The sequence below is a fragment of the Rhinichthys klamathensis genome, unplaced genomic scaffold (assembly GCF_029890125.1).
Source record: "Rhinichthys klamathensis goyatoka isolate OS25496 unplaced genomic scaffold, OSU_Roscu_1.1 h1tg000774l_1, whole genome shotgun sequence".
NCBI lineage: Eukaryota > Metazoa > Chordata > Actinopteri > Cypriniformes > Leuciscidae > Rhinichthys > Rhinichthys klamathensis.
In genome coordinates, this window is record NW_026607173.1 from 445,838 (window position 1) to 517,926 (window position 72,089).

General features: G+C 40.5%; 3 protein-coding genes across 3 annotated transcripts; all 3 read left to right on the forward strand.

The window, feature by feature from the left end:
* The first annotated feature begins 32,217 nt into the window (after positions 1–32,217).
* LOC130077730 (GATA zinc finger domain-containing protein 14-like) lies at positions 32,218–34,071 on the forward strand. Its single transcript, XM_056243055.1, has one exon. It carries the CDS (start codon positions 32,218–32,220, stop codon positions 34,069–34,071), a length of 1,854 nt encoding a protein of 617 aa, XP_056099030.1.
* A 219-nt stretch (positions 34,072–34,290) lies between these two features.
* Positions 34,291–35,490, forward strand: LOC130077731 (GATA zinc finger domain-containing protein 14-like). The gene has a single exon (XM_056243056.1). The coding sequence runs from the start codon at positions 34,291–34,293 to the stop codon at positions 35,488–35,490; it is 1,200 nt and encodes a 399-aa protein (XP_056099031.1).
* Positions 35,491–36,017: 527 nt separating this feature from the next.
* Positions 36,018–39,542, forward strand: LOC130077732 (uncharacterized). The gene is given in 4 exon segments (XM_056243057.1): positions 36,018–36,024; positions 37,053–37,334; positions 37,337–39,429; positions 39,432–39,542. Coding segments are annotated over 4 exon segments (2,409 nt in total). The 3' UTR covers positions 39,459–39,542.
* Positions 39,543–72,089: the final 32,547 nt, after the last annotated feature.

The window sequence follows — 72,089 nt, forward strand, 5'->3', positions numbered from 1 at the left end:
GGAGGTTGCCAGAGATTCTCGCACAAATATTCGCATAAACACACATTTGTAGCCTCCCATTATCAAACACCCCAGCACATACATATTCAAATATGGGTCAGTGATATGATGTGAAGCTTCTGCCCTTTCTTTTTCTCATTTACCAACTCTTTCTCCCTCGATTTCGCTCTCTCTCTCGCTGTATCTCAAGGCAAGACTTGCTCCACAGCAGGAGAACATTGGGTTTTGGTTTTATTGTAAATAGTCCAATGTGCACTATTGTCTGTCAGGCTGGGAGATGAATACGGAAGTGCCGCTGAATGGAGCCTTGTTAGCAAATCAATAGTGCAGACATCTCTAAACCTTGTCCTTGAAACATACTCCTTCTTTGTTTTCATGGGGTGAACAAATGCAGGAGATTTGAGAAAGCTTTCCCTATTCATATCCATCTCCGTCTCTTTCTTTCTCCCGCTCTCGATTCATCATAATTCTTTTTACTGTTAAACGATTATAATACTTGGATGTATGAGATGTCATGTGTTGGTTACGCACTGACATATTGGAGGAATCAGGTGAGTAATCTATCAGAAAATGTAGCCGCGTTGAGCCTACTGAAGCCTAGCAGGCGTTTGAGTAGAAAAAAAAAACATAAGTCATTGCGCTTTTGCAAAAAACAACATCCACACCTACAGAATATGCGGTTTAAGATGCGCTTATCACTGTCAGATTAAAGGTGACATTTGTAATTGTTCTGTAATGGTAATTAGTAGTGTTTCTGCTAAGGTTTTGATAAGAACACTCCGTTCTAGAAGGATATCATGCTTGGTTGTAATTGCACACGTGGGATGGTGTATTTTTAGACACTCCAACTTCAGAAAAAATCAGGAGATTTGCTTTAATTATTAACATTATGACACAGAAAAGGAGGGAGAGTGCAGATAACTGTGACAGAAAACAGCAAAACGGAGATTATGAGACGATGGCTGGGAATGGCACATGATAAGAGGATGTAAGGCCACATAATCTCCACGCTGATAGCCCTGATGTGTCTTCAGAATCAATCTCCTGCAAAGACGTCCACAAACACAGCACAGGCCATTCTATTTTCAGACGAGCTTTACAATAGGCTGTCATGCAACCATTGTTAAACATGACAAGATATTGATTTGCAAATATATTGTCATGAAAAGATATTCCTCATATCGGATCCACATCTCTGCTCAGGAGACTCTCAGAAATGACAATTCAAGCCAAACTAATGCAGTAAATAACATTTGTGTTGAGTATTAAAACAGAGTGCTTGTGTTCGTAACAATACGCCAATTGATTGGGTTGAGAGACAGGGATGGGAAGAACAATTAACTCCAGCGCTTTGGGGACTCGATGCTTTGTAGTGCTGGATGAATAATGTGGGACTGATTTTAAACAGATTGAGCCAGTGCCTTCCTGACCATTTTGCATAATAAGTACCATCAGGTTCTCTGATTGAACTACCAGTAAATGCACTGACAAAGCGGTTTATAATAATGGAGACCACTGCAATTACAACACCAAGTTAGAATCTTAGCAGGTGATGACATCGAGATTTCAGATTAGTTGGAAGTCCATGGAAGTTTTATCAAGATTTTAAAACTGATTTAAACAGACCACTTACCCCAAGAATAAAACTTTAGCATGCAACTCATTCCACACTTATTTGTAGACATTAATGATACCTCAGAGGTACAATATTAAATCTATAGATAATCTGACTAATGTTGTTATCCAATGGATAATAAAACAGGCACAAAAAAAAATCATTTATGGAAGGAGTAGAAGGAGAAACCCAGCTTTTTTTTGACTCAGGCCAGTTAGCAAGCACTTAGAAAGAGTAACATGCTAGAAACATTCAGACACATTAGGAACTGACTTTCAATGTTCTGGCGACCACCTACAAACTCACAGGAACATTCTACCTTAGTAACCACATAGCAACGCCCTGGCAACCACCCACAGCACCCTAGAAACTGCAAAGCAACATTCTACAAATAATAAATGTACAGCAGTGTGCCAAAAACACTCAGAACAACTTAGCGACCTCAAAGCGATTGGTTCAAAATACTCAAAATATTTTAGCGACTGCTCAGCAATGCACTCAAATTTAGCAAACTGTCGCTAGCAACTACACACAACTAGCAAACTCACACATCACCCTAGCAACTGCACCCGTACATGCTAATAACACTCAGATCAACAGTCAGCTGCATAGCGAAACGTTATAGCAAATTCCTGGCAACTCTGAACAACTGAGAAACTGCATAGCATCATGTTAAAAACAATCAAATATCTTAGCAACTGCATAACAATGCCCTGGCAACCACCCACAACACCTTAGCAACTTCACAGCTATGTCTAAAAATCTGGTTTCCATATGCAATGCTCTTCTTCTTCTTCTTCTTCTTCTTCTTCTTCTTCTTCTTCTTCTTCTTCTTCTTCTTGTGTTTAATGGTGGTTGGCAAACCAATTTAAATGGTGCAATGCTTTCCTCAGTCTGTAACTAGTCTAAATATAAATCCACCAAACTTGCCTTGGAAAAACAAAGCATAAGGTGTTATAACAAGATTAATTGCTTAATTAAATACCGAAAAAGAGAAACTATCCCTTCCAAAAGTTGAACTCATTTAATAACAGCATAGTTTGTATTAACATACTGTATCCAACTCTCACAAGACAAATAAGCAACCACACCACAGCTTTAAAAAGAAGCCAGAAATAACCCCAATCTGATTAATATATGATAAAAATATTTAAAAAAAATTAATTAGGTCCCTCACCTCCCCTGCAACGTCCATCATCTCCCATGTTTCCTCTCCATCATCTACATCTCTGTTGGTGGCATTGTTTGTGAAAATGTACATGCATCTATTTAAGTCTACTAACTATCATCGCTTGGATTACAATGTCACATGCCTGCATGTTGAATGCAATTTTTCTCCAAGAGGAGAGGATGGGGCAGGATGTGAGAGGACGAATTAGGCTACAGCACTTTAATTATTGAACTGATTGGCTATTATATAGCAGACAGTGTCAATCAATGTAATGGAGAACACAACGACCATAAATGTAAAAAAAAAAAAGAAGTTTCTTGTTCCTAACAAACAACCATATTTTTTTAATTAAGCCCAATAAAACGCAACCGTTGAAAAAAAAAAAGGCCAAAAGTCAAGAATTATAAGCGCACTTGGCAACTCTGATTACAAACTATTTGCAGGAGTAGGGCTGCCCCAGACTAAAGATTTTTCTAGTCGACTAATAGTCGTACATTTAAGCCATAAGTCGTCTAATCACACAATTATATTAATTTATTTAAATAAATATAACTTAAATATACTTACATATACGTATACTGCGGGGAATACTAAACCATAATGAGTAAATAATAAGTTGTCGATGCAGACTCACCATCTCCACAGTAGCCTTTAGTGGACGCGCCTTTAGAGAGAAACATACATAATCAGATAGTATTTGTTTTCGATTCAAATTGGTTTGTTTAAAAGACATTTCAAGCTTTCTATACATATTTCTAAGTTTCAGTTAGGTTTTGTGACGTGCACCAGTTCACGGAGAACGAGAATGGTTTTCTTTACTTTACAAAAGTACAACGTTTTGTAGTTATTGTGAGTTTATTCAAATAAAAGTAGACCCTTTACAGTTTTAAATGATGTATTACTCTGTATGATCATGAATGACAGAGAATTTTCTCTGTTTCTGCTGTTATCAGGAAAAAAATGCAATAGCTTATACAGTACTCTACTATACTATACTATACTTAAGCTTCCACACTCCGCACAAACACTTGGATATAATACCGTAATTGTGCACATTTATCTAGGTTGCCATTAGAGCAATCAGCCATGTAAAGTTGACATACTGTTACCACAAGGACCCCCCATTAACAATCTGTCCCTCACAGACTGCGTGACTTCACCACTTCCTGTGGAGTTTTCTCTCTCTTTCTCTCTCTCTGCGACTAACCAACTAATACAATTTTGTTCGACTAAAGGTCCTTGCACACCGAGTCTGGAAATTTTCGTATGCGTTTTTTTGTATTTGTCATTCTAAAAATTCGTCATGCACAGAAACCTTGCACACCGAGTCCCATGCGTAATAATTAATCTGTTGCGGATTTTTTTTTTAAAACAATACAAAATGGAGTCTTCAAGCAGTGAGGATGATTTTGTTGTTCTCTCTCTTCTTAAAAAGAGAAAAAGAAAAAGTAAACATTGGGTCCATACAATCCTGAGATTGCGAAGGAGAGATCCACCTCCTTATCAAGGAGCTGCGGGACTATCCCGAGCAATTCAAAGTTCCCGAATCCACTAGTTTAACGATGGGAAAAATGGTCGGCGCACCCGGCGCATGGTCTAAAAGGATTGTCCCTAATCTCTTACAGAGTACCGGGTGTGTTTTGGTCATAACGTGCAATAAACCAATCAGAGTCTTATCTCCCATTTCCTTTAGAAGCCAGTTGCGCTCGCGCAATGGCGGATTCGCTATTTATATGAAGGAATTTGCAAGCGGAAAAACTGAACGCTTCACTAGCGAGGAAACGGATATGCTCGTGCGCGAGGTTAAAGCGCGCAAGCAGACCATCTATGGGACAAAGTGTATGTGAGTTGTGCACCCGCCTATAGGCGCATATTTCTAACGCGCTCTTTAAATAAAAAGAATATTGCACCATTGACTTTAGACCAGGTTTCAGTTGGTCAATGGCACAGTCTATTTCAGTTGCCTCAAAATAGCAATGCGCCGCCAACAATGAGCCTGAACACATCTCGTTTTCAGACCAGCAGCCCATGGGCGAACAGATGGGTGCAAAAGCATTTGCTAAATAAACAACGTCGTTGAAGGACGTGAAAATGTTGCACAACGTGAAAATGATAACTGCGTCAGGCTGAAACTAGCAAAAAACCCTTGCGTCGCACCTGGCGCCGCATTGCGCAGAGTGTATGATAGGGCTCTCAGTGTGCAAGGACCTTAACCTCTTCTCGTCGACTAATGTTTAGTCGACTATTAGGGGGGCAGCCCTAAGCAAGAGTCCATCATGTTATGTGATATCTATACAGCAAGTAGAGGCAAACGTCAAGCAGTCAGTCTGCTCTTTTTTCACAAACAAGACAGCATGTCAGGTGGGAGCTACAGTAAACCATCAACTCCATGCCTTCCATCTGCCTGACTGCTGAGTGGGAATATTCTCTTTCAAAATCATGAGTGAGAAAAGTTCCTTATATTTGTCAGAGCTCTTGCATGGGTTTCAACCTTGACACAGAAGGGGGCTGGCGCTGGTGCAGATGGGCCTTTTATTTTGTTGTTGTTGTTGTTGTTATTGTGCCTGTCTCCCTGTCTCAGCTGAGGCCAGTTAAATTAGCAGAAGAATAAATTACATCAATTGCGAGCAGAGTAGAAACAGCTGGGGCAAGAGAACAATGAAACCGGGACTGACACACAAACAGGGGGTCCATAAAAAAACAAGCTCCCAAGGCTTTTTTTTCATTAAGCGAGGCACGAGGAGTCAACACGGAGGACGTGCCTCCAATCAGCAGACTTCCTGAATCTTTCTTCTCCTGTCAAGGCCTCACCTGAACAGAGAATACACAGACCCTCTTGTTTTTCCAAAAGAACAGGTTGGATTGGAACAGAGCATCCTGACAAAAACTAGCCGTCCTCAAACACTGCACGCCCTCAGTGTTAGCGCAGGTGCGTATCTAATAACAGGCTTGTTAAGTTAGCACCTGTGCTTTATCCTACAATCCCAAATCAGACACCTCCTCCTCTTTTTCACTCTTCCTGTCTGCAGTTTGGGATTTCTGCCAACTCGTCCTTTTTTCCTCATTCTGTAATCCTTTTCCTCTTTTGCATGTCACTAATCAGCATGTGCCATATATATTTTTCTATCTGCTCTATAAGCAGCTCTATAACAGTCTCTATAAAAGAGATCAATATGATCTCATCCATTTCTAATCAAACTATTCCAATATGGGCTTAAACATGTCTCATTAATTTATTCAAAGCCAGAGATATCTTTGTCAGAGATATGATCTCAGACATTTCTTATTTAATTGATCAAAATCAAAAGTATCAATATGATCTCAAATTTCTCTCATTGAATTAATGAGTCAGATTTAATGAATCAATTTTAGGAAAAACATCTGACACAAAGCTTATCCGGTACACTTTATTTCAATGTTCCACTTTAGACATTCTACTGTAAGTAACTTTGCAACTACATGTCAAGTAACTCTCATTAGAGTATTAGTAGACTGTCTGCTTAATATCTGCTAACACTTTATTTGAATGCTCCCTCAACAGACATTCTACTGACTATAAGCATAGTAGCTACATTTCAACTTATTCTACTAACCCAAACCCTGACACCTAAGCCTAACCTAACAGTCTACTAATACTCTAATGAGATTTAGTTGGCATGTTGTTGTAAAGTTTCTTATGGTTAGTAGAATGTCTAAAGTGGACCATTGGAATCAAGTGTAAACGATGATCCTAAAATGAAGCTTAAATGAGAACTCCATTATGTGACTTTTGCTATAAAGCTGAGCTGGATATATTCCGTTTCTCCTGCTCTCTTTCACAAAGTCTGTAAGGTCAAAGTTCAATTGATGGCACAAAGCATTTCTGGGTTTTTATTTTCCTTTCATTTTTTTCATTCCTTTGTCATTTTCCTTTCCTTATTTCTTCTGATTAATTAACTAACTGAGCAACTACATTGCCCAATTTGTCATAAACAAACAAAGGTGTGTTTGTGTGCCTACTTAACTATAGTTTGGGAACATATTTGTACCCAGAAGTGACCAAAACCTGACAAAATCTCCAAAAACCTTCCTTTAGGCACATCCTCATTTGTAAATATGGTATAAAAATAAAGTAATTAAAGGATTTTTAAAAATGTAAAAATGCAGAAAGTTTTGTGTGATGGGTAGGTTTAATGCAAGGCGATAGAATATACAGTTTGTACAGTATAAAAACCATTACGTCTATGGAATGCCCCCATTTAGAAAAAGTAAACGTAAGTAAACGTGTGTGTGTGTGTGTGTGTGTGTGTGTGTGTGACCATGGTAAACCTACATTATGGGGATAAAATGTCCCCACAAAGATAGCAATATCCGAAATCCTTGTCCTTGAGGGGAACATTTTTAGTGAGAAAAACTGCTATCAACACTAAGTGATGTTTTTTTTAGCTATAAAGAATACTGTTTTTTTGAAAATGTTAAAATGCAGAAAGGTTTCTGTGATAGATAGGTTTAGGGGTAGGGTTAGTGTAGAGGGATATACCGTAATATAACGTTTGTACAGTATAAAAATCATTATGTCTAAGAAAAGTTCCCATAAAACATGAAAACACAACGTGTGTGTGTGTGTGTGTGTGTGTGTGTGTGGTGTTCAAATCATGGCTATGGATGTGTCTCATTCCCTGTCTGCTGCAAGCCCGACTGCAATGGTGTTCAGCCCACCCCCACCTTCAAACACAAGTAAGCTGGAGACACTTCATTTGGACACATACATTAATTATTGATTTTTTTCAAACCGTAATCCTAAAGAGATCCATTAGTCTTCAATTATGCATTCCATGCATGTATCATACCATAATTTGCTCTTCCACTACGTTTTTTTGTAGCATTTTATTAAACCAGACACTAACAGCATCTCGTCTACAGTAACTCACATCCAGTTTATGTTTGCTCTGTGTCATTTTCCTGTAATTCAAGTGTCATATGATTATCGCTTTTATAGGAACATCAGGATGGAGCCATTGAAAATGTACATTTAAATGAACGCCGCGCTTCTATCTATCAGTGCGTGTGCTGCGTTTCTAGAATAGGAATATTGCGACAATGCGGCCTGCATTCAGATTCATTCCTCAGTCTTGACTGAGTCTTGAAATGCCCTCTATGAAATGAGCCTTTTAGAGGACCTAAATTATGGCCATCAGTTATTTAGCTCTACTAAACAGGGAAAGAAGAGCAGAACGAGAGTGCGAGCTGCAATCGGGGGTGTGGAATCATGACATGGTTAATTCCCGAGTGAGTCGTTAGGGCATGTTTCTTATCATTGCATAATGATGATTGGTTGTACACACGCGCACACACACACACCTGCTAAAAATGCAACTGAAAAGGGACTCCAAACACGAAAGAGAGCATTCTGTGGCTCTGCAGTAAAATACACTCCTTGACAAATTATAGATGTATATATTAGGACATTCAATTGCCCAAGATTATGCCTCGGCTGCTTAATAAGAGTTGTAAAAGGAAAACTCATGCATTTAAATATGCTTTTTAGCCCTGACTGGCTCTTTTTTTTTTTCCTTTTTTTTTTTGGAGGACCATTGTGGCACCAGCAAGATACGCCACAGTATTATTTCTGTGTAAACTAGCATGGTTGCGTTTACATATGAATGCCATCTTAGTTTTTCTTATTTTCCTCAAGCGCACAAGTCACTTTTGGTCCATTAGATTCTAATTAGTTCAAGCCCCACAGGCAGAGACAGAGAGAGAGAGAGAGAGAGAGAGAGAGAGAGAGAGAGAGAGAGAGAGAAGAGAAGAGAAGAGAGAGACAAACAGAACATGAGTGAAAGAGAGTACAGGAGGGGAGGTGTGAGCTTGTTAAGGAGTTGTCCTTTTCAGATATCCACGAGGCAAGTTAAACAGCTGAAAGTAGATTCAGATTCCTGTTACATAGTATAGAGGGGAAAAAAGATTCTTAGTTTGGATTTTCAATGTCTTTCCAATAAAATGACCAAGCATTCATTAAACCGATAAATTAATGCACAATATTTTTGTAAAGATTATTAATATACTGAATTGTTTATTTTGTTAGCCCATTCACAATTAGAGCCCGACCGATATGGATTTTTGGGGGCCGATGCCGATACCGATATTAGGGAGTAAAAAAAGCCAGATACCGATATATCGGCCGATATTATTTATGTGTATATTATAATACAGTAGCAATATTATTTATGTGTATTATAGTACAGTATACCAGTCAAAAGTTTGGACACTTTCCTATTGGTGTGTACAAACTTTTGATGGGTACTTTACACAGTAGCTATAAACAGAATAAATATATTTTATAAACACGTTTTGCAATGATCAGGGTGAATGATAGAATGAGAATTATACAGCTGAGCTGTAACCAAACTAGTTTGCATTGCATGTTATATTATATTATATTCTAAATACTGGTGCATAATCTTCACTAACGACTTTGTCTTTTAATTTAGTCATAACTTTTATCAATAAATATATAAAAAGTGTCACTGACAAAACCTTATTATCTTCTATTTTTACTCTTAATTCCTCTAATCTACAAGTGGAGGAAGAACTCAGATCTTTTTACTAAAGTAAAATTAATAATATCATAATGAAAACGTTTTTAATTACATATGTACAGTACTTCCTATTTTAAATTATTAGTAAGCAAAATGTACTAAACGTAAAACTAGGCTACTCTTAATGCAAAATGGCCCTATATAAAGTGTTATAATTATATACATTATTGGAATATTGCTTGATGTTGTAACGTAGCGTTATAGGCAGAATGAGCTTTAACACGGTGTCTACACCGGACGCGGCCGTTATTGCTCGCGTTGCAACAGCTGTTTACCCGAGACAAAGCAGAATCAGTTTACTGTCGGAGATCGCTCGTGCCACGCATTTTAATCAATGTTTCATCAACCAATTGCCTTAATAAATAAGAAGTAGGCCTAAATATAGCAGACAATATAATCAGGACTTCTCAGCTGCGCGCTTTGCAATAGTCACAAGCTCACATACGTGACAGAGGCTGGTAGCAGAGAAATCAATTCTGTGAATTACACTGCGCAAATCACAACTACCCACCGGATGAAGAAGGGTTGGCTCTCAGTCTCCACAGGCTACATAAAATATTCATTTTATTTTATTTTATTTTATTTTTCGTGTTCGCATTTATGAGGAAAAAACGTCTCAGGTTACTACTGTAACCATAGTTCCCTGAGAAAGGGAACGAGACGATGCGTCACTTGACGCTTTGGGAACGCCCCCAGCGTGAATGCGTCTGAGCATCAATGTCAACTAGTCCAATGGAAAGAATGAGCGTCACGGGCGGGTGACGTCATGACCAGGAAGGCATAAGAGCACATCCGGTGAAACGCGGCATTAGCTTCAAAAAGTCGAAGCAAGCCGATCACAGGGATGCAGGAAGTATGGCAGGGTGACGCATCGTCTCGTTCCCTTTCTCAGGGAACTATGGTTACAGTAGTAACCTGAGACGTTCCCTTTCGAGGGAACTCGCGATGCGTCACTTGACGCTTTGGGAACGAGAATACCCAAAACGCCAGAATTCCAAGTACCTGAGTGTCAGTCTGTTGGAACTAAGCACTAAGCACCTGAGAACCTGGGGCAGCATCCAGGTCAAAACTGTAAAACCTGACGAATGTGAGCGGTGAGGACCAGCCTGCCGCATCACAAACGTCTTGGAGAGAAACCCCAAATAACAAGGCTTTAGAGGCCGCCATACCCCTCGTTGAGTGAGCTCTGACCACCAAGGGACACGGATGGTCAGAGTACTCGTATGCAAGTGAAATAGCCTCGACTATCCACTTACTAACCGTCTGTTTAGAAGCAGGAAGACCCTTCTTAGGTGATCCAAAGCAAATAAATAACTGGTCGGACTTCCTCATAGAAGATGTCTGATGAACATAAGTATCCAGTGCTCGCACTGGACACAAGAGGTTCAGCCTTTCCTGGTCCGCAGATGTAAAAGGAGGAGGACAGAAAGCCTGCAGCACAATAGGCCTCGGAATCAAGGTCGGCACCTTAGGGACGTATCCCTGTTTTGGATATAAGAATGCCTTGACCATCCCCGGTGCAAACTCAAGGCAGGTGGGGGAAACCGAAAGGGCCTGAAGGTCTCCAACTCTCTTAAGGGAAGAAATAGCTAGCAGAAAGATAGTCTTGAGGGTAAGAAATTTCTCTGAAACCGAATCTAAGGGCTCGAACGGAGCCCTAGACAGGCCTTCTAGTACTATAGCAAGATCCCAAGCTGGCACCTTAGTGCGAGTTGCAGGCCTCAGCCTCAATGTGCCACGAAGGAAACGTGTAATCAGGGGGTCTCGACCCAACGATGTACCCCCCACCAGGGCGTGGTAAGCCGCAATGGCCGCCACGTAGACCTTGAGCGTGGAAGGACATAGACCTGACGTAAAGCGCTCCTGCAGGAACTCGAGTACTGTGTTCACAGAACAGTTAACTGGATCCCACTGATGTCGGTGACACCATACAGAAAAAACTCTCCATTTAAGCGCATAAAGTTTCCTAGTAGCTGAAGCTCTGGAGCTTAGGATGGTCTCAGCAGCCTCAGCTGAGAGACCACTCTCTATGAGTTGGGCCCCCTCAGAGGCCAAACCCACAGGTTCCAAATCTCTGGTCGAGGGTGAAATATTGTGCCCCCGGCCTGAGACAGAAGGTCTCTCCTGATCGGGATCTCCAAGGGAGGACCGTCTAAGAGATGGATCAGGTCCGCAAACCAGATCCGACTCGGCCAGCGTGGTGCTACAAGCAGTAGGCTTATTCCGTACTGGCGGACTCGCTCCAGAACTCCTGGGAGCAGAGCAACAGGGGGAAATGCGTACAGACGTAGCCTCGGCCACGTCTGCACCATAGCATCCAGCCCCAGGGGGGCTGGGTGAGTAAGGGAGAACCAAAGTGGACAGTGCGTCGTATGCTGAGACGCAAACAGATCCACCTCTGCTTGGCCGTAAACCTCCCAAATTTTCTCCACCGCCTCGGGGTGGAGTCTCCAGTCCCCTGGCCTCAGCTCCTGCCTCGACAGGATGTCTGCACTCATATTCTGGTCCCCAGGAATATACACTGCCCTCAGGGAGAGTACCTTCCCCAGAGACCACAGGAGGATCTGGTGCGCCAGTTTGCAAAGCGGACGCGACCGCAGACCCCCCTGACGGTTCAGATAAGAGACCACTGATGTGTTGTCTGTTCGTACAAGCACATGATGGCCCCTCAGGTCTGGGAGAAACTGTCTCAACGCATTGAAGACAGCCATCATCTCCAGGCAATTGATGTGCCACGAAAGATGATGATTTTTCCACAGACCCTGAACCGAGCGGCCTTCCATTACCGCTCCCCAGCCGGTGAGGGAAGCATCTGTCGAGATCGTAACACGATGGCAAAGAGCTCCCAATACCGGACCCTGGGTTAAGAACCAATGTTTCCTCCATATAATTAAGGCACGAAGGCACCGCCGCGTGACCTTGATCATACGAAGTGGGTTTCCCCTCGGGGAGAACCCTCTGGTCCTTAGCCACCACTGTAAAGGTCTCATGTACAGCAGGCCAAAAGGTATCACGTTGGACGCTGCCGCCAAGAGACCCAACAGTCTCTCGAACTGTTTCACAGTGCGTGACTGGCCTAGCTTTAGCTCTTTGGTGGCTGTCAGGATAGCAGCTACACGAACGGGCGATAGAGTGGCCCGCATCGTCACTGAATCCCATACCACACCAAGGAACGTGGTTCTCTGTACTGGAGAAAGAACACTCTTCTTGGCATTGAGCCTCAACCCCAACATCTGCATATGAGCGAGAACGACACCTCGGTGCCGAACCGCCAACTGCTCTGATTCCGCCAGAATCAGCCAGTCGTCGATGTAGTTCAGAATACGTATGCCCTGAAGCCTGAGAGGGGCTAGAGCTGCATCCACGCATTTCGTGAACGTGCGGGGTGATAAAGCTAGACCGAAAGGAAGAACCCGATATTGGTATTCTTTGCCCCCGAAAGAAAACCTTAGGAACTTCCTGTGCTGAGGGAGGATGGAGATATGGAAGTAGGCGTCCTTCAGATCTATCGTGACAAACCAGTCCTCGGATCTGATTTGAGTCACGATCTGTTTGAGTGTCAGCATCTTGAACTTGAGTTTCTGTACTGAACGATTCAACAGACGAAGATCTAAAATGGGACGCAACCCCCCATCCTTTTTTGGAACAATGAAATAACGGCTGTAAAAACCCGACTCTCTGTCGGGTGAGTACACCTGTTCTATAGCTTCCTTTGCTAACAGGGTCTTTACCTCTTGCTCCATTACCAGAGCCTGCTCGGGATGCACCACTGTGGGCAGCACCCCGTTGTAACGAGGAGGACGAGAACCAAACTGGATTCTGTATCCTTTCTCTACAATCTGCAGGACCCAACGAGAAATATTCGGCAGAAGCTTCCACGCTGCCAGAAAATTTACTAAGGGAACCAGCCTCTCGAGGCTGGTCTCTGGTGTTATCGAGACAGCCAATTCCGGAGCCTGAAACATAATGGCAGGAACTACCTGAACTGGCCGCTCTAAAGCCCCCCTCAGAGGGCGCGAAACCGATGCTGTGCCGCAGCATAGCATCAGCGACTCGCTGGAGACCGCTGCGCCCTGAAGCACCGAGGGTGGCAGGGTTGGCAGAACGGGCTCGTGAGGACCCCGAAATGGAACGGGCACCGTATGATGAGGTGTACACCGCTCTATTTCGGTCGGGGCTGTCCTCACAGGCCTGATGCATGAACATCAGGACCTTTTTTTTTCTGAGCCGAAGTCTTCTTCGCCTGAAGAGCGGTCCTCAGATCCGGCTTCGACTTAGAAGACTTCGGCTGAGAGGGTTGCGTCTGTCTCCAGTTTCCACGTGGAGGTGCACGAGACGCAACACTCTCTTTCTGATGCACACGATATGATGAGCTAGATGGCTGGGGCTGCTCACGCCCAGCAGCCCCAGGGGGCTGGACACGGCGAGGGATAAACTTTTTGAAAGCGTCCGCTTGCTTTTTTGATTCCTGAAATTTCTCGACGACCGCATGGACTGCGTCACCAAAGAGACCAGAAGGTTCAAGCGGAGCATCTAACAAAAAAGCACAATCTTTTTCTTTAATCTCCAAAAGATTCAACCATAAATGTCTCTCAGTAGCTACCAAAGCTGCCATAGACCGCCCAATTGCTCTGGCGGTCTCTTTAGTAGCCCTGAGAGAAAGATCGGTAGCCCGACGAAGTTCTCGAATATCGTCATGACTAACTCCCTCGCTATTATCCAGATCCCCCAGCAGGTCAGCTTGATAAGCCTGAAGCACTGCCATAGTATGCAGACATGCTCCAGCTTGACCTGCTGCCGTATAAGCTTTGCCCACTAACACCGACGTGGCTTTGAGCGGTCTAGTGGGCAAAGCCGAGGCTTTCAGAGACGATGCGGGACCAGGGGAAAGATAGCTAGCTAAATTCGGTTCCGCCTGGGGCATCGCCTCATAACCATACTCTTTCAGCCCTCTAATTTTTGAATAAATATTGACTTGAGGGCTGAAAAGACGTGAAGAGTATGGCTTATTCCATGATTTAGAAATCTCATTGTGAAGATCAGGAAAAAATGGAAGCCCTCGTGGTGGAGATGAAGCAGTAGAAGATAAAAAGCGCTCATCTAATTTACTCTTAGGACGAGCGCCCCTCTTATCAGATGGCCATTCAATCTTTAATTTATCTACAGCCCGCGACATAACATCCACCAGCTCATCATATGCTGGGGAAATAAATTGTGAATCTCTTTCCCCCATGTGTGTGCATTCACTCTCCAAACTCATCGCATCGACCTCCTCGGAGGAAGAGCAATGAAGTAATGGAGGGCTCTCTCCCCGGGCGGAAGAAACCGCAGAGCGTGCTTCCGACACCGGGGGGAGAGCGCTGGATCTCTCGGGTAAGGAAGGAGAAAGAGCCCTCGGACCCGTCTCCAACCCCTCCGAAAGATCCTTTTGCGATCCCCAGGAATGCATTCTCCGCGCTGCCTCAGCAGACGCGGGTCCTGATCCCTGCGGATCGCGAGCCTGCCCACTCTCTTTATCAAAGAGTGACAGGCGAGAGCGGAGCATGCGAAGCGGTAACATCTCACAATGCTGGCACTCAGCCCCCTCGAAGGCTGAGACCGCATGCTCCACTCCCAAACAAATGACACAAAGCTCGTGTGTGTCCCCACCCGTTAAATAACGCGGGCAGGGAGAAGCACACTGTTTGTACACTTGTTTAGTTTCCATCCTTTTCCGCAACAGACAACAGTAAATAGACAGAGACAAAATGACACAGATCGCTTGCTGAGACACAGAAGCTAATGCCGCGTTTCACCGGATGTGCTCTTATGCCTTCCTGGTCATGACGTCACCCGCCCGTGACGCTCATTCTTTCCATTGGACTAGTTGACATTGATGCTCAGACGCATTCACGCTGGGGGCGTTCCCAAAGCGTCAAGTGACGCATCGCGAGTTCCCTCGAAAGGGAACAATGTTACAGACGCGACAGTTCAGCACTATGGACGTGAGCGCTCTGAAAGCGGCACTAAAATATGCTTTGAAACTTTCACATAGACATCAAACAGAAAGCACAAAACCTTTCGTTTCAAAGTGAATTTCGTTTTGTATTAATTGTATCTTAATTTTAATCAATGTTTCATCAACCATTTGCCTGGATTTAATTTATAAGAAGTAAATTTAGCAGACGATAGATAATCTCGACACGGAGGCGCCTGCGGGTGAACTGGAGCTCGTCTCATTAACCGAAACTCAGCGTATAGACCTGAGAATTGAAATATATCTATATTGAAATGTCTACTTTTAAACAGTACAATTCAAAACGAAAGACAGACAGACTCATGTAATCGTATGAAATGTCTACTTTTAAACAGAACAATTCAAAACGAAAGACAGACAGACTCATGTAATCGTATGAAATAATGTGCATTTCTCTCTGGCGCGCATTCACTGAAGATCGCGAGTCAGCATCGTCAACTTCATCTTTGGCTGACACTGACTGAAAACACTTGTTTATTAATAAACAATTAAAATGTCTCCTTGCTATATTTGTTGTATTCATAATCATTACTTTTGCCAGTTCTTGTGACAGCTTTTAGGTGCTTTATTGGCAGCGCACCCTTACATGAATCACCGCACCCGCATTTTTTTAAATATTCATTTATCGGCCATTATAAATGCCGATACCGATATTTAGGAAAATGCCTAAAATCGGCCGATAATATCGGCCCGCCGATATATCGGTCGGGCTCTATTCACAATAGAGAAAATGAGACAAAAATGTTTCAAGAAAATGTATATTTGTTTAAGGATGTTTAGATACTTTTACAACGAACAGCATGACAATTATTTAACAGAATTGTCTTTGTAATGTGATTTATATAGCTTAAATTGCAACACAAACAGATTCTTTTATTAATTATAACTTGATTGTTATTTGTGGTGTCAGGATAAAATACTTGAAGGTGTCAACTTCAAGTTTACTTTGATATTTTTTAACTATCTTTTTGGAAATTGTGTTGTTGTCATGCAGACTTCTGTAATTATAACAGAAATGTTTTACAAAATGTATAGAAAAATGCCAGAACAGCACAGCATTCATTAAATCCTTAACTAAAGGGGCAGTAACACTGCACTTTCCGTTCCATTGATTTCCATTCAAACACATGCAAATGTGTCAGACCGGAAAGGCAAGCTCGTGCGGAAAGTTTGGCATTTCGCTGCGTTCCAAAGCTCAAGTTTGGTGAACTCTGGCCTGCGAATTTGCATCATGTGAAGACGTGTGACCAGTAGAAGATCGAAACGTCACGACGTGACCTCTTGGCTGAATTAAAAGATCTCGAGTAGATTGTATTTTTTTTATATATATTTTTTTATATATATGTTGAATTCATGTTTATAAAAACGTTGCAATCACAACTGTTGCCGTGTTTGAGGAAACATATTATATATTATCATAAAAAGTCTAGTGTGACCACGGCTTAAAACTTACTGATGTTTCTGCTGTTGTTTTACCTCCAAATGGTAATGATGATATACAACATCTGCTCAAACTGAACCCTTCCAAGCTCCAAAAGGTAACAACATATGTTTTATTTTATTCTTCTGCTATTGTTACTCTAATATCAGGAGAGTGTTATATTATAGCGACAGGAAGAGATCCATCCGTGTTAGATATAGATCCGGGTCGCTAAAGACCCGAATATGTAATAATGATTCGCGAAACATTCATGCATTTAAGGGTTAAAAATATACTTTTAAGATTTGAAGTACACTATACTATCAATACAACACAATTCTTTTTCACAGGGGTATTAAGACGTGATAATGTTTGTAATATGCTACAAAATGAAAAATACTACATAGCAGAAATGACCTCGTGAATAAAATAAAGTAAAAAGGAAAGGAGGAGGACAGAAAGTAAGAGAGAAAGGAGTATGAAGAGTCATGGGGATGTTTTGCTAAAAAGTGTTTCTGATCCCTCAGTGACCTACTTGTTGGATGTGTGGGTCTGCTGCTTCCATCCATCCCAGACACCACACAGTTTTTTTCAGTTTCATCTTCGGCACCACCAACTGATAGCTGATGCATGAGCCTAATGTTAAATATATGAAACACAAAGTCACTACATGTAAGTTAGTTTACAATATCACATGTAATATGTCACTCTTTTTTAAACAAATCATTTCTAGAATATGCCTTATTCAGAGTATTTAGATAGACATGCTGTGTCGAAGCTGAACACAGGCCGTAAAGAAGCTCCAGAGAAGAAATCGTGACCAGATCACAAGGCTCCCCAGGTTACTATTGAGATTTAAGGCTCAGATAATCTTATCTAAATAGGTATAGCTCTTTCTGTTTTGTGTTTTATGCATCACTTTTTATCACTGCAATAACCATCATAGCCAAAGTTTATGACTATTGCTTTCAAATGGCACCCTCAACCCCAGTAAGCTTTGAAAGGGGGAGCATAGCCTCCAAACCTTTGCCAAAGAGTGAGAAAGAGAGCCAGAGAAGATGGAGTAACAAAAACTGTCAAGCATTAGGGTACGTTTACACGACAAAGATATGCTTTTCTGCGTACAGACGACACCATTGTTAAAACGAATCCCCATTCACACAGATCCGCTAATAACGCTGTATTCTGCTGCCAGGCCATTAGATGACGATGAAACTCTATAGACTGAACACGTAATGTGCATGACATCATCGTCTTCAGAGATTCACGTTTTTGTTGTTTACACGGAGACAGTCTTCAATTTCAAAACTTCAAAACTTGCTTACTTGTTTTAAAAGTTTGCGTTTTCAGGCAACCAAAACGTCGTTGTCGTGTAAATAAACGGCCAAAACTTTTTACGTTTTTAGTTGAAAACGGTGAAAAATAACCCACTCTACATTTTCGCAAAAGTATAAAATGCAATTCACAACAAAAGGCAAAAAAGTATATTTCACACAAATTATGATTATATGGGCAGATTATTGACTTTTTAAATAAAGACTTTTTCGCACAGTTCTTTTCACATTAGTATGTTATGACCTAAAAGCTTTTACCATAATGCATCATTTGTAAACTAATAAATTTTGACAATTGCATCACATAACCAGCTCCATATGTGTGGCTATTTTGACACTATATAGCACACCTGGTACATTGCACTGGAGACACGGAGAGCTTGAGTACGAGTCATGATAAAAGAGCGAAAAGACTTGTACAAGCAAGTTGAAATTGCATGGTTGCTTCAGTAAATACATTTTTATCTCATGCTTGCTTTTTGTTAACACTATTGGTTTCAGCAGGGTCACCAGACATTTCATTTCTGAACCGCTGCCATACATGCAACAACCAATGTAATACAATTTTGCCACATTCATCTATTTCAGAGACTTTTATCACCACTCACTGGACACTTCACTTTGAAAGTGCCGCAAAACATGCAAGAACCAAAGTAATATCCACTGAAATGTCGCATTTCCAATAAGCCTGGGTTGATTGTTTCAAAATCATTTACAACTTTTTACATTTCTGTCTACTAAAGCAATTGTTAACTTTAATAATGTATCTGTCCGAGTGCTAATAAACCACGGCAAAAGAGAAGAATCATTGTACAGAAAGAGGAAATGTAGAATTGGTCGGTGTAAAGTGCACTCTGGATGACCCGTCAGATTACGTGGGTCGGCAAACCCTGAGTGAGCAACAAGGACGGTAGCTCTGGGAACCGCCAGCACAAATGGAGGTGAAGCAGAGAAAGAGGTTTAGTGACACCTGCTGCAAAAACACCCCATGATGAAAATGGACAAGCACTTAAAAAGTAGAATTCCCTCAAGACTCCATAAGAAAATAAATAACCCAGAGCCTCAACAGGACATTGAAGAATGCCCTCATGTTTGGAGGCTTTACCTTATACAAGGAAATATTTGGACATTGAAATAGCCACCGAATGTGAATTACACATTGGCTAGGTATGCTTTTCTGTGGATATAGCACCAGAAATGTGATAAATGTGACAGGTTTGGCTCTGGCAGTTCATTAGGAAATTCCTTTTCCAGCTCTGTAAATCTTTAACCTGTGTAGTACAGCACAAAGGAGCAGCTAAAAGTGGCCCTTCTGAAAATAATAAAGAAAAAGTAACAATATCGTACCATCAAGGGACAGAAGTCTACCATCAGCCAAAAATAATAACAATGCAGAGAAAGCGAGAGAGCACTCACAGCTGTGTGTCGGCAGCCTTTGCTACAGTCGTAACGTTAAAGAAACAGTCACTGAATGGACTCAAATCATGGCCCAAATTCTGTTGTTTTCTGTAAAAGCACTGGCCTCCCATAGCATTGCTAAGAAATTTCAATTATGTTCTCAAAGAGGCAGGCGAAAGGGCCCATTGAGAGTGTCAGGCAACCCTGTGACATGATGAAAGGCTAGCCTTTAATGTTACGGGGGATTAAAGATAACTTTTGAACGATCCCTTGCTCAACGTATAGGCAGCTCCTCTTTCACCCAAGCATAATAAGTTTTCAGCTGCCACCATTTTAATTACTTTCTTCTAAAACGTTAACCACGTTGGCCTGGGTTAAAAGAAACACGATCAGCAGGTTGGCCGTGATATAGTTCGTCTAGCCCTGTGTTTGAGTCAAGCCTATGCAGGTATCCCATTGATTGCATAGGGGTGCCACTTAAGTTCCTAGAGAGGGTGGGCTCTGGAAAACATCCATCTCACAGTAAGACTGAAGCTCCCTTAATGATCCACAAGTGCACCATAAATTATGTTAATGGTTTTTAGCCCTTGAACGCTAACCCTTTGTTCCATCCAACTGGTGGAGCCGCTGATGTCTTCATGGGACCATGACCATATCTCAGATAAATTGATTAAGTTGCCAGTAGCATTAGCTAGATGGTGAAGGGTGATCACGTACATTTGCTGTGGTCTTGTACCATGTAGACAACAAGTCAACCTAAACATCATGACAATGACCAAGGCTAGATGTAATAAATATTGACAGGCCACAGTAACAAGGACTGTAATGAGGATCGTTCTTCACCATTCTAGAGATGTTTGATAAGTGAACAAACTAATTAATCTTTTTAATTAATCAGTTTAACCCATCTAAACAATTCAAAAATTGGTGGTTCTCGAGACAAAAAAATCTCTGAACATCTCTTTTAAACATGCCTGACTCATAATGATACCATGAGTGAACAGATGGTTTGACTTTTTATGAACTTTTTAATGCGTCAAAGTGGTAGTTGCGTAGCTGTACGGAAGGACATAAATCTCTCAGATTTCATAAAAAAGATCTTCATTTTTGTTCCGAAGATGAACGAAAGTCTTAAAGGTTTGGAACGACATGAGGGTGATAATTAATGACAGAATGTATTTGTATATGAACTAACCCTTTGAGTTATGTGTCTTGTGTTAACGTTAGTTGTCTCGTATACTTTGATCTCTTGGTGTTCATTAAAAGTATCTTTATTCATTCTGCATCAAGCATCTCGTCTTTTGGAGTATACAAAGACAGTGACACTGGTGGAACTGAAACACCAACAACTTGTATTCCTTTTAACACAAATTATGATTACAGGAGCATATTATTGAATTAATATCAATAAAATTTTCAAACGAGATACAGCATTAACCTTTTAGCGCCATTCAACAGACATATCATTTCTGAACTGCTACGATGTGTACAACAACCCAAAAACATGGTCAGATTCAGGTTGCAAGGTTTAGATAAAACAGAGCATGTTTTAGCACTATACACTGGACATTTCAATTTGAAAGTGTTGTGAAATGTGCACGAAATGTAAGAGATGAATCATTTACAGTGATTCTCAAGTCAACAACTCATTGACTCAATGAACCAAGAACCATCTCTTTTGTATGTCCGACATGTAATGCTACAAGAACCAATGAGTGAATTTATACTAAATGCATTTAGAGTGAAATTACATAAAAGAATCACATAAAAAAAAAAAACAGATTAAACCATTGAAACGAAATGTTCGAAAGACTCTGCCTCAATATCATTTGCTTGCCTTGAGGCTAAAAATATATTTTGCTATTAGAATTTACGGGTGAGCTGAGAAGGCCATGCTGAGCGCTCTTAAAAACATCTATTAAGCGATGGGTAATCATCTGGATATAAGGACATTGGAAATCAGCCTTGAAGAGACTGATTTCAGCTCTGAAACACTCTGTCATTACCTTCATATCAAATCTACAGTGTAATTCTCCATCTTATTAGCTAAAGTAAAATCCAAATGAAAACAGATGCTGAAAACTCCATCCCGAGAGTAATAGTCCACCCACGCCTGACTGAGCATGTATAAAGTATAGCATTAATCCTCTATGGAAAAATATGTTTTTGTACATCTGTGTTAGAGCCTCGGCTTAGACCTTAATAACAGATTGAACCGTCACGCGGAAGCGACAGCACCTGATTGGCTGGCGATGACAGATTTCCTCTCAGGGTACGGTCATCTGTCCGCACCTTCAGAGTGTGGCTCTATCTCCTCACATGAGGCTACTGGAGCGGCTTGAACATTCCAGAGGACCGCAGCGCTCATAAAACCCCTCGCAACAGCCCAGAACAGCATCAAACTTTCGTTTCACACACCGTTTCACAGTGTCATGTTTTGTGTCATTTACTGTGTTCCGAAAATAAACCCCTGCAGAGTCTTCTTCCAATAATGCAGTATTCCCCATGCGGCAGCCTGGCAAAGTTCACTCCGCTCTACTCCCTGGGTTCTTCGTTCAACAAAGCTGTGCTTTGCCCAAGGTGATGGTATTGTTTTGGTACGTTATGACGGGGAAGGAGAAACAAATGAAGGTGAAACACAGGACAGTATCTGCTTGTTCGAGAGGTAGCTCTCTGCAGATCTGCAGCAGTCTTCTGCTGTGTGTTTGCGTGCATGGGAAGATGTTCGTGTGTGTGCGAGTGAGCAAATGGCATCTTTTTGAGACCTAAAATGCTCATTTAACATAAAAAATATATCAGAGATGTTTCTGCAGAGATAGTCTGTGTCCGGGCTATTATGGTTAACTAAAACGAAAAGTAAACCCATTAAAAAAAAATGTTGTTACTTGAAATAATATAAATGTTAAAGGAACACTTCACCCATTTGCATTTAGCTTTGTATCGTTAGAAAGCCAGTCATATTTTTGAATGGTCGTGCATTATTCCCTCATTATTTTTCCCTGAGACAGGAGAAATAAGGATTTCAGTTTTGCAGTTCCTGCTTATAATGATGTAAAAATCGTCATTTTGCGTCATTGTAAGCAGGAAGTCCCATATTTTGCTAGAGGGGCTGAGACTACAAAAACTCGGTCCTTATTTTCCCAGGGGGTGGGACACACTCACGCTACAGACCTATTACAGATCAGTGGGTGGGACTTCACTTTCTGAAACTAAAAGCAATATCCTCCATCTTGTTTGGAAGCTAAGCTAACAGGTGCTGTGGAGCGCCAGATGTAAAGTTACGACAATGGCGAAATGTACTCAATATGATATGGAAGAAGAGGATTTCGAAAGTCTGATGCTCGAATCAGATGTTCGTGGCTACTTTTACGAGTTAACCTTTCACGAGTTAACTTTTACCATCCTAGTTTCGCACCGCATATGTTCTGACTGAACATCCCGGTATCATGCAATAATTCACCGTTTCGAAAGAAATACAAATGGGGAGTAATTCACTAATGAGTTCGGCATCTAACTAGAAATTTTACGTGAAATGAATTTCAATCTCTGGTGGTAGCTAGCCTTGGAGATGGAAGAGTGATTTCTCTGATAGGCGGATTCCTCATAGGCGCTGTTCTGGATTAGTGGGAGTGGCTTGCGGAGATGTGCAATGTGGGAGTTGTTGTCTTTCATACAAATAACCCCTAAAGTTACTTTATGTCTTTTCTCGGTCAAGAAGGCACCAAATTCAAAATTAATTTTACATTTCGACTACATATATGGCCCACTTTCAATAAAGATTAATGTTTCCACGGGTGAAATGCTCCTTTAACTGAAATACAATAAAATATAAAAAGAAATGTAAACTTATTTTATTCCTAGTCTCAAAGGCAACATTTTCTTTTAGTTTAAAATGATGTACTAAAATAACTAAAACTGAATTAAAAAAATAAATAAAACTAAACTAATAAAAATTGACAAAACACAACAAATAAAAGTTGAATGTCTTTAACTAAATTTAAAATGTTAACCGATTATATAAAAATAGAAACTATTTACAAATATTTTGGTCTATGTCAAACTAAAATATTTTCATATTTTGAGTTGGGCCTGCTAGTTTTTTATAGCTGTGTGTATTATAAATATATGTGAATTATATGTGTATTATAAATATATAGATTTTAAATATTTGTTCAAAATGTTAACAAGATGGAAAACGTTTGTAAAGGAATATGACAATTTGCAATGGAATGGACGGGAAGTTATTTCAGGAAGCTTTTTTTATTTTTATTTTGGAATACAGTTGCAAAGAAACTTCACATGCCATTCTGGATCTTAAAATAAAATAACAGATATCTATTAATGTTTTTAGGTCATAATTGAATTTATGGTATTGATGTTATATTTATACAAGGTACTCTGAGGAACTAAGGAAAGAATACCATGATACATCTAAAAAATAAAAATAAAAATGTAATACCATCATCTATTTTTGCACTTCTTTGTTAAAGGAATAATACTACACCAGACCAAATGGACTGGTGAATACCGGTACAAAAGATCTGTCAGGTAAAGTATTCCTCAAGAAGCCAAAGCGCTGAGAGGCAGTTAAGGTGGGATTGAGGTGAAGAGTGATAAAAGGAGAAAGAACAAGCCCAGCTGCCACAGGAGGTGCACAATAGCACTATCCACAGATATAATAGCACGTCCTGCTGCACCAAGGCAGTTTGGTTCATCTCTAGCGCACTCATCACATCAGCACTTCATTACCTCATGTGTTCCTTTGATTACTATTCAAATCTCTGACTTGGGTTGCACTTTACACATGGTTTCTCTGTTAATTTGTCCTTCAAACCAAATCCCCACTACTACTCAATCACCTTTATTTATTTATTGTCTTTTTTATGATACTCTTCCCCTTGTTTTTTCCACTGGCAGACATGGACTACAAGCATCTAACAATCAGAATCCATGCAGTGGTTACAGCACTCAGCTTCTGACGACACACACCCACAGACCACCGAAAGTCCGTCAACTGGCCGCCTGACGGGAATGTAAGTTAGTAGAAAGTCAGAAGTTCCTATTGGTTAGCATGCTTTACACAACGTTTAATGTCGAGGTTCACAAGTCTGCTGGGAAACGAAAGCAAAGCATACAATAAAAAAAATGTAAAGTATGATTTTATCATAGGATTTGCCTAAAGGCCTGTTCACACCGGCCGACGTTTAACGCCTCGTGACTAAACAAAGGCCGCCAATGTGAGTGTGCACACCGACACGAAATACGCCACGCGTAAAAGCGTCATTTAAAAAAAAAAAACGCCTCGAGTTCGTTTTTTTAGTTTGACGCGCCGCGTCAAAAACTATCCGACCAATAATATTGACGCTTTTGCTCACGTGTCTGGAGCTTCTGAAGTTACAGTAAAACACAACTTGGGGGCGCTCAAACACAAAACGGTCTTGCCGAGCACACATACGTAACGGCGAAGAAGATATACGCCAAGTAGCGTCTACACTGCCAGGAAGAAATAAGACGAGGAAGATGCAAGGCAAGATGAATGTAGAGCTGCTGGTCTCGTTGGTCTCGGAGCATAAAGAACTATATGACAAACACGACAGCGACTACAAAAATCTTGACAAAAGAGAATGTAATGGAGTGGTATTGCAGAGCAAATGGGCGCCATCTAATGTCAGGGAATGAATTTGCATATTGTTCACTCGGCTCATCGTCAGTGAAAATCGCTTGGGTGTGAACACAAAAAACGCATTGAAAAACGCTGCCGAATAACGCGCGCCGATATTCGTCCGGTGTGTACGAGCCTTAAAGTTGGTAGGTTAGTGGTCTTAAATCTTCAAAAGATTTTGTTTTTTTATAGTTTGAGGCATTTAGTAACATGGTCATATGCATACTAGGCCTACTGTTCAAATGTTTGGGGTCAATAATAATAATAATAATAAGTGTTTCTTGAGCAGCATTATTTGAATGATTTCTAAAGGATCATGTGACACTTAATACTGGAGTAATGATGCTGAAAATACAGCTTTGATTCACAGGAATAAATTACATTTTAAAATATTCACATAGTTTCATATTTCACAACATTACTGTTTTTCTATATTTTTGATCACATATATGCAGTCTTGGTGAGCATAAAAGACCTTCAAAAACGTTAAATCTTACCGACCCCAAACTTTTAAACGGTAGTGCAGGGGTGGGGAACGTTGATCCTGGAGGGCCACTGTCCTGCAGAGTTTAGCTCCAAGGATCAACGTTCCCCACCCCTGCGGTAGTGTATACCAAAACAAACTGAGGTCCATTTTACACGTCACGTGTATGTACACGCAAGATGTAATTGGCCAGAATAAGCTACAAAATGCAATGGACTTTATATTGATACTAATTGATATTATACACTGGCTGTGCTGTGTAAGAGAGAGACGTTAGATCTGTACAGCACCATTTGTGTTTTGAGCCACAGCATGTCTTTGTGTACCTCTCTAAACAGGGAAAGATGTTCTAGATTTTCTGAGAATAGCCAAATCAACAGTGTCCTCAGCAAAGGATGGAAATTAAATTTCACGAGCTTTCTAATGGAATCGTGACACAGCTCAGATGGAAAGATGCATGGTAAGATTAGACAGAATGGCGTGATTTTCTCAGACCAATGTCTTTGACTGCTTTTGTTCAACCGTTTGTACAATGCCAGTTGTGATAAGCATATTTCAGTTTTTTCAGCATATTTCAGCCCTTTTTTGGTAATTTAGGCTACTTTTTTCACATATCACCTGCAAATTTTATTTTAATGCACTTAACTCTTTCCCCGCCAGCGTTGTGTCTACATGTCTTTCCCCGTCAAACATTTTCACAAAAGTTTCATGGCGCCCAGAATCTTTCGTTGTGTGTATATCTGAACATGCAATTTATCAGAAGAACAAAGCCTCTGCAAAAAAAAAAAAAAAAAAAAAAACTGTTTTATCCTAGCCTCATGCATTATTTTTTATCAACACTTGAAAATGGGTAAGTTTCATTAAAAAAGCAACATTTTGAGCAGAAAAATAAGTTTTTGTCAAAGACTTCACAGATGGAGTAGATTGAGTCTATTAACACTCCTAAAGCTTGCACAGTCCTATATCCCATTTCATTCAGTAACATTATGCAGATTTGATTTACATGCTGTTTAATGTTGGTGTTCGCATTATTTTACATATGCATGATTACATATAAAATCGCTTGTTTCTGCATCTTCCTCGCACGTGTTTTGATCAGGAGGTTCAGTACTCTTTCAGAAGATGTGTAATAGCGCGTGCTACCGTATAACAGTGAAAACGAATTGTCAGAAAATTCTGTCAATGGCAAGGAAGCGTTGGCTCACAAATTACTAAAATTTAACGTCAATGGCGGGGAAAAAGGGTTAAATGAAGTAGCAAGAAGGGTCAATTCTCAGAGCCTATTTTTTCGATGGCCTACACTAGAACGGCAACACACTCAAATGGCAATTCATAAATTGGTGGCTAAATGATGTGACTGTAAGATCTCATTCGTATGTTTGTGTACAATCTGCTTACTCCCCACTGAAGGTTAGGTTTAGGTGTAGAGCTTCTTGCTTACTTTTTTCAGAAATCTCCACCTCATACACTCACCGGCCACTTTATTAGGTACCCCATGCTAGTAACGGGTTGGACCCCCTTTTGCCTTCAGAACTGCCTCAATTCTTCGTGGCATAGATTCAACAAGGTGCTGGAAGCATTCCTCAGGGAGTTTGGTCCATATTGACATGATGGCATCACACAGTTGCCGCAGATTTCCATTTCCGCTGCACATCCATGATGCGAATCTCCCGTTCCACCACATCCCAAAGATGCTCTATTGGGTTGAGATCTGGTGACTGTGGAGGCCATTTTAGTACAGTGAACTCATTGTCATGTTCAAGAAACCAATTTGAAATGATTAGAGCTTTGTGACATGGTGGAAGTAGCCATCAGAGGATGGGTACATGGTGGCCATAAAGGGATGGACATGGTCAGAAACAATGCTCAGGTAGGCCGTGGCATTTAAACGATGCCCAATTGGCACTAAGGGGCCTAAAGTGTGCCAGGAAAACATCCCCCACACCATTACACCACCACCACCAGCCTGCACAGTGGTAACAAGGCATGATGGTTCCATGTTCTCATTCTGTTTACGCCAAATTCTGACTCTAACATCTGAATGTCTCAACAGAAATCGAGACTCATCAGACCAGGCAACATTTTTCCAGTCTTCAACTGTTCAATTTTGGTGAGCTCTTGCAAATTGTAGCCTCTTTTTCCTATTTGTAGTGGAGATGAGTGGTACCCGGTGGAGTCTTCTGTGTTCACGATTACTTTTCCTGTGTAGCCTACATGCATCTTTCTCTACCATGAACGATAATGTTATTCCCCCGATGCTGATGTACAGATCCAGTGTTACATTTGACATATTTCTCTTGGTTGTTTAGTTGCCTTAACCTTATATTGCAGCGATGTGCTGCATGCAGTACTAGGGTTTGGTTTCCCTCAATATGTCAGGATTCCCCTGCTGGACATATAAAACGCTTAACGTAGCTTAATGGACATAAAAGACCAAACTCGCAGGCTAGCAGATGGACTCAGAATATGAATTTAACGCGCAAAGTTTAATGCTGAGCGTTTCCCAGTGATATACTGGCATAAATTTGGTTTGACATTGGACATTCGCACATTTAGGGACCGTCTCTAAAGTTACATACGAAATTGGTATACACGTTTCTAACTTAAATACCATTTGAAAAGAACGACTTACAGTCATAAAACCAACTGTAAAGTGTTCATGTAGGTGTCAGGCTCAGGCATAATCCGCAATTTATTCAAATAGATTGAAGTTTGCTATTGAAGTTAGAAACGTTTATGCCTATAGGACTTGTTACTTTAGAGACGGTCCCTAAATTTTCGAATGTCAACCCAATTTTACATTTAGTCTTTTAGCTGGCACTTTTATCCAAAGCGACTAGTTAAACTAACAATATAGAACAACAATATGAAAGTGCTACTTCCCAGTTTAATCTAATGCAGTACATGTACAATACATACTTTCCAAATAAGGTGCGAGTTTGGTCTTTTATATCACTGTAGTCCATTAAGCTACGCTTTGTCCTGACGGAATTCGGGGAATCTTTGAGTATGATGATGTATTGAGGGAAACAGATTATAATCCCGTTCACTGTAGAAAAGGCTGATAACATAAGGCTACACAGGGAAAGTAACAATGAATGAAACATAAAAACAGCTTTTGTGCCTTTATCATCTTTTCCGCATATATACTGACCCAGATAATCGTCACAAAAAAACATAATGCATGCTGAGTTTTTATGAATGAATGGCTTGCGCTAACTGTTGCTCTGGTCTTCGTCAACAACACGCGCTTGCACCCCCTGCTGGTGAGGTCGACTAACAGCAGATGGAGATTATGCTCGGTAATCGACTGCTTTTCCTGCAGCTCCTGGATGTCAACGTTGAATTTACTGTCGAATTTGAACCACTGAATTTGTGGAAGCGAATTTGCAAAGCGAAATAAAATGGACCGAAAACCGCCTGTTGAATATTATAGGTTGTATTTTTAACCAGTTTGAATATTTGGGAAATGAAATATGAAAGGTGAATATGGATTATTGAAATTTTACTAATGAAAATGTGTTTGAAATGTTTTGATTTGAAATATTCACAGCTTAAATATTCAACCATGCTAAATTTCAGCCTATAAAAATACAAGCCCTAAAAATACAATGCATTAAAATACAAGCAGGGTTAATGCAATGCATATTTTTTTCAAGTAGTACAATTCAACAGGCTTTTTGTTTCAAAAACATTTGGGATTATTTTACTTCCATAGTTAACGAGCAGTTGGACAGGTGTACCTAATAAAGTGGCCGGTGAGTGTAAAATACTTATGTTTTCACATAAGATTGGGTTGAGAGGGCCGCAGTGAAAGCTCTGAGTTTCTTTCCACTTGAAAGCTGTTAAATACGTAGCCTTGTGTAAGGGTGAAATCGTTAATGTTTTCTGTGTTAAAATGTTTTTTCTAATCAGTTTAATGTGCCAAGACAACTTTAAGTAAGCGATTTGCTGACTGACTTTATAGCTTTGCTCTATTTGTTTGAGCAAGCTGGCTTGTCAGCTTCAGGCTCAGCTAATGGCTCGAGTTTGGGGCGGGGCTACCTGCTTGTCCAATAAATGAAGGACAGAGACAGTCCAGAACTATAGGGGAGGGCGGGGCACAATCTAACGCTGGGTTAAATGTAACACTGACCTTTTACATAGTTAGTCAGGGTCAAGCAGATTGTGTTTCCGCTTTTTTTCCTCTGACTGCCAGGAGACTTGTGGAAAGTTTTGATAAGATTTCGTGAAGATACTGGACAAAGAGTGTTTTGACACGATGCAAGTCCATTTTTTCATCATACGTTTTTTTTTTTTGGTTTCTGAGTTGGATGTGTACGTCATCAAATCTTATTTTATATTATCTTTGTCACTGTCTTGTTGGCTAAAACACAGCACCATTTTGAAACATGTCAGCAACTCCTAGCAACTGTTAGCAAGGCTTAAAATATTTTTTACACATCGGGGTTAGTTGTAGCACAGTTTTGCCAAGTGTACAATGATAATGGAATTAAATGAAAACAAGGAGCCTCACAACTTTTCAGGTTTAAGTATTTATGTTAGTGCTGGGCAACGATTAAAAAATTTTATCGCGATTAATCGCGATAAAAAAAATTTTCATTGTTACGCGCAAAATTGAATAATGAATTCTAGTAGTGTATTGCGCACTTTTGATTTAAATGTACTGCTACAAAAGTGCAATAACATGTGGTTTGCAAAAACTTTAAACAAATAAGGTGCTTTTATACCAGCAGTATTCCCTTTACACAGTATCAATAAAATATTTTTTGTAAATCTCAACTTAAACATTAATGTAATCAAATCAAATATTTAAACAAAGCTATTTGCCACTGCCAGGGCATTACCTTTTATCTAGCTTGTTAAAACGAGTCCAGTTTTCTTTCTTTTTTTTTCTGAACAGGTATCTTGTATCAGGGAGCAGCAGAAACAGTCTATGTAGTCAAAGGGTCATGATCACTACTACAGATATAAGTCGACCAACGTTACTTCTCTGATAGCAGCTTAGGTTTGGTCATGGCATGCCATGGTTTCCCACGTAAGATTACATTAAACAGAGGTAAAGCCCAATTTATACTTCTGCATCGAACTCACGCCATAGCTGTGTAGCGCGCGTACCCTGACGTGCATCTCTCCAAAAATGTAACGTCAATTCTACGCGTACCCCAAGCGCTGTGATTGCTAGAACCGCTCCCCGGGTTTCACACTCTCCCTCATGTGTAATTGCGCGTCAACGCGGACAACGACGCAGATATATAAATGAAAACCAACGCGTAGTCTATAGCGTAGAGAGGCTCCGGTGTAGGTCCGACGCAGAAGTATAAAGCAGCCTAGAGTGAGGTGAAGTGGTCGAGCACAGGTGCAGCGACAAGCGGGTGCGTTCCTGTGAAACTGTTGCAGTCATGCTCGCCTCACGCACACGCACGTGCCCGCGCGTTGCCGAAGTTGAATTGTCTAACTTTTTTGTACACGACGCGCAGCACAAATCATTGGAAGAGAGACTGATCCTCGGCTCGCTGTTTGTGAGTTTCCAGAATCTAAATAGTTATCAGGACATCAACAGGAGGGAATTCACATGGCAGAGCATCCCCGCTAAACTAAACGCAGGCCTATCAGGTAAAGTTATGTATAATTTTAATTTAAGTTAAAAAGGCTACAGCTGCGTAGCGCACAGAAGCCGGTGCCATGGTTACTAAGAGCGCCTGTCATTCACTCGCGGAGCGCTGTCTCCCTTTCTGTTCACCTGAGAGAACCTGCCAAAGCCTCTCCACTGCTTGTTTGGGTGGGTTATTTGCTGGCTGACCAACATCCCACCCCTCCTGTGATCATGGTTTGACTGTAGGCCTATGTGTATTCAGAGGCAGTGAGCAACGGACTTTCAAAATAATAATAAAAAAAAACCTCTGCGTTAACACGCGATAAAAAAATTGTCGGCATTAATTAATAAATGCGTTAACGCGATAACGCGTTAACTTGCCCAGCACTAATTTATGTATATATATTTATTTTGCCACATTTAACTTTGTTGGACTTTCACAAACAATGTTGGAATTTGAATGTCAAAGTAGTTTTTTTTTTTTCACTTTGTAGCTATGGGATTTTTTTACTATGCATTGATCACTTGTTTATTTATTAAAAGTATAGCCTGTTTTTCATGCAATAAACCTGGTGCGATGCAGTTGAAACGAGGAAGCAGGATCCAAATACAGCACACTTTATTAAACAAACTCCAGACTTTACAAACTCCGATTCGGGAACGGAACAACCAACATCCAACGGAACACAACCAACATCCAACGGAACAACAACCAACATCCAACATCCAACGTAAAAACAACCAACGGAACAACAATCAACATCCAACGGAACAACAACCAACGGAACAACAACCAACATCCAACAGAACAACAACCAACAGGACAACAACCAACGGAACAACAACCAACATCCAACGGAACAACAACCAACATCCAACGGAACAACAACCAACATCCAACGGAACAACAACCAACATCCAACGGAACAACAACCAACATCCAATGGAACAACAACCAACGGAACAACAACAACCAACATCCAACGGAACAACAACCAACATCCAACGGAACAACATCCAACGGAACAACAACAACCAAAATCCAACGGAACAACCACCAACGGAACAACAACCAACGGAACAACCACCAACATCCAACGGAACAACCACCAGCGGAACAACCAACGGAACAACAACCAACATCCAACGGAACAACCACCAACGGAACAACAACCAACTTCCAACGGAACAACCACCAACTTCCAACAGAACAACCACCAACATCCAACGGAACAACCACCAGCGGAACAACCAACGGAACAACAACCAACATCCAACGGAACAACCACCAACGGAACAACAATCAACATCCAACAGAACAACAATCAGCATCCAACAGAACAACAACCAAAATCCAACGGAACAACCACCAACGGAACAACAACCAACGGAACAACAACCAACATCCAACAGAACAACAACCAACATCCAACAGAACAACAACCAACAACCAACGGAACAACAACCAAAGGAACAACAACCAACATCCAACGGAACAACAACCAACATCCAACGGAACAACAACCAAAGGAACAACAAACAACATCCAACGGAACAACAACCAACATCCAACGGAACAACAACCAAAGGAACAACAACCAACATCCAACGGAACAACAACAACCAAAATCCAACGGAACAACAACCAAAGGAACAACAACCAACATCCAACAACCAACATCCAACAGAACAACAACCAACATCCAACGGAACAACCAACATCCAACGGAACAACGACCAAAGGAACAACAACCAACATCCAACGGAACAACAACCAAAGGAACAACAACCATCATCCAACGGAACAACAACCAACGGAACAACAATAACCAAAATCCAACGGAACAACAACCAAAGGAACAACAACCAACATCCAATGGAACAACAACCAACGGAACAACAACCAACATCCAACGGAACAACAACCAAAGGAACAACAACCAACATCCAACGGAACAACAACCAAAGGAACAACAACCAACATCCAACGGAACAACAACCAAAGGAACAACAACCAACATCCAACGGAACAACAACCAAAGGAACAACCAACTCCGATTCGGGAACGAAACAACCAACATCCAACGGAACACCACCAACATCCAACGGAACAACAACCAACATCCAACATCCAACGGAACAACAACCAACGGAACAACATCCTAACAGAACAACAACCAACAGGACAACAACCAACATCCAACGGAACAACAACCAACATCCAATGGAACAACAACCAAGGGAACAACAACCAAAGGAACAACAACCAACATCCAACGGAACAACATCCAACGGAACAACAACAACCAAAATCCAACGGAACAACCACCAACGGAACAACCAACATCCAACGGAACAACAACCAACATCCAACGGAACAACCACCAGCGGAACAACCAACGGAACAACAACCAACATCCAACGGAACAACCACCAACGGAACAACAATCAACATCCAACAGAACAACAATCAACATCCAACAGAACAACAACCAAAATCCAACGGAACAACAACCAACATCCAACGGAACAACATCCAACAGAACAACAACCAACATCCAACAGAACAACAACCAACATCCAACGGAACAACAACCAAAGGAACAACAACCAACATCCAACGGAACAACAACCAAAGGAACAACAACCAACATCCAACAGAACAACCAACATCCAACGGAACAACAACCAAAGGAACAACAACCAACATCCAACGGAACAACAACCAAAGGAACAACCAACATCCAACAGAACAACAACCAAAGGAACAACAACCAACGGAAAAACAACCAAATGAACAACAACCAACATCCAACGGAACAACAACCAAAGGAACAACCAACATCCAACAGAACAACAACCAACATCCAACGGAACAACCAACATCCAACGGAACAACAACCAAAAGGAACAACAACCAACATCCAACGGAACAACCACCAACGGAACAACAACCAACATCCAACGGAACAACATCCAACAGAACAACAACCAAAGGAACAACAACCAACATCCAATGGAACAACATCCAACGGAACAACAACCAAAGGAACAACAACCAACATCCAACGGAACAACAACCAACGGAACAACAACAACCAAAATCCAACGGAACAACAACCAAAGGAACAACAACCAACATCCAACGGAACAACAACCAACATCCAACGGAACAACAACCAAAGGAACAACAACCAACATCCAACGGAACAACAACCAAAGGAACAACAACCAACATCCAACAGAACAACAACCAACATCCAACGGAACAACGACCAAAGGAACAACAACCAACATCCAACGGAACAACCAACATCCAACGGAACAACAACCAACGGAACAACAACAACCAACATCCAACGGAACAACAACCAAAGGAACAACAACCAACATCCAACAGAACAACAACCAAAGGAACAACAACCAACAACATCCAACGGAACAACAACCAAAGGAACAACAACCAACATCCAACGGAACAACAACCAAAGGAACAACAACCAACATCCAACGGAACAACAACCAAAGGAACAACCAACATCCAACAGAACAACAACCAAAGGAACAACAACCAACGGAAAAACAACCAAATGAACAACAACCAACATCCAACGGAACAACAACCAAAGGAACAACCAACATCCAACAGAACAACAACCAACATCCAACGGAACAACCAACATCCAACGGAACAACAACCAAAAGGAACAACAACCAACATCCAACGGAACAACCACCAACGGAACAACAACCAACATCCAACGGAACAACAACCAAAGGAACAACAACCAACATCCAACGGAACAACAACCAAAGGAACAACAACCAACATCCAACGGAACAACCAACATCCAACGGAACAACAACCAAAGGAACAACAACCAACATCCAACGGAACAACAACCAACGGAACAACAACCAACATCCAACAGAACAACAACCAACATCCAACAGAACAACAACCAAAGGAACAACATCCAACATCCAACGGAACAACAACCAACGGAACAACAACCAACATCCAACGGAACAACAACCAACATCCAACGGAACAACAACCAACGGAACAACAACCAACGGAACAAGGAACAAGGAACAACGAACAACATACAACATCCAACATCATCAAGAACTCACAAGACTGAACAAGACACAGGGCTTAAATACATACAGGACTAACGACGAGACAAGGGAAGGGACACCTGTGAACATTTAAACAATCAACCAATGACAACATGACACAACAGACAATGGAACACAAGGCAAGATCACATGACTAGAACAGGGGATCACATGACAGACAAGAAACAGGAACAAGAAACAAAGCCCAAACCGTGACAAAACCCTTTAAAATGTGATTTTTAAGCTCGTTTTTATTATTATTAATAATAATAATTTTGCATGCAGCTGCCACACAAAAATATAATTCAATTGCAATATTTGATGATTTTATTTATTTATTTATGTATTTATTGCAAAACTGTGCAGCCCTTTCCTATATCTCTATCCATGATATTAGATATCTCTATCCATAATAGAAGGATGATTGGATGAGGGATGGATGTATGGATATATATCTATACAGATGCACAAACAATATCAAACTATACAGATAAAATAGTACTGAATTATGTGTTACACACAAGTGTTACAACTAACCCCTCTGTCTGTTACAATTAACCCCGCACATAGGGTAAGTTGTAACATTTGCACTTCTGTCACTTTCAGGGCAACTGTACGAAAATGGCAGGTCCTAGAAAAAAAACTTTAAGTCTTCATTTGTAGCAGAGATGTTGCTTGTGTAAAAAAAAAGATTAAACTAACTTAAAATTATTTTTTTAATAATTGAGCCAAAACCAAAATGTGTTCGGTTGTTCCCCGCTCTCCCCTACATTACAAACTTCAAGAGAGAACTTACAAATCAGCTAGTTTTGTTTTCCTTGGAGAGATTTCATTTTTCTAAGAGAAAATACATATATTAAAAGACAAAATGAACACGTATATTGCCATAGATAAAATTAAACATAGACTAGGGGGATCTAGAGGCAGAGAAAAGGGGCTCCAGAAATCTCTATCATCAGATTTGTCATCCATTTAAAATAATTTGCATGTTTTCCCAGCCTTTAAGACATTTGAAATGAGAATGCTAATACTCTGGGGTTTTGTGTGGGTTCATGTACTTGTGGCCATCACAGTACATTGCGTTGACTCTGTGGAGGCTTAACGCATTCCTTTATTTCATCAAGGCTTGATTACTTCTGTGAAGATTCTCCCCCTCTTTCTGATAATCTGATGCTCTTAAATGAAAGCCTTTTCATTGTTCTACACTTTCTCATTTTCCTCTTTTGTGCTCAGTGGACCCTTTAGGGAAGTGGCTCATCAGAGAGAATGCTCATTTATAGTGTAACACCAACACGTCTCTCAAATGTTGTCATGGCTAAAGATATGTGGATCATTCCTTATATACAGTACATTTATGTCTCAATATACAGGATAAAATATTACAAATATACTAAGTTTTTAAAGGTGGAAATTAAGCAAGCTTTTTTATCAAACTACTTCAGTTTCACATTAATTTGAGGGGATGTTAAACATTAAACACTTCTAGGACGAAAAAGTTACTATTTTATTGTAACACTTTATTTCAATGGTGCACTTTAAACATTCTACTAACTATAAGTAACTTTGCAACTACATGTCAACTATCAGTCATTAGAGTATTAGTAGACCGTCTGGTTAATATCTGCTAACACTTTATTCTTGCCGCTCTAACGGAAGATGCCGTTAGAGCGGCAAGATCCAGCTCAGCTCCAGGTCCCAGCGGGGTCCCTTACAAGGTCTACAAGCAGTGCCCGCAGCTCCTCAGACGTTTATGGAAGATCCTGAAGGTGATCTGGCGGAGAGGGAAAGTCGCTGCGCAATGGAGACACGCTGAGGGAATCTGGATCCCGAAGGAGGAGGGCTCTTGCAACATTGATCAGTTTCGCACCATCTCGCTGCTCAGTGTTGAAAGCAAGGTCTTTTTCAAAATCGTGTCCCAACGTCTGACGGACTTCCTCCTGACTACATTGACACCTCAGTCCAGAAGGGAGGAGTCCCAGGAGTACCTGGATGTCTGGAGCACACAGGGGTGGTGACACAGCTGATCTAGGAGGCTAGGGAGAGCAAAGGAGATCTGGCAACTCTCTGGCTTGTCCTGGCCAATGCCTATGGGTCTATGCCACATAACCTTGTGGAAACCGCACTGGTAAGACACCATGTTCCTGTCAAGATCCGTAACCTCATCATGGACTATTATAACAACTTCAGCGCACGAGTCTCTTCAGGCCAAGTAACATCCTCCTGGCATCAACTTGAAAAAGGGATAATCACCGGCTGTACAATCTCTGTAACTCTTTTCTCACTAGCCATTAATATGATTGTCAAGTCGGCCGAAGTGGAATGTAGAGGGCCCAAGTCAAGATCTGGGACCCATCAGCCCCCCATAAGAGCTTTTATGGACGACTTAACAGTGATGACAACATCAGTTCCAGGGTGCAGGTGGCTCCTCCAGGGGCTTGAAAGTCTCATCTCCTGGGCAAGGATGAGTTTCAAGCCCGCTAAGTCCAGGTCTCTGGTCCTAAAGAAGGGTAAAGTGTCCGACCGTTTCCGCTTTGCCCTGGGAAAGACCATGATTCCATCGGTGTCTGAAAAACTGGTCAAGAGCCTGGGGAAGATCTTTGATAGCTCCCTGAAGGACTCAGCTGCCATAAAACAAGCCAAGTGCGACCTGACTTCCTGGCTCACAGCGATTGATAGATCTGGCCTCCCCGGAAAAGTCAAAGCCTGGATCTACCAACACGGAGTCTTGCCAAGAATACTCTGGCCCCTGTTAGTCTACGAGGTACCATCATCAACAGTCGAGGTTCTAGAGAAGTCTATCAGCCAGTTCCTCAGAAAATGGCTGGGGCTCCCTCTGTCTTTGAGTAGCATTGCCCTGTACGGCCATTCCACCATGCTGCATCTTCCTTTGAGTGGACTAACAGAGGAGTTCAAAGTCACCCGCTCCAGAGAGGTATTGATGTACAGGGACTCCAGGGACACAAAAGTCGCAGCATAAGGAATCCTCGTGAAGACTGGGAGGAAGTGGCAGGCGCAAGAAGCTGTCAATAGAGCTGAGGCGCGACTAAGGCACAAAACGCTTGTGGGCTCCGTGGCAACGGGACGAGCAGGTCTTGGTTGTTTTCCCAAGCCACGTTACGATCTGGCTCAGGGAAAACAGAGGCGCAGACTAATTCAGGACGAGATACGAGCAGAGGTGGAGGAAGAACGCTGCACCAAAATGGCCGGCATGTCCAAACAAGGAGCGTGGACCAGGTGGGAACATGCAGATCCACGCAGAATAACCTGGGCAGAGCTCTGGAAAGCAGAGCCTTTTCGGATTAAGTTTCTTGTCTAATCGGTCTACAACGTCCTCCCAAGCCCAGCTAACCTGCATACCTGGGGCCTGGCAAACACTCCTGAGTGCAAGCTGTGTCAGAAGAGGGGCACACTGGAGCACATTTTGAGCAGCTGCTCAAAAGCGCTAGGGGAGGGGCGGTACCGCTGGCGCCATGACCAGGTGTTAAAGGCTTTGGCTGACTCTATCCGCACAGCGATCCAGCTCAGCAAGACCCAGGCAGCCCCCAAACAAATAACCACCTTCATCAGAGCTGGGCAGAAGGAACAACACCACCGGCCTAGCTCTACGGGGGGGCTCCTCTCCACTGCTCGTGATTGGCAGCTTCAAGTCGACCTTGGAAAACAGCTTAAGTTTCCAGGCAACATCACAGCCACTTCTCTCCGCCCGGACATGGTGCTAACATCTGAGTCTACTAAGTAAGTGGTCATCCTGGAACTAACTGTCGCCTGGGAAGACCGTATTGAAGAGGCCCACGAGCGCAAGAGGGCTAAGTATGCAGAGCTCAGCTCGGAGTGCCGTAACAACGGCTGGAAAGCTCGCTGCGAGCCAGTCGAGGTCGGGTGCCGAGGTTTCGCTGGCCGCTCACTGCTGCGAACCCTCAAACTCCTTGGAGTGAAAGGACTACAGTTGAAGAAAGCCACCACAAACATTTTAGAGGCTGCAGAGAGGGCTTCTCGGTGGCTGTGGATCCGTAGGGGGGAAACGTGGAGCAACATGCCACTTGGACACAAGCCCGGGACTGATCACCCCCGGTTGGGTCGCCCGGGTGAGTGTGTGAAGATTAAAGACCCGAAACACCCTATGACCCCGGGTTCTTCACTGATGACGTGTCCAAGTAGCACCAGAAGGTGTATTCAAACTCTATTTTGATGCTCCCTCAATAGATACTGACAATAAGTAACTTCATAACTAAATGTCAACTTATTCTACTAACCTGAATCCTCCTAACACCTTACCCTAACCTAACAGTCTACTAACAGTCAACTACAGTCTATTAATAGTCTAAAAAGAGTTAGTTGACATGTAGTTGCAAAGTTGCTTATAGTTAGTAGAATGTCCAAAGTGGATCATCGAAATACAAGTGTTTTTCACCAATTATAATGTTTCAAACAAAACAATAAAATTCTTGAGAATATTGTTTTATTTTGGAAATCCTTCTTTTCTCCAAACAATGTGTAATATAAAGCCTATGGAAACAAGTATGTAGGTTATGCTGTTCATTCTAAGCAGAAAAAGTGTTAACGGGGTCCTATTATGCCCTTTTAAGAAGTATTGATTCTGTTTTTGGGGTGTAGTAGAATATGTTTTCATGCTTGATTGTTCAAAAAACGCATTATTATTCACATATTTTACATTATCACAGCGCCTCTCTCCCCTGTCTGGTTGAATGTGTCGCTTTCGATGAAGCCCCCCCTCCCCCTCCCTTCTGAAATACAACTGTGATTGGTTAGCTGGTCCAGTGTGTTGTGATTGGCAGTGAATAGTGCCAGTTCAGGAAATATCATGCCTCTTCATAATTCCGAGCTCTACTCAGATGTAAATCTTAAAGATGGCGTCAATTTCAAACCATTTCGAGCCCGATTCAGATCCTGACAATGTTAACGAACAAGAGGATCGTGCTGAACGGATTTCAAGCACAGACTTTGCAAGCACGGATTTCACAGGATGTTTCAGAGTGGTATGTTTTTTTTCATTTTTTTTTTTTTCATATTGATACGATGTTATCCACCATTTAATCCTATTTGTTGGAAAACTATGGTAATACAAACAGTAATCGATCACAAAATCATGGATAATTTTCCTAAGGGGTGGTGAACAGTCTTACAAAAGCAAGAGCTTACAAAAGCTAAAGTAAACACTTAATCAATAGTGTAATGTTAGTAATCAGGCTAGCGGAGGCAAAGCTTTGCCCTTCGTTTACATCATAGCTATCATAGCAACTACATACAACTTATAATTGGAAATGGAAGCTTTAGCATTAAGTTCTGCCAGGAAGACTCAATTGCTACGTCACTTATTACCTTCTCATCTATCCAATCGTGTCTAATACTTGCGGTATAAAAGACCAGTACTTACACATGTTTGAGTTTGCAGATGCTGACGCTTTCATTCACCTCCAACCTCCCCACCACCACCAGGATGGTCCCTTCCCCTCCATCCTCCCCACCACCACCAGGATGGTCCCTTCCCCTCCATCCTTCCCACCACCATCAGGATGGTCCCTTCCTATACCTCACAGGGGGTCGGCTGCGCCCCTGCCTTCGTCTTCAGGCAGGAAATGCAGAGTCCGGACCCTCGGATTGCGAGCTATGGACGGGGCCTACGCCAAAGAACTTTATTGCTTGCTGGGCTATCAATAAATGTATTTATTGTTACAGTATTTATTCTCCTGAGTCTTTCTGGTAGAACTGTTAATAGAAAACAGCAAAACACAATACAACTCATTTGACCCAGCATGAGCAACCCAATAATGTGTTTACAGTGCCCCAAACAACCCAGCATTTTGACCCAGCACAATCAACCCAACAATTTGTTTACAGAAACAACCCAGCATTTTTTTTAGTGTACTTACAAGATGTGATTCATAATCAGGAGAAGCTTTTGTGTGTATAGCCTGCATTGTACTCTGTCTGTCTGCTGTTCTCTGTAAAATGTGCAGTGAGTGCACAGACAAATGTTGAGGTTATAATGTTCAGGAACACTGTTAAACAATGTTTTACCTATCTAAGTTTGTCAGCCTTAGGACAAATTTTTTCCAGGGTGGAAAAAACAGCTCAACCAGGCCTCGCCAACTTATTTGCGCATTCTGTGGGCGGGGATTATTTAAATGAGGAACATTATGACTTCATAAGATACGGAAAAAGTGTGTTGTAGTCCAAACGAGCCGTTCGTTTTAGTTTTTGAAAAGTTCTGTTAAATAAAATATCTCCCTTTGGAATGGACTTTGAGCTTTAACCTTGCAGATCTTTTTAATGCTAAAACAGCAACATTACAGACTAACTAAAGTTGACAAAATTGAAAAAGCATAATAGGACGCCTTTTAAATACAAAGAGATTACATTCGAACCTAAAAAAAACTGATTGCTTACAATTTTAAAGCAGAAATTAAAACGACTAAATTAAAAATGAAAAAAAATCACAGAATGTTAACTTGTATGAGGTGTGTTCCTCATACCTCGTACAAAGTAACATTTTGTGTGTGTTTTTTATTAATTTTTATTATAAATGTGTATTTTCGACATTTTATTGCATAAATTATTTTATTTAATAAATGATTGCGCTACTTCTGCTTCATCTGTTTGACGCGCATGCGCCATTGCGCCCCTCGGGGCTCGTTCATTGAAGTATGTGAAGGTTAAAGGTATTGTAGGTAGGATTTTTTTTTTAAACTTTTTGCCAAATTTGTTTAAACTTTCTATATATATCAATGCATAATTAAAATGTAAGTACTCTGGAAAAGAGAGTATAAAAATCGAGTGTCTGTAGTCCTCTCAGGGCTGTAATAAACACAGCTACTTATCTCCATTCACTTCCACCCCCTCCATTCTGGGCTCCTTCCAAAACCACGCCCCCAAAACACATGAACGCGCGATGCCGACAGCTCACAGCTGGAGGACGCGCTTACCAGCGCCGAGCGGAGAGGAGCAGTGCATGTAGTGACATCATGTCAGACTCACATGTAATAAAATACCTAACTTTATCATTATGAATATAAACAACTAACATGGCTGTTAGTACTCACTATCAAGCTAGCATATCGATACTGGTAAAGTTTAAAATATATTGAGTTTGATTCGTTAACGAGCTAGTAACATAAAGCAAAGCTAAAAGGTTGCATTGATACACGTTTCCCCATTACAATCAGTTACACTGTGATGAAGGTGAATTTCGTGTAAGATTAATAACATATACGCCGTGTTTTGCATGTAATTGTGTCTCTTACTAGTCTCTTACCCTCCTCGAGTCAAACTAGTGCGCGCATGTGGGCAGCGCATGTAGCAGCGGGGGTGTTGCCATGGTTGCGAGAGAGTGACAGTCGCCTAAGCCAATCCTTTGTTTCGTCCCGGAAGGAAATAATGAGCTGTGTTTAGTGCAGATTAAACGGTCTAGAGTCACTTGATTTTTATACTCTTTTTATCAGAGTACTTACATTTTAATTATGCATTGATATATATAGAAAGTTTAAACAAATTTGGGAAAAAGTTTTTTAGACCAAAAACGACCTACCCTACCTTTAACAAGACGATTGTTGAGTCAAAATATACTAAATGGAAATACACGCGGGACTTTCTAACATTTACAGATAAGGTTATAACTATCTATATCCTTCTATAACTATCTACGGATATAACATTATGCGCTGTGGAAAACACGTGTCAAAGGCAATAAACAACACACTCATCTGTCAAAGCACGAGACAGCAAGACGCAGTAAACGCATATGCTTTTGTTTGAACCGCTTATTAATAGAAAGCATTCTCATGTTTCGGACAACTTGGATCATGTACCTTTCCCGGAGCAGCTCACTCTGTGTCCTCGGCTGTTTTCCATGAGCATTTTTGTCCATAGAAATTGATTTTTCACTAAAGCGACGTGATTGGCAGATGGTTTCACCGGCGCAGTGCGCAGACGCGACTAATCGATGATAACATTAGCTGTCGATTATTTTCCAAATCGATTAGTTGTTGCAGCCCTAGTCACCATGAAAACATTTTTAATTTTTAATTAACTTTTTTTTTTGCCTGTAAACCATATGCACTTGTCAGAGAAAGTGTTACTGTAGGCTACGAAATGGTCAATATATGGACTTTTAAGGTAATTATCTAACCTAGGCTACCTAGCAAGTTCGTTTTACAATTGTATTCAGTTTAAATATCTGTTAGTAATATAAATGTTAGTTAGAAGAGAAAAAAAAAAAAAAAAGCTTTTAGATATCAGCCTGCATTTGCGATGGATATTGGTTATGCTCATCTTTGTTCGGTCCTTTGAAAGCATCTTGAGTAAAATGTCTCTATATTATTTACCGAATGATACTAAGACCTGGGGCCGGTTCCAACTTCAGTTCCAGTTACAACTTAGCCTAGTTTTGACATAAATGGACACTGAGTTACAACTTATTCACTACTAAATATTTCTGCGTTGCACCATTAAACTAGAAGTTGAAGCGTAACTCTACGTATAACTAAATATTTACGGAAGCCTCGGATCAGGAGTAACGGTTGGAATAAAATAGCAGACAGACTGAACTGCATCAATAAGCTCTTATTTTACCTGACAGACTTCAATTCTTTAGACATTTATGATAATGCTGACATTTACACTTGCTTACATTTTAAGAGAGATAACATTATGTGAATATATTACTTTCTTAGTGACTCTTCAACACGAACCCGTCCTAAACAATGCACCGCTGTATATTGCTCCGTGTTGTGCATGTCAAATAAAATCAGTCAAAATGCCTAAATGTCTTTTTTTTTTTTTTTTTTTCAGTATTTATTTATTGATCATTATTTATTTAGTTTCGAATACAGTTTCTGAATGTTATAAAAACATTTATCATGTTATTCATGATTAAGTATCGTATTTAATGGCAATAAAATACCGTTACTTCTTACTGGTGTTTACCGTAGAGGCAAAAGTAGTTCGAATGAAGGATAAACTGAAATTCACAGCATTTCAACACAACTTCTGCTCACGTGTTTGATGGCTGCTTATTGGATCATTGAGGGTAAACGTCATATCATGCGACTACACATTACTTTATGGAGAGATTACGACCTACAAATGGTGCAACGGAATAAAGTACAGAGTTAGTTACAAACTAGCTAGTGGTTACTAAGCCTCTAGTCTAGTGTGGACTTTACGTTCCATTTTAAGAGAGAACTTACGGATGGCTGGTGCAACCCATACGCTGGACCAGAAGCGATGCAATATAGCCTAATTTTCTTTATTACGTAAATAATATGGGTTATTTATTCATTTGCGAAACATTTCGCAGTTAATTCAACCAGAGGATCAAACCAACAGTAAGTTAATATCCCAAGATGTTGATACAAAGACTAAAAAATGTTTTGAATTTCAACATCTATTTGTATTCATAAAAGTATTCACTGCTCAGCTCAGGCTCCAACTGTAATATGGAGTTCAATTAATCTGGCAACGTTACAGCATACATTTGCGCAGTAAACTGCTCAATCACGACGCCACATTAGCTGCTCATGCTATATCATTTCAAGTGTTCATTCTCTTCCTGCTGTCATCTATGGCTTCTCTCTAGCCAGCTCACTAGCATCAAAGAAGAAAAAAAGGAGGGGAAAAGTGATCAAACACTCTCCATACAAAAGTGTATTTATCTTTCCCGATGGGCCATTAGAAAGGCAAGGTATTCATTTGTAAATTAAATTTGCCAACCAAATTAAAGAGGGGAGGACATAATGGATGGATACTGACTGTGGAGACTCCGAGTCGGGCATAAATAAATGCAGGGAAGGGCTGGAGAGAAAGACATTAGGAGAGAAAGAAAAGACCCTGCTTTACATCACACAACAACATGTTCAGTGTCCTCAAAAAGTATTTGTACATTCAAATATCTGAACGCCACGACATTATCTAACAAACAGCATCTGAACTTTTGAGCTTTTCTCAAAGGTAACTTCAGTTTGCTGAACCATTTCTGCAATTACTTTAACCAACTGGTGTCAAAGTGATTTTTGTTGGATGTGGAAAACAAGTTGAATAGTATCTGTCCCACAAAATAACAAGTCATTTTCAACCACAGTAAGGAACAACATCATAATATATTAATTCTGCCTCGAATCAAATATATTAATAATTGAAATTAAAGCCATATCTCAATACGGTTTTTTAAAGTCCCCCTGTGTTGAAAATAAAAGGTTTAATGTTGTTTATATGCCTATGTGGTGTTTTTAATATGCTTTAAGACAAATCATGTGCAAATTCATAAGTCAACACCATTGCTGAGTATTTTCTCCTTAAAACTGCAGTGAACCAAAGACAGTCTCAAAAACACGGTTTGAAATCGCTGGTGTTTCTGACATCACAAATTACCTTGTAACCAATCAGATCAACGTGTGATCATCAATGAGTGGATCTCTGAGCTGGTGTGAGTGAGTGGAGGCGGGGCTAATTTGCATATTCATAGAACTACGAATACTAAATGAGTATACTTAAATGAGGCAATAGTGTAGAGTTACATTCAAGCTATTTTAAGGCATGAATACATTTCAAGGAAAAAAACATTTACTGTAAATATGTAATTTTGGTAATCAAAGATCAGTTTTAAGGGATACAATTATTAACTACAGGGGGTCTTTAAATGACTGCTAATTACATTTGGAAAATGTTAAACTCACATCAGACTCATTGACCATTTATTTTTTACTTAATACAATTGGTTGTATTTTAATTGATGCTTTTTAAGAATCACACCCTCTTATCTTATACCATTATCTAAATCTCTTAATTACTTTTTAACACTCAGACGCGTATCTGAGCATCAGACTTTTTCAGATTTTTCACCTGTGAAAACAAATCATACATCTTAATATATTTATATTTACACACATCTTTTTGAGAATTGCTTACTCTAAACTATAACAAAATCGACTAAAATGTACATCTCTCAATAGAACAATAAAGACAAGTGCAGTCAAATCTATTAATCACGATTTATTGCATCTAACATAAAAGTTTGTTAACCAGACAGTTGACGGCACCCAATGACTTCCATAGTTCTTTTTTTCCGGGTTGACAACATTCTTCAAAATATCTTATTTTGTGTTCAACAGAAGAAAGAAACTCATACAGGTTTGGAACAACTTAAATACAAGAGTAATTAATGACACAATTTTTCATTTTTGGGTGAACTATCTCTTTAAATATTCAGGTATGAGTGCCTTGAACACTCATACCTGTATATGTGCAAGAGTCACTGTGCTGATATGTTTGTTTTGTTTTTTTCATTAACTTTCATTTGAATGTCCAACAGTATAGAGATTAAACAACATCTTGTATGAATGTGACCACATTACATTCCCCCACTAACAAGAAAAACATCCTTGTTTCGCATATCACATAATGAATATGTGATTGCATCTTTTTTTTTTGACACCAGTCTCAAAAAGACTTACAAATCATGGCATGATATACAACAGAGCACATAAAAATATTAATTTGCCGCAGATGAGAAGCCTGTCCGTTACCCTATCTGTCAGTCGTAAACTTTTCCAGAATAATCCCTTTCTGTTATTACGCAACGTTAAGGTGTTCCACTGGTGTTTTTATCAGGAAGTTGTTTCAGGGCAAGGAGGGGGATGTTATTTCATGAACCGGGCCGACATTAATCTCTGTCACATGGTCTTCTTTGATATATACCCCTTCCAAATGAGCTGAGTGTGAACCCAACCTCCGGTTCTCCTGTCTGATAGCGGCATGTTTCAGCCGCTGCCGGCATCACCGCTGACATTGAAGCCTTGTAACCCGAACAAACGTGGAGGGTAAACAAGGAGGACGAATTAAATTTCCTCAACCAGGAACACGAACAACAAGATAACGTTGGGCTCTTTTTTTTTTTTTACCTCATTCATTGCACTACCTGTTCAACTTTAAGTCCATTACGGCCAGCGCAATACTGTGACAACTTTGATCAAAAGCAATTAATCTCCTACTAAGAGGAATGGCTCTCAGCTTCAAGTGTGCCTAGAGAGAGCGCCCGTCCACATAAACTATGTATGAGGATGTTTAAAAAGCAAATAGGGACGGATATATCATAAAGTGCTTCTGATTAAGAAACAGAGGGTCAGACCCGAACACGGCGTTCCTCAATTGCGGGAACATTCGGGCCTATCAGTACTTTCGACTTCATTAAGAGACCACCAGGAAAGATGGCTGGCGTCAACACGCTCGTGCCAAATTGTTTAATTATAGATGATTTATCACCAAACTGTCATTTGCTAAGCGGTAAACCGTCTTCCTGCCGTGCGCTGAGATTGGCACATCGCCTTCAAAAGCTCATTTACATTAAAATGAGAATCACCGCTAATTCCTCCCATACATTCTGGACTCAGCACGAGTCCGGGCGCTTGTACCCGATTAGCGCGGCCCCTGCAAACAGCAACTTCTTTATTATAACTGAGTTAATAGATGTTTGATCTCACCGATATTTCCCATAAAGATTAAAGCAGGATGCAGCCCTGAGCACGTACATTAAACTCCCGCCTCTTCACCTCTACTGTGAGGAGGAAAATCGACTAAACGTAATAGCTTTGCTTATTATACCGTAGGCCTCCGAAACATGGATTTTGTGGATGCACCATAGCGAAACACAACCTTTTATAATGTACACAGCGATATGTACATGGTCTATACTTAGCCTTAACAAGAGGTCAACAGGAGTAATATACATATTACCATAAATACTCCTCAAAATAATATATACAAACAAGATTATTATGTTAACACCCCACTTTGTTTCAAGGTGGCTATTGCCAGGGCATAGGACTATCTATGCAGTTGCTAGTGTGTTCCGGGTGGTTGTTAGGGTAATGCTTAGTAAGCAATTCTGGTTAGTTGCTTACAAATGTCTAAAATGATATGATCAATAAGTCATAACAACACATGATTCCATTTTAAAGGTGCAGTAATTGTGTGGATATTGTGGATAAATACTATACACTAACTATATCCGAACCTCAAAAACAATTTATACTCATTGCACTAACGACAGCAAAAACAACTAAAAACATACTGAAATAGAAACATGTTGGTTTTAACATAGTTTGTTACAGAGTAACCATGTATGAAGCTTATCCTAATGTCCTTTGTATATGTATATATGTGTATATGTGAAAAAGTATATTTGTATGTGTGCATGTTTGTATGTGTCCCCTTTCACCTCTCTTTTTTTCTTATGTTTATCTAATGTACTTGTAACTTTGGCTGAGAGACATACAAAAGAAAAAAGGGCAGAGGAATATCACTGGAAAAAGAAGGTTCATGATAAGGCAAGAGCTTTAGGACCCCACGTTAATATTAGAAAAGCTTTACAGCGCTGGAGAGACCAAAGCGGAAAACGGAAAACGGACGCCATGGTTGCGATGTTTCTGCTCCATACATAGGCCTAAGTAACATTGGTTTCCTTACTATATACGGTAAATAACTGTGATAGATCTAACTGTACATTTAATGTAATTTTACTGTAAAATACCATTAAATTTTGTTTAGCGTTAAAAGTTTTTGAAAGTGAAAAAGAACAACTCATTGTATAATTTACAGTGAAAAAACGTACATTGACATTCCCACAATTCCCTGCGTGACACTTCACATGTGATTTATTTTTGTTGAAATAACTGTTTCTTAGTTTTCTTAGTTCTTTTCTAATCAGTTATGTACATTAGGGTTTTATGGTACAAAACAGATATTAATACTGCAATAGGTTGGTAAATTAACATTATATCAGATAATGAAATACAGTATATTACTATCAATTTTAAGTTAAGTCTGTAAAACCAAAAACATTGATACCGTATTTTTGACGGTAAAGTTCTGGTAACCACAGCTGCCAGTTTTTTTCGGGATTTTTTTTTTACAGTGTAAGTTAAGATCTGATTGGTTCAATATGAAAATTTCATCATCTGGCAAATGACAATAGCAAATCCAGTCTTTTAAAATGTAATGGCATGCTACTTCTCACGCAGAAGGCAAAGCTGCATAATTTGAAGTATAATTCATGTCTGTAGTACAGACGTGCAGGATGAGTTACAGAAGTGAGGATGAGATGAGAAAGAAGTGTGCACTTGTAGCGTGCCTCAAATCGTAAAAATATATATACTGTTTTTTTTAAGCTGTACAGTATGTATAATAATGGAATAAAAAGCCACTTAAGTATACTTAAAAAGAGTTTACTTTCATGACTGTGTTTCTAAATACACTTAAGTACATTTTTTTTTAAAAAAAAGTAAACTTTGTAATGTGAAATTTAAAGTTTCACATTTTAAATCATTATCTTTTAATGATATTTTGCCATAAATCCTTGTCAGAGTTTTGTTCAAATTTCTTAACTTAGGTATGAACAATGAATACTTGCCATGAAAAGAGGAATGCCGAATACCATTTAAGTTGTCAAGAGAGACTCGAAACATGCTGTCAATGAAAAGCACATATTATTATACACAAAGAAACCGCATCCAACTACTCTGAATGTGAAGAAAGGCAGGTATAATGAAGGGAACAGAGAATCGCAGCACTATGGGGCCAAAAAGAGGAGCCCTGATGGAAATGGGAAAACAATAATGAGAGAATTAAATATAGCCAGCAGATGAAAAATAATAACATATCGATCTCACAAGTAGCACTTTAAAGGTGCATAATACCCTGATTCCTGATATTGATCAGGGCTTGTGCACAGTGTTAGCGTTTCGCTGGGAACCCCAGTGAGTGGGAGATTGCCTCAGATTTTGGTCATGTTATTTATATAGGCTTATTTTGGCCTGCGGGAGCCGAATCACCTGACATCGCACGAGCTGCATTCTGCACGCCGCATGAGGGGGTCAGCATGGGTTAAAAACACTTGATTGCATTAGTGCTTAAAAGGGCAGAAGATATCAAGATCAAGTCATTTAAACTTCCAGAAAGGCTTATAAAAACCAGTTTGATGAAATATACAATTTTTCATGTGAACTTTAGATGACTGCACTCAGGTAGCCAATAATAGACTCTTGTGATAAATAATTCATCGATCTTGCACCAAACAAACACCCAAACACACAAACTACCAACCATATAGTTGATATGGATGCCATACTGTGAAAGCTTTCAAGTCTCTATGATATCCAGGGGCCAAATTAACTACACTTTCCGTCTTAACCCTTGAGAAAATAAAGTTAGCATACTTTTAAAAAGAATACTTATTATGGAAATGAATGTTGTTTTTCAGACACTTAATTGCATGTTAATTGCAATTAATTGAAAATATATTATAGTTTAAATTTATATTAAATGCAAATAGCTGAACTTTAGAATGCTTTCAGCGTTTTTTTTTTTAAGTAGGAAATAATAATATATCTTCATTTGTAATTTCATAATTACTTCTGTTGTCTTTGATATGGTTAAAGTGCTCTGTTGAATGTAGTGACAAGGATTCATGGCAAACAAAAATACACTTTAATGCAAATTCTATTGAAATGTGAATGTCAAGAATTTAAATATATTTGTATCTACATTAATGTAGGCTATACACAAATAAAATGATAATCAAGTATTTTACATGTGCTTTAGTATGTTAGTAAACACATCATTTTCCACAGCTCATGTTGTATGGAGTTATAGACCTTAACCACAGCAGCGCCTTCTTTAACGGGAATAAAAGCGAGGCTGTGAGGGATAGACGTACATCTCTTCGGTGGGTTGATACTGTTATTTAATGTTTTTGGATTGTTCTGCTGACGAAACACTGCAAAAAAATCTAAAGCTTTTTACAGCGAATGCCATTGAAAACACGGTAAAACACTGTAAATCTATCCCTCACAGCCTCGCTTTCATACCTGTCATGGGGATGTGTCATGCCGTGCCACATCTAGGGTAGACAACATCACTGAATATAATGGATTCATTTGTCTTTCGTTGTCCGGTTTTAATCAACGCACTTTATTCGTCATTCTTTCTAATGTTATGTCATGTAATATCCTAAATTTCTATTTCTATGTATATAAAAAATACATACATCAATAATTAATCATACTTACAGGTTGTACATAGAATAGAGGCACTTTAAGATCTGATAGGTTTAATATTCCAATAACTGAAATTGCCATACATGCCGATACATTTCTGAGTTTTTGTAATATTGCCCTCACAGACATGGTTCAAGTTATGGCAATTCCAACCTGTTTTATCATGCAGCAAGTGAAAATTGCAAGTCCAGTCACTTAGAAATGTAATAGCATGCTTCTTCTCATGCAGAAAGTCCGTAGTGCAAATGTGCAGGTTTAGGTTTATGAAAAAGAAGTGTGCTTAACTGTCTTGAATCTGCACTTGTAGTGTACTTCAAACTTTAAAAGTGTAATATTGAAAACTGTACTTGCAGATAATATATTATTAATTAAATAAAAAGCCATTTAAGTGTGGCACAAACTACCTTTCATACCATAAAGCAGTGTTGTGTCGTACTGTGAAAGCCAGTTATAAGCGAGCTGTGAACACAATGAACCATCCCTTTTTGCATACAGAGCCAAATATGTCATTTTGGATTTTAGACACTATAAATCCATAACGCTATCATGTATTTTACATGTACTTCTATGCATGCAAGAGAAAAGGGCAATTAAAGAGACTTGATGTAGGATGTCAGTGGAACTACAGTGGAGTGTGAAACTGTCACTGTGCGTATCAGGCCACTGTGTTAACAACAGTCTTTTCTTTTGCCCAGAGACTGTTGGGGCCTTGATGGAATATGACATATGAGTAATTCCAAAGCAGGCGGCTGAAGACTGGATTAGATTAGCATTGGGTGGAAAACAGGTGGGCTTTTATTGGCTACGTGATAATGTCAGTCTCAGAGTCTCTGTCACATTCAGCAAACACAGAAGACCAGAGCTCTGCAATTCATACCGAATTACAGCAGCTTGTCATGTGTGGCTATGCGTGTATGCGGGTATGTAGCGGCATCTATTCATGGGGCTTGGCATGTGTTGTCCAGCTTGAGTGGTGCAAAAGCCAAAAATGGCAGCTGTTTCGTAGGCAAAAGTGTTTTAAACTCAACTAGAATAGTGGGAACTGCTGCAGTGTTTGCCAAGGAAGGACTTGTGTGGCTCTTATCAATTATGGACACGTATCAGGCTTGAATAATTAATGACAGTGTTCGGAGTTCCTCATAATTATGTTCAAAAAACCATAACTGGAAATTAAAGTCAACAGACTTAAAGATGTACAGTATTCATCTGTGGACCCAGGAGGGTAAAAATGAATGACAGATGCTTGTGAGATTACAAAGAATTATAATTAGGCGCAGAAATATGGATGAGGAGTCTAGCACACTAATGATCCTCACAGAATTGACATACGGGACTATTTGTAAATAATCGAAGCAAAGAACCAGAAACATACTGGAATCCTTTAATATGAAATATGTGGGATTCCACGCAAAAACTAATGGTTTTTAGAAGCAGACAAATTTAGATCATATGAACCATATGTTGGAGTGCACGAGGATCTGCTTTGTAGAGCTAGTGCACTCTCAGAAAAGGGTTACAACAACTTGTCATTGGAACAGTACTCTTAAAGAGACATATTTATTTACCCGTAAATGTTTATAGGATTACCTTAGAATGCATGTTACTACTGTAAGGTCCTAAAATGCACCTTTTAGTGGTAGATCAGGTACAAAGTTGTCTAAAGATACAATTTTTGCACAATTTATGGACAGTGTGTGAGGTTTTAAAACATTAATCTTGAGATCAATTATTATTGCGCTTTTCCACTGCGTGGTTCGGCTCGGCTCGGTTTCTCACTGCAAGCAAGTCAAGCAAGTAGTTTAAAAACAGGTGCTACAGCGGTGGCTGTTACTGGCTATTTAAATCTAGCGGGTTTCTCTTTTACTGTCTATGGTTTGGTGTCTCGTGTCGCAAATACAATGACGCTGGTAGTGACGATTCTGTCTGACCAATCAGTGATCTGCAGTATTTTCACGTCACATTTTAGTATCGGTACGATACGCTTGGAACCTCAACAGAGGTGGTACCATTAAATCGAGCCGAAGAGAGCCGTACCGTACCATGCAGTGGAAAAGCTCCACAAAGCGTGCCGTACCGAGCCGTACAGTACCGTACCATAGAGATGCGCGGATGGGCTATTATTTCATCCGCAACCGCATCACAAAACTCGTCATCCGTCCGCCATCCATCCGCACCAACGTTTTTGACCAATTTTCAAAACCGCACCGCCCGCCATCCGCTGATTGGGCGATACAAGGCGCTGCTGATGACAGCCGCGAGACTAGAAAGCTCTCAGAATTTCAGCAGTGAACTCCGTCTCCGATCGGCGCGCAGGGACAAAAATAAATAAATAGCCTAAATTAAACGCACTTCGGCAAACCTGACCTTATCTGACATTGTAGCCAAATAAAACGCATTTTGGCACATAGTTTCAACATGCTGCTATTATGGGGCGCCAACAATGTTACGTGACAGTTCTCCATTACGGACGCGAACACTCTGTGAAAGTCTTTTAGTGCCGCTTTCAGAGACCTCAAACAGAAGCACAAAGCCTTTCTTTAAAGCGAATTTCGTTTTGTATTAATGGGCTCTATGCACGGTGGTATTTCCGGTGAAGGTCTAAGGATGCTGGATTACTTCCGCCGATCGTAGAGTCCAATGCTACACTGTAATGAATTGCTGTAAAAATTACAGCATTATTTTACAGCAGCTGGCTGTTTTCTAATAATACAGCATATTGCTGTAAACTGCAATGCATTCTGGGGTCGCGCGGCGGTTTGATTCAAAATACAGAATATTGCTGTAAATTTCAAATCTTCAGAGGCATTGTGATCTTCAACGGTCGTGTCGGCGGCGGCAAGAGGAGTGATTCTCAACTCTGTGGTAAGTGACTTATTATTTCAGTTTCTTATTTTTCATGTTGGGTTACTCGTAGACTATGAATGTCACGTTATATTCGCGGTTCATGTTGGTAACTTTACCCCGGATCACACATCCTCCGACCGCGGGGCGCGAGGGAGACTTGCGCGGGGCTTCAGCAGCGCGGACGCGGTAGTATTTCACACATTCCTCGGGATCTATGGGCTCCTATGTTAAGAATTACATGCTTTAATGACAACAGTCGGTATTCACACGAGCTTCGTGTTGATCAGCACACTTCCTCGTGATTATTTTATGGTGTAAATCAAATCAAAATCAAGTCATCTGTTAAAATGGGCGCCGAAATAAAACGGCGTTGTTGAAACCTTGCGTCAGACTCACAGAGGATGTGTGTCATATAACGTTAGCCTACATTTGAATGCTGCTGTAATACCAGTTTTGTCGCATGTTTAATATGCCGGTGTAAAAATCCCTTACATTTCAGTACATATACACTCACCGGCCACTTTATTAGGTACACCTGTCCAACTGCTCGTTAACACTTAATTTCTAAGCAGCCAATCACATGGCGGCAACTCAGTGCATTTAGGCATGTAGACATGGTCAAGACAATCTCCTGCAGTTCAAACCGAGCATCAGTATGGGGAAGAAAGGTGATTTGAGTGACTTTGAACGTGGCATGATTGTTGGTGCCAGAAGGGCTGGTCTGAGTATTTCAGAAACTGCTAATCTACTGGGATTTTCACGCACAACCATCTCTAGGGTTTACAGAGAATGGTCCGAAAAAGAAAAAACATCCAGTGAGCGGCAGTTCTGTGGGCGGAAATGCCTTGTTGATGCCAGAGGTCAGAGGAGAATGGCCAGACTGGTTCGAGCTGATAGAAGGGCAACAGTGACTGAAATAACCACTCGTTACAACCCAGGTATGCAGCAAAGCATTTGTGAAGCCACAACACGCACAACCTTGAGGCGGATGGGCTACAACAGCAGAAGACTCCACCGGGTACCACTCATCTCCACTACAAATAGGAAAAAGAGGCTACAATTTGCAAGAGCTCACCAAAATTGAACAGTTGAAGACTGGAAAAATGTTGCCTGGTCTGATGAGTCTCGATTTCTGTTGAGACATTCAGATGGTAGAGTCAGAATTTGGCGTAAACAGAATGAGAACATGGAACCATCATGCCTTGTTACCACTGTGCAGGCTGGTGGTGGTGGTGTAATGGTGTGGGGGATGTTTTCCTGGCACACTTTAGGCCCCTTAGTGCCAATTGGGCATCGTTTAAATGCCACGGCCTACCTGAGCATTGTTTCTGACCATGTCCATCCCTTTATGGCCACCATGTACCCATCCTCTGATGGCTACTTCCACCATGTCACAAAGCTCTAATCATTTCAAATTGGTTTCTTGAACATGACAATGAGTTCACTGTACTAAAATGGCCTCCACAGTCACCAGATCTCAACCCAATAGAGCATCTTTGGGATGTGGTGGAACGGGAGATTCGCATCATGGATGTGCAGCCGACAAATCTGCGGCAACTGTGTGATGCCATCATGTCAATATGGACCAAACTCCCTGAGGAATGCTTCCAGCACCTTGTTGAATCTATGCCACGAAGAATTGAGGCAGTTCTGAAGGCAAAAGGGGGTCCAACCCGTTACTAGCATGGGGTACCTAATAAAGTGGCCGGTGAGTGTATATATTAGCTATAGCCTACTCTGTGTGTGTAATTAGCTTATTGTTTGTATAATGCCTTTGTTCATTTTATTTAAAAGAGTTCCTGCACTCTGAATACTAAAATATAGTTTAAATGTAAAAAGCTGAAAAATAAAAATGGTATAGTAAAAAATAATTTTTGCCACATGTGCTATTGTTTTAGGAGACACTTTGACAAGTGGACACTGGAAGGCCAAGTTGTGTGTGAGGAGAGCATTCAGCCCAGCTTCCTGTCTGGCCTTGCTACTGTTCACTGCATATTACATATTCAATCAGGAGGAGGCACTTGGAGTTCATTTAAAGGTAATGATTGAATTCTTAACAACTTCAGTACCTGCATTTTACATATGTATTCAATATCAGAACTTGCCTTTAGATATATTATCTGTTGAGTTAATGAGACTTAATTACATATTGTCTGTTTCCTGGCCCTTTAGGTGCTTTGTATGTATCAATCCGGAGAGAGGAACAAAGAAGTACAGAGGAAAATTGCCATCTAAAACGACAGGGCAAATGGTACAGAAGAAACAGGTTGCAGTGAACCCACATGTTGCCACTCTTCCCAGCAACGTGATGGGTTATCAGTGGAATTTCTGAAATGTAAGTAACACACACACACACACACACACACACACACACACAAAGATCTACCTTTTCGGTAACACTTTATAATAACTGCATGCTATTAATCATTTGTTAAGCATGAGTAAACAGTTAATTCATCATTTATAAAACATTAATAGACAAGCAGTTTATAAATACAGCTATAAACACTTTTTTTCTTGATTTATAAGCATATCTATAATGCGTTTAATAATTGTATTTTCATACTTTGTTAATGATCAATTAATAATTTCTAAATGAAGTATAGCATTATTTATAACAGTGTTATAAAAATGAAGTAAATACAGGTAGTTATAAAGCATTTAGTAGTGGTCAGTTAACCATTTTGTGAGCTAATCTAAAGTGAGGACTATTCATGCCTTGTAAAGCATTTATAAAGGAGATTTAAAGGCGCATCAATCTTCTAAACAGTAAAATGTAACAAACAACACAGTGATACACAACTTTAGACATGAATAGTCCTCACTTTAGATGAGCTCACAAACATAGTTAACTGACCACTACTAAATGCTTTATAACTACCCGAATTAACCCTAAATTACAGCTTAAATACATGTTAATAAAGCATTTATTAACACACTAAGTAACCATCACTATATGTCTGAATAATAATATGTATGAATGTACATTTAAATAGTTTATTAATCATTTACTTACACGTTCTAAGTAATCTTGTGAACCACTGAAAACTCTTAAATAACTGGTTTATAAAAAATGCAATTAATCATTTAGAAATAATAAATTGATCATTAATAAAGGATGAAAATACAATTATTAAATAAATTAAAGCTGCAAGCAGCATTTAGCGGTGTTCAAGCAGTTAAGGCCTTTAAGGCCGTTAAGCACTTAAAGCATCAAAAGACATTAAGTTTTATTTAGCATACATTTAACCACTGACATAATAGATGGAAAAGACCATTTACAGCCAAAACAGGCAATTTACCATAGGAAATATATGTTTTTAAAGCTTTTTAACAGTTATAGCGCCACCTATGGTCCGATCTCCATAAAATTTTGCATGCTTGTTAACGATGGTATGTCACATATGCTCACCAATTATTGTGAAGTTCTGAGTTTTTATTTAGGATTTATAGGCTTTTGAGTGTATTTTGCCACACCCATTTTCTAAATGACCCTGTTATAGCAAACCAAAGGGCAAAGTTCAACTTTTTTTCGATAATTATTGATCTAGAGACTCCAGAGAATTGTCCTAGACTGGTCTGGTTCCGATCGGGCGAAAAACCAGGGACTAGTTCGCAAAAGTAGGTTTTTAACATATTCATGAATATTTAATGAACAATTCGATTGACAGCAATGGTTCTAGAGGCAAAGTTGTTCAGCATGAGGAGATCTATCAAATGATATGCATTTTGTGGGGTTGTGTGCAACACCACGTGATTACAGAGCCGTAAAACTCGTTAGCGCCAACTAGTGGCCGATTTCTTTCAAAACTCTTACAGACCTCTTGGGCCATGAGTCGAACATGCCCATCGAGTTTCGTTCCGATTGGCCTCCGTTAACCTCGTCTCATAGGGGCTCAAACTTCATTGGTCGATGGCGGCCATGTTTTTTGAGATACGCCAATGTCCTCTTACACATACATGGGGCCTTGGACCAAGACAATGCATACCAATTTCCAGGTCAATCGGACTAACGGTCAGCCCTTTATATGTTTTTTTCATGTTATAGCGCCACCTAGTGTTCGATCGTTGCGATTTTTTTTACTGTGACCTCACATTGAACTCATTCACATGTGTACCAAGTTTGGTGAAGCTATCTCATTTCCTTATCGAGTTATAGCCATTTTAGTAAAATAGGCTCCTCCCACAATGATCATTTTGCGCCCCCTAGCGACCGACAATCGAAATTTCAACTTTTTTTCGATAATTATTAACATTCAGACTCCAAAGAACATTTCTGCACTGGTTTGGTTCCGATCGGGTAAAAAACCAGGGACTAGTTCGCAAAAGTAGGTTTTGGACAAAACCGGAAATGGTGGGAAAATTTGCATACCTACAAAAAAATACTTGGGTCATTTTTTGTTCGCCTTGAGCCAAGGATTCCAAAGATATAAGACACTTGAGTCTGGGACAAAGGGTTACTGAGATTTAAGCAAAATAGTGATTTTTTTTTGTTTTTTGCGCTATAGCGCCACCTATGGGCCAATTGGGCTCATACTTTGATAACCTCTCCTCGATTTTTGTACTACCTACTGGCCAAGTTTCAAGTCTCTAGCACTTACGGTTTGGGCTGCACGATGCGTTTTACGGCGGAAGAAAAATAATAATAATTAAAGCTGCAAGCAGCATTTAGCGGTGTTCAAGCAGTTAAGGCCTTTAAGGCCGTTAAGCACAAAAGCTTTAAAAGACATTAAGTTTTATGTAGCAAGCATGATTTACCATGATATACTACATTTTAGTGTGATTTTTCATGATTTACCATGTTCCAGTATGATTTACCATGAATCTAACATGATTTTCCATGGTTTACCTCGATATACCATGTTATATGATGATTTACCATGATATAGCACATTCTAGAATAATTTACCAGGATTCTAGCATGATTTACCTTTTTTACTATGATTTACCATGTTTCTGGCGTTATTTACCAAGATTTACCACGTTGATAGCAATTATGTGAAGCATAAGAACAATTGAAGTGATAAACTCTGACAAAATATGAATTTGTTATAATAGTAATTGTTATATAAGTGATTTTTTAGTGTCTATATACATATGAATGCAAAAGCACATGTGAAAAGACTATTAATAAGAAGAGTGGCCAGCAGAGGGCAGTAGAAGACCACTTATTGGCTCACTTTCATTTTCAACTACTTTGTTTCTCCAGTATTCTCCACTGAAGCAAACCATTTTTTTCATGTTAACTCCATAATGCATGCTTACACACACACACACACACACACACACACACACACACACACACACACACACACACACACACACACATACCTACTTAACCACAATGTGAGGACGTATGACTGGGAACCCTACCTTTAGGGACACCCCTTTCTGAAGGGTCTAGAGACAAAAGAAAGACATGACTGCACTTCTGGAGAAGCTGTCATCACACTTATCACTTGATTTTATTAATAAAAGTCTTCCTTAAAGACCTGACATTTTGCCTTCACTTTAGGGACAGTATTTTTTATGTCCATTTTGGGGACATTAAACACAAACTCTGATCAAGTCATACTTTGAGGACCATGGTGATACACAGACTCTGGTTAAGTCATACTTTGAGGACCATGGTGATACACAGATTCTGGTAAAGGTATAATATCAGGACTTTGTTGAGATGGTATATATTTAGTGAGTAAACAGTTTTTTATTTTTATTTTTATTTCGTCAAGATCACAGAAAATGGGTAGCCAACATTTTTGTCTGATTTGTAGCTTGAGATGAAGTGTCCTTCACTGCTCAGTTGGGGAATGACAATTAACATTCAGAAATATTATTCATTTGACTGTATTTGATTGATTGACTATCAGAGAGAACCAAAGATGGAACTGAAGACAATAGTGTCATTATTCAGCTCAATTCTATTTCAACTGTAAAACAGCTCTACAGAAGTCATTTAATAATTGCTGAAATTTTACAAGTTATGTGCCTGAAGTAGAGGTCAGCACAGGCTTTAAACTTAAGCCCAAACCCGGCCCGTACCCGAAATCATTTAACCTGACCCGAACATTACGGTTATATTTTAAGCCTGAGCCCGACCCAAACCCGAGGTCCGTTTCTCAGTAAATTGCTTTTTTTTTGTGCAATATGCTGTATTTTATGATTGCTTGCCACGATAATTAAAAAAATAAGCTACATGTACAAACACCGTTTCACCAAGGCACATCGGCCCCTCATCAGTCAGCACACAAGAAAAAAAAGAGAAAAAGCACAGAACTTACTAATTACGAAACTTTGATGAGGTTGAAAAGGTGAAACAGTCATAAATTCCCCTGGAACCCAAACATTAAACTTCATAAAGTTTGCGCAGTTGCACAACTATTTACACAAATATAGCCTATCCTTCTCAGTCCGAGTTATGAATGAAGGGAACAGCATCGCGAGCTGATGTTTCAGCGCATCCTCTGACTGCGTGTTGTGACTGAAATTGTGTGTGCGGGAGCACATGCACAAAAAAGTTTTGTAAAATGATATATGATAAAATAAAAATGATTCATATATCATTTTACAAAATTGTTTTGTTTGTTATTTCGATCACATCACAATCAGAGGAGGACGGCTGAAACTGCACACATCTACTTTCTCTCTCGCGTGATCGTATAATTACGATCACAACACAGCAAGCAGCCGAGCACACGGCACGCAAACTAATATATATATATATAGCCTAAATAGTTTTTCTAAGACCACGGCCTGCATCCCTCTAGTTAATTTAGCATCGACTGCAAAATAATCATTATCACAAAAACATCTTGAGTCTTTGGCTACTCACTGGTAGCCTGGTTCTACCAGACTCTCGTACATTTCATTTGTACAGAGAGTCTGGCCTCGCTCCATTGAGAAACGTTTACTTCCTTGTAGGCGGGTTCTCTGTTAAAGTTCAAAACTATTGGATCTGCCCAGCGTCACTCAGGATCTGCCATAGCCAATCGCTAACGTGTGGTCGTGACGTATGTCATGCGCCGTAACCGGCTGGAAACAACAAGTCCGAATTCCATATTCATAAATCTAAATATCTAAATGCTAAACCTCTCTTTCTTATATTTGTGAAAGAATTTTAAAAATACCTCTTTTCAATTAAGTTGTCTGAGAACAAAAAAAGCCTTAAAAACATTAACTGTTTGTAATTATTTTCCTTTTTCAGTGTCATGTAATTCTCTTAACTTGTTCATGTTTATTTTATATTATCCTCCTACTGTTTTATTTTTGTTTTGTTTTTATTATTATTTTTTGTTTGTTTTTGTATTATGTTTTCTGTTATTACTTGTGTATTGTTTTAAGCAATAAAAAAACAAGTCCGAATGATCAGAGGATTATGTTTAGAATAAGATGTCTGTCAACGAGAGCTGCATGTTTTGTTCATCGAATTTAAGAGTTCAAGGAACAATTCTAAATTCTAAATGTTTATTTGACACTAAGGACAGTGATGTATTCAGTCAACTGTCGAAGCTGGGTGTAATCATTAACAATACGCCGCTGCGGTCGTTTCGGATCTGCCGCAAATGCTGTACAGTGATCATCGTGCACGCCGAGCTGCCCAGCACCAACTCCTAACCTTTCTGCCTCCCTCACTTGGTCCTCCATTAGTGCAACAAGAGGAGACGACAACAACTATCGGCTTTGCATCCTATCGTTCGCCTTAGCTAACTCATTCACCACTAGCGGAGTGAGCTGGAAAATTAAACTTTTCCCGAACCCCTTGGGGAGGAGGGCCACAACATCATGGCCACCAACAACACTTAGCAAACATTGATCTTGCTCCGGCTTTAACTTCTGGATATTCGGCAGTTTTGCAACAACGGACCGAATAGATTTTCTCACGTCTTTCTCCGCTGCCATTACTGAACTCCAACTCAAACTGACGCGCTACATCAACGTCATCGTTCTCAGCCACTCCCTCTGTTCGCTGATTGGACCGGTAAAAAAATTATTTCTGGAAACCAAAGTCTACAGCACAATCCCAGACGTAGTACTGAAGGAAAATAAAATTGAGCGGAAGTGCGTAGGAGGGCGGAGCCAGGCTAACTCACTGGGGCTTTAACACATTAGTCATGTTCTTCTGTAAAGTGTAGTAATTGTCCAAAAAACAAACAAAAAAAACACACACTTCAATTAAATGACTCTTTGGGGACTTGATAGACACACACACACTCCGATTAAATGACTCTTTGGGGACTTGAGAGACACACACACTCCGATTAAATGACTCTTTGGGGACTTGAGAGACACACACACTCCGATTAAATGACTCTTTGGGGACTTGAGAGACACACACACTCCGATTAAATGATTCTTTGGGGACTTGAGAGACACACACACACTCCGATTAAATGACTCTTTGGGGACTTGAGAGACACACACACTCCGATTAAATGACTCTTTGGGGACTTGAGAGACACACACACACTCCGATTAAATGACTCTTTGGGGACTTGAGAGACACACACACTCCGATTAAATGACTCTTTGGGGACTTGAGAGACACACACACACACTCCGATTAAATGACTCTTTGGGGACTTGAGAGACACACACACACACTCTGATTAAATGATTCTTTGGGGACTTGAGAGACACACACACTCCGATTAAATGACTCTTTGGGGACTTGAGAGACACACACACACACACACACACTCCGATTAAATGACTCTTTGGGGACTTGAGAGACACACACACTCCGATTAAATGACTCTTTGGGGACTTGAGAGACACACACACTCCGATTAAATGACTCTTTCGGGACTTGAGAGACACACACTCCAAGTAAATGACTCTTTGGGGACTTGAGAGACACACACACTCCGATTAAATGACTCTTTGGGGACTCGAGTGACACACACTCCAATTAAATGACTCTTTAATATTAACAGTCTTGAACACATTGTGTTGAAAGTACACATTGCAGTTAATGACAGAAATTCAAAAACATAAAAAAAAAAAAAAAGAACAATGAAAAATCAATTAACTTGGAGGTGGGAATGATTCTCAGTGCACAACCATCCTCGATATTTCCTCCATCCACCCATCAAAATCTCTACCTCCTCCTTTACCTTCACTCCTCCCTCTTTACCTTCACTCCTCCCTCTTTTCAACCTCTTTACCTTCACTCCTCCCTCTTTTCCATCCTCTTTACCTTCACTCCTCCCCATTTTCTCCCTCTTTACCTTCACTCCTCCCTCTTTTCCATCCTCTTTACCTTCACTCCTCCCCCATTTTCTCCCTCTTTACCTTCACTCCTCCCTCTTTTCCATCCTCTTTACCTTCACTCCTCCCTCTTTTCTCCCTCTTTACCTTCACTCCTCCCTCTTTTCCATCCTCTTTACCTTCACTCCTCCCCCATTTTCTCCCTCTTTACCTTCACTCCTCCCTCTTTTCCATCCTCTTTACCTTCACTCCTCCCTCTTTTCTCCCTCTTTACCTTCACTCCTCCCTCTTTTCCATCCTCTTTACCTTCACTCCTCCCCCATTTTCTCCCTCTTTACCTTCAATCCTCCCTCTTTTCCATCCTCTTTACCTTTACTCCTCCCTCTTTTCAACCTGTTTACCTTCACTCCTCCCTCTTTTCAACCTGTTTACCTTCACTCCTCCCTCTTTTCCATCCTCTTTACCTTCACTCCTCCCCATTTTCTCCCTCTTTACCTTCACTCCTCCCTCTTTCATCCTTTACATTAGCTGTGTTGGACATGGGCTGTGGCTGGATGTAACCGATCGGTGAGAGTTGCCGTGTGGAGGCGGGAGGAGCTGAAAACTGAGACGTGAGTTTGACTCTTTCTGCTTCCCGTAGTGACGCTTGCGCTGTGTTTGCATACTTTACCACAGCTGAAGTGGAATAAATGCATTATTTGCCAAATACACCGATATTTCAGAGACATTTTGATTCAATACATGTACTGCTTAATACAGCGTCTGTTTGTACAAGAATATAGTTCAACATAAGCCTAAATCCCAATGAAGTGGGGTCTACATTGTATCAGTTTTATTTTGATAACCATGACAATATAACATCGCGACTACATGAAAAGAGCTTTCACTGTTATAAAAAACAGATTTGTGCGGTGGATTCGGCAAATCGTGGATCAGTTGTGTCGTCATCAGAGCTCGTGAGTCGCTCTGGAGAAACTGCTCTGGCTGAGTCCTGCTCTCGAATCGCTCTCGCCGTACTCTGAGACCATACGTCACAGTCACGGGGCGTCGCTGTCTGAAGCCGTACACAAGCTCTAACCGTCATGCACTGCTCAAGTCAGCCGTCTGTGCAGCGCTGTCCAACAAGTTCAACAAGCATAAAGCTCTCCTCCCTCTTTACATCATCTTTATATTCTCCTCCCTCTTTACATCCCCTTTACATTCTCCTCCCTCTTTACATCTTTTACATTCTCTCCTCCCTCTTTACATCCCCTTTACATTCTCTCCTCCCTCTTCACATCCCCTTTACATTCTCTCCTCCCTCTTTACATCCCCTTTACATTCTCTCCTCCCTCTTCACATCCCCTTTACATTCTCTCCTCCCTCTTTACATTCTTTCCCCCCTCTTTACATTCTCTCCTCCCTCTTTACATCCTCTTTACATTCTCTCCTCCCTCTTTAAATTCTCTCCTCCCTCTTTACATCCTCTTTATATTATCTCCTCCCTCTTTACATTCTCTCCTCCCTCTTTACATTCTCTTCTCCCTCTTTACATTCTCTCCTCCCTCTTTACATTCTCTCCTCCCTCTTTACATTCTCTCCTCCCTCTTTACATTCTCTCCTCCCTCTTTACATTCTCTCCTCCCTCTTTACATTCATTCTCTCCTCCCTCTTTACATCCTCTTTACATTCTCTCCTCCCTCTTTACATTCTCTCCTCCCTCTTTACATCCTCTTTATATTCTCTCCTCCCTCTTTACATTCTCTTCTCCCTCTTTACATTCTCTCCTCCCTCTTTACATTCTCTCCTCCCTCTTTACATTCTCTCCTCCCTCTTTACATTCTCTCCTCCCTCTTTACATCCCCTTTACATTCTCATCCCTCTTTACATCCTCTTCTCCCTCTTTACATTCTCTCCTCCCTCTTTACATCCCCTTTACATTCTCTCCTCCCTCTTTACATCCTCTCCTCCCTCTTTACATTCTCTTTATATTCTCTCCTCCCTCTTTACATTCTCTCCTCCCTCTTTACATTCTCTTTATATTATCTCCTCCCTCTTTACATTCTCTCCTCCCTCTTTACATTCTCTTCTCCCTCTTTACATTCTCTCCTCCCTCTTTACATTCTCTCCTCCCTCTTTACATTCTCTCCTCCCTCTTTACATTCTCTCCTCCCTCTTTACATTCTCTCCTCCCTCTTTACATCCCCTTTACATTCTCATCCCCCTTTACATTCTCTCCTCCCTCTTTACATTCTCTCCTCCCTCTTTACATTCATTCTCTCCTCCCTCTTTACATCCTCTTTACATTATCTCCTCCCTCTTTACATTCTCTCCTCCCTCTTTACATTCTCTTCTCCCTCTTTACATTCTCTCCCCCCTCTTTACATTCTCTCCTCCCTCTTTACATTCTCTCCTCCCTCTTTACATTCTCTCCTCCCTCTTTACATTCTCTCCTCCCTCTTTACATCCCCTTTACATTCTCTCCTCCCTCTTTACATTCTCTTCTCCCTCTTTACATTCTCTCCTCCCTCTTTACATTCTCTCCTCCCTCTTTACATCCTCTTTACATTCTCTCCTCCCTCTTTACATCCTCTTTACATTCTCTCCTCCCTCTTTACGTTCCCTCCTCCCTCTTTACATTCTCTCCTCCCTCTTTACATCCTCTTTATATTATCTCCTCCCTCTTTACATTCTCTCCTCCCGCTTTACATTCTCTTCTCCCTCTTTACATTCTCTCCTCCCTCTTTACATTCTCTCCTCCCTCTTTACATTCTCTCCTCCCTCTTTACATCCCCTTTACATTCTCATCCCTCTTTACATCCTCTTCTCCCTCTTTACATTCTCTCCTCCCTCTTTACATCCCCTTTACATTCTCTCCTCCCTCTTTACATTCTCTTCTCCCTCTTTACATTCTCTCCTCCCTCTTCACATCCTCTCCTCCCTCTTTACATCCTCTTTACATTCTCTCCTCCCTCTTTACATCCTCTTTACATTCTCTCCTCCCTCTTTACATTCTCTCCTCCCTCTTTACATCCTTTACATTCTCTCCTCCCTCTTTACAATCTCTCCTCCCTCTTTACATTCTCTCCTCCCTCTTTACATCCCCTTTACATTCTCTCCTCCCTCTTTACATCCCCTTTACATTATCTCCTCCCTCTTTACATTCTCTCCTCCCTCTTTACATTCTCTTCTCCCTCTTTACATTCTCTCCTCCCTCTTTACATCCCCTTTACATTCTCTCCTCCCTCTTTACATCCTTTACATTCTCTCCTCCCTCTTTACATCCTTTACATTCTCTCCTCCCTCTTTACATCCTTTACATTCTCTCCTCCCTCTTTACATTCTCTCCTCCCTCTTTACATCCCCTTTACATTCTCTCCTCCCTCTTTACATTCTCTCCTCCCTCTTTACATCCCCTTTACATTCTCTCCTCCCTCTTTACATTCTCTTCTCTCCTCCCTCTTTACATTCTCTCCTCCCTCTTTACATCCCCTTTACATTCTCTCCTCCCTCTTTACATGCTCTTTACATTCTCTCCTCCCTCTTTACAGTCTCTCCTCCCTCTTTACATCCTTTACATTATCTCCTCCCTCTTTACATTCTCTCCTCCCTCTTTACATTCTCTCCTCCCTCTTTACATCCTTTACATTATCTCCTCCCTCTTTACATTCTCTCCTTCCTCTTTACATTCTCTCCTCCCTCTTTACATCCATTACATTCTCTCCTCCCTCTTTACATTCCCTTTACATTCTCTCCTCCCTCTTTACATCCTTTACATTATCTCCTCCCTCTTTACATTCCCTTTACATTCTCTCCTCCCTCTTTACATCCTTTACATTATCTCCTCCCTCTTTACATTCCCTTTACATTCTCTCCTCCCTCTTTACATCCTTTACATTATCTCCTCCCTCTTTACATTCCCTTTACATTCTCTCCTCCCTCTTTACATTCTCTCCTCCCTCTTTACACCCCCTTTACATTCTCTCCTCCCTCTTTACATCCCCTTTACATTCTCTCCTCCCTCTTTACATCCTCTTTACATTCTCTCCTCCCTCTTTACATCCTCTTTACATTCTCTCCTCCCTCTTTACATCCTCTTTACATTCTCTCCTCTTTACATTCACTCCTCCTCTTTACACCCCCTTTACATTCTCTCCTCCCTCTTTACATCCTCTTTACATTCTCTCCTCCCTCTTTACATCCTCTTTACATTCTCTCCTCCCTCTTTACATCCTCTTTACATTCTCTCTTTACATTCACTCCTCCTCTTTACATCCCCTTTACATTCTCTCCTCCCTCTTTACATTCTCTCCTCCCTCTTTACATCCTCTTTACATTCTCTCCTCTTTACATTCTCTCCTCCCTCTTTACACCCCCTTTACATTCTCTCCTCCCTCTTTACATCCCCTTTACATTCTCTCCTCCCTCTTTACATCCTCTTTACATTCTCTCCTCCCTCTTTACATCCTCTTTACATTCTCTCCTCCCTCTTTACATCCTCTTTACATTCTCTCCTCTTTACATTCACTCCTTCTCTTTACATCCCCTTTACTTTACAGATGTAAAGAGGGAGGAGAATGTAAAGGGGATGTAAAGAGGGAGGAGAATATAAAGATGATGTAAAGAGGGAGGAGAGCTTTATGCTTGTTGAACTTGTTGGACAGCGCTGCACAGACGGCTGACTTGAGCAGTGCATGACGGTTAGAGCTTGTGTACGGCTTCAGACAGCGACGCCCCGTGACTGTGACGTATGGTCTCAGAGTACGGCGAGAGCGATTCGAGAGCAGGACTCAGCCAGAGCACTTTCTCCAGAGCGACTCACGAGCTCTGATGACGACACAACTGATCCACGATTTGCCGAATCCACCGCACAAATCTGTTTTTTATAACAGTGAAAGCTCTTTTCATGTAGTCGCGATGTTATATTGTCATGGTTATCAAAATAAAACTGATACAATGTAGACCCCACTTCATTGGGATTTAGGCTTATGTTGAACTATATTCTTGTACAAACAGACGCTGTATTAAGCAGTACATGTATTGAATCAAAATGTCTCTGAAATATCGGTGTATTTGGCAAATAATGCATTTATTCCACTTCAGCTGTGGTAAAGTATGCAAACACAGCGCAAGCGTCACTACGGGAAGCAGAAAGTGTCAAACTCACGTCTCAGTTTTCAGCTCCTCCCGCCTCCACACGGCAACTCTCACCGATCGGTTACATCCAGCCACAGCCCATGTCCAACACAGCTAATCACTCTTCACTTTATCATCTTTACATTCTCTCCTCCCTCTATAACAGAAATATCAAAAAGTTTAACATGACATTCCATCCAACTTCATTGCAACTGAACAAAGAAAACTGAATAAATGAAATTAGACTATATTACTATCCTCTACTTCTTCATTAGCTTTCTTATACTCTAACTTTTCACTTTATATTCTGTTTCATTCCATCCTCAGAATATTTCTACACCTTTATCCTCATTTCTTTTAATTAAGCTCAATTTCTTACAAAAAGAGCATAATATGCAAAGTGTTGAAGTGTTGATGGCTCCCTACAAACCACCCTTTCTTTTAAGAGTCGTGATCCTGTTCCGCACATAATTTTTCACACCAGTCCATGTTCGCTGCTTCAAAGCTTCTGGCTCTGCGTGAATGCATCTTTCACAGTCTTGCTTACCAGGAACTTTGCATGTCTTGATGAACTTCATCATGTGTCTCTCTACTGCTTTTACCTCACTGTCCTCCCATTTCTTTTTTGGAGCGTGTGAAGAACCTATGAAATAGTTAAAAAGTAAATTCTCATTACAACTAAATCGGTGAGTAAAGACCAAATCAAGATTGTGTCCTCATGTGTTGATTATTTGAATTTGGCTGGATATTGCTGCTTGGAGCTAATTCATGTTTATTTGATTATTGTTGTTTGTGCAGTTTAGAGATTTTTCTTACATTGATCCACCTGTGAAACAGATTGATCAGATTGAACAGGTTGAACAGGTTGATCAGATTGAACAGGTTGAACAGGTCGATCAGTCTCTGCTGGTGCTGTTGTCTGAGATAGGTCACTGTAGTCCTCCTCATCACTTGACATGGAATCACCTTGGGCCTCAAGTTGCTCTAAATAATTAAATGACAATAAAATTAACACTATATTGCTTATACTTAGTATCTGTGACATGATGTGTTTTGCAAATAAGTACAGCACAGATACACACAGACTAAATATACTCATACCATTTGGGTCAATTTCAATGTCATCAAGTTTCTTTCCTTTGTAGTCAGACAGTGTTCCTTTCTCCATGGCCATTAGGACTTTACTCATTTTTGCCAGCTGCAGTGTTCCCTCTGGTAACCGGTAATACTGTCTGTGGATTCTGATATCGTGACCAAGGAAATCAGCCAGTTGGTCTGCTTCATTCTCATCAAGGTTAAGAATTTTAGACATGGTTGCTATGTGTTTCCTGAGCCTAGTTGATGACAGTGCTTCAGGGTTCTTTATGCCACATTCGCAAGCAGCTTTGTTGATGCACTCTCCACCTCTGTAGGCTGACATTGCTCCACATCTGGCAAACATAAAGGGATTCTCTGCTGGAACACCACAAAGCTCCCGCGTTTCAACGAGCAGCTCCATGGCAGAAACCATGGAAGGCTTGAGGAGCACAGGAACCTTTCTGCCTCGTTTACCCCGGATCTCAACTCTTGTGAAGTGCAGACACAGCTTCCTCTCAAACTCAGACAGACAGATGGCAATGTCTTTGTGTAGCTCAGAAGAATCCCTACTTTTAAAAGCTGACAAAAGCATCCGGGATACCTCACCTTCTCTCCTTCGGTTGAACAGGATGACCTGGGACAGTGTGACCTTGGCTAGAGCAGAGTAGCTGTCAGCAGAAGGGCAAGTTCTGAGCTTACTTAGGAGCCCATCGTGTTTCTTTTCAAGATGTGTGTGCAGGACTTTGACATCCTGAGTGAAAGGAATGATCTGTGGTGTGTTCCACTTGGCTTCTTTCAATGTAGTTATAGCACCAGCAGAAATGTACTCATTCCACCTTGCCTGGTGTATTTTCCTGAAGTCTCGGGCGCATTCAGCACGATCATGATCTCCATACATCATGGCATTGCTCTCAACAATGCTACAGACCTTGTTTAAAGAATGCCCAAGTTTGAGAGCTAAAGAAGGAATGCGGTAGGAGTTTTTCTCTTCATTGTAGCCACATAAAACTTTAACAGCTGCTATGACATGTTTGAAGTTTGCTGGTATGAAGAAGTCTACCATTGTTCTCAGTGGGGTAATCTTCCTTGCTTCAAGAAGAAGTCTGCCTACTTCTCTCATCTTCTGTCTGATGTAGTCATGTTTGGTCACATCAGACCCCATCCTGTTGAACATGTGCTCCCCCAGCTGCATGATGCATCTGTCAGTATGAACTACACGCGAAACTTCATCATAGTTCATAAAGGACAGTATTTTCTTGAAACCTTTGCTCACTTCTAAGCCAACTGGTGTGTTTAAAGCACACAGAGATCGAACTCTTTTCCTGCCCTGGGCATCATCCTCTTTAGGTTTAAGGGGACAGTTTTTGATATGCTTCCAAAGGCTATGCTTGTTGTAAAGCCCTTGGCAGTAAATGCAGTGAATAAATTCTTTGGCTCTTTGTCTATTTTTTGGACGGTAGCAGGCAATCATCTCCCCATGTCCTTGTCTCACCACATCTGTGTTGTGGGCAAAGTTGCCCCTTTTTCTAAGGAGGTTTAACTGGACTTGTCTTTCTTTGGAATGTTTTGGAAATGCTATTGCCTTTACAACCCCCACTTCGTTGCGATGGACAAATTCAAGGTGTCTTGCCATTTTTGAATATGGCTTAGAGCAATAAAGGCAATACTGCTTCTTGTTGTACGCCTTGCGTTCCTGCTTTGGTGATGGCATTGACTGAATAAAAGTCTTTTCACCAGACAAAGTGTTTGTCTCTTTAGATTGGCATTTCATCTTTTTTGGTGATGGTGCGGTCATAAATTGATCAGATGAACTACCTGCCTCGTTGGGAGATGTTGGATGTATCAAAGCACTTTTGACCATGTCATGTCCAGAAGAACTACCATCCGATTCATCGGAGCTGATTTTTGGTATGTAGTCAACATCGCTGTAGTCTGTGACATCGCTGTAGTCTGTGTCACAGACGGAACTTCCGGAATACTGAATGAGAGAATTTAACACTTACTCAAGGCAGTGGTTGCTGTAACATTACGTTTCATCATATTGCGGATACTATTATGCAAGCCAATTCATAATTATGCAAAAAAAAATTGCATATAAAGTATCACATGGCAAGTCACATACCTGTCTTTTTCTTGATGGCCTTAAAGAGGATATCTGGAAGAGGATGAATACAAACCAATATAAATGATATATAATTTCATATAATCTATTGTTAGTTCTACCAGTGCAATACACCCCGACCATCCCAATAATTCAGCAAATGAATCTACCCACCTCCCATGAGAGTGTCTCAGACACCTGTGATGAGTGAACCACTGGTGTTGACACAGCACAAGGTGAAGATAAGGGTGGAGCAGGCGAGGATGAGGATGATGAATGCTG

Bases quoted from the DNA above. Each gene is read 5' to 3' on its own strand.
- LOC130077730 (XM_056243055.1), top strand. From the start codon at position 32,218: ATGGAACAACAACCAACGGAACAACAACAACCAACATCCAACGGAACA.
- LOC130077731 (XM_056243056.1), top strand. From the start codon at position 34,291: ATGGAACAACATCCAACGGAACAACAACCAAAGGAACAACAACCAACA.